Below are 52,239 nucleotides of genomic sequence, written 5' to 3'. Positions count from 1 at the left end.
CCTTCATGGAAGACTATTTCTTGAACTAAACAGATTTTTTTAGGAAATCAAAGAATTCATGAACAGCAAGTAGTGTGCGTATCTTGGAAATATTTCAGTTGCCTGTAAGGAGAACTCGGGGCTTCCTTCAGATAATATACAAGCACTCAGCTTCCAGAGTCCTTCTGAGGGTGAAATGAGGGAATTACATTGCCTGCTTTTGTAGCAGGACCGCAGCTAGCCCAAGCAAACAATTTTGATCATTTTGCGAGACTTCTGAAATTTATTTAATCATTAGATATGCCACACAAACAGCCCTTAAAAGCGGAGAAGGCCACTTCCAAAAAGGTCTTTGGGAAATGCTCTGTTCTAGCTGGAGTCACATGGTAAAATTCTCATTTACTTTAATGGGAGCAGTTTTTTCAGCTTCACCTCTCTGTAGAATATGCAGTAACTATTCCACAGAAAATAATGGGATAAGTCAAGTGTTGGGACTTTTTTTGTTTGGTTTGGTTTTTGGGGTTATTTTTAAGCATTAGTGAGACCTGTCAGGCCAAAGCTTCTGAGCTGCATTGTGGATTATTCAAGCAGTTAATCTTTCTGGTCCATCTTCTGGTACCTCCTTTGGCTTCATGTTTCCATTCTGGAAGCCAACTGGGAGCAACATGTGAGAGGACAGGCACTGGCTCAGGATATTTTAAGCTCCTTCCAACATGAGCAATGGAAAATACAGCAATTAACATCCAGTACAGTGATCAGACTGTACTGTGAAGAGACTACAGTGCTCTCCTCTGTTCCCATGCAGCAGCAAACACATTAATTCAAGCCAGGCATGGATTAAGTTTCCCAGTGTTGCTTACCTCCAAGATAATGGAGAAGCACTTCTGCTCTTGGGTGCCAGTTTTACCTTGGCCTCTTGGTGGACATGGCATCTGTTGCCTTTCGACTAGGACTCACAGGCCGACTCTTCCCTCATTTGGGCATAACAGTAATGGACCAAATAGCTTTGGGACCTCACCCTGTACTTTGGCTTGTGTCAAACATGCTGTGGAAACTGGGTGGGTTGGAACATGAGAGTTACGTCTCCTTCTGGGGGGAAAAAGCATGAGTTCAATGGCATGGTAGATCTTTCTGGTTTTCGTGAACATGTTGAAGTAACCCACGTGAGCTTGGTTTAGGGATGTATTAGGCTGGGGATAAAATACAGGAGAAAACTATTGATTTATACTATGACTGCATTTGGCACTATGTCATACAGATTAGTTCCTGCATTTTAAATGTTTTTATTCTTGGCTTTGAGAGAAGTATAACACATGTTCTCAACACCCTACTGCCATAAAAGTTTTCTACTTTGGGAGCTGTTCAAAAGGCTATTCAGATTGTGTGGTTTTATGAAATGAAGAGTGAACAATGTTTTGTTAATGTGTTCCTTTGAAAGGAAAGGCAAGGTGTAGTGAGAGCAGCAAGCTTTTCCCCCTCTTGTTTCTGGAGTGGCAATTTAGTTCAAAATAATTGTCTGTGCAGGGAACAGTTTATTAGAAAGTTGTCCTGGATTGTAAACTGTTCCTTAGTTTGCAGTTTCCTAGTGATGAAAGTGTCACTACTATTGCTATCACTATTATATTAGTGATTACTTCCTGAAGACATTGTATTCATATGCTTAATCTCAGTTAAAATACTATTCATGTGTATTTTCTTCCTGTAGAATCTCCTCTACCCTTAAACAAAGTTACCTCATGGACGTAAGGACTCCTCAGACTGCATCAGTGGCCATCAGAATGGGCAAGAGTAAGTCTTGAGGAAACTAAAAGTACTAATAGTACACGTGTTCTTAAATTTTTAGCCTGTCCTATTTTGTAGCAATATTTTGATATTGCTACTTAGCAATATCAAAAGCTTTTGTTGTTGATAATATTCCATTTAAGAGTCTCACAGTTGCAGATGACACTGGTGGCTGATGTCTTTATTTGACTTCCAGGTGACGTTCTTATGATCACAAAAGCATGCTTTGTCAGTACTCTGCTTCCCTATTCTGTTTCTTAAGGAAATTACAGGCCTGCTGATACTTAGGATACATACAAGACCTATAGTTTTGGATTCAGGCTCATGGTTTTAGATGTGTTTTAGTAGCATCCTTTCCTCTCTTTGTTTTCCTCTTGACAAAACATGGGTGCGGCATGATGCTTTTTCTCAGAAATGTGTAGTGCCAGTCTGTGATGTTGTCTGATTAACAGTTGCCTCCAATGTTACTTAATTTTACTTGATGATGCAAAATCTTGTATTCGTTTTCTTGTGGTCCTTGCAGACCTGTTTTGGAAGCTGATTTTCTTCATGTTGGCTCCCTGGTGTTGTTGTAAGGATGATGAGTCTATTCAAGACTAATACATGATTTTTAAGTAGGATTAATTTTATGCTATTTATGGTTTCAGGCAAGCCAATAACAACAATAAGTCTCAGTGGACAGACTGTTATGTAAATACAGGAAAAGCTAAACTTTACTGCATTTTCCTTTAAAGGCAATGTTTACTGGCAAATTGGATGGCATTATTCAAATTATAAACTGTATGGATTGTAAATGAACATAATAATTTTGAACAAGTCCTGCATGAAACTGTGACCTATGTTGCAACTAAACATTTTGATTTATTAAACACCATATAAGTTCCTCTTTCTATGATGCTTTCCCCAAAGCACAGCAAGTGCTTGGGGAAATTGTAGCCAACCCCACATAGCAACTCCTACTGTGCATTTCAAAGCTGCTTTTTCAGAAATGTTGCTCTTTTCTTACACAGTTCAATAACCCGTAGTTTCCAACTCATTAGAATAGTTGCTTCATTTCAAAACTTTCTTGTACTTACTTGAATGTGTACCTCTCCACTGTATAAAATAGAGATGACCAGTTTCAAGTTTGAAGTGGTCTTTTGAGTGGTTATGCTCCCACTCAAAGCAAGTAAAAGGGTGAAGTCAGGAGTGAGAAGGGAGAGCCAGGGAAATATTTGAAGAGAATAATTATTCTACATTGGTATCAGCTTGCAGAGGTGTCTGAGAATTGTCAGGTGTTCATTACGGTGTACGAAAATCCATGGTGCCATTTATCGAGCAAGCTGAGAGTAAGAATGAAGGGGTTTTTTTCCTATAGTGGTTCTCACTGATATACCCAGAAAGGTAGTGCATGCACTCTTCTGATGTGCCAACCAGTTCCACTCTGACAGCAGTGGACGTCTACTGGTACTCCATGTCAGCAGTGACAACCAAAATGTTAGGGTTCTTTCATAAGAAACAGCAAAATAAGCGGTATCTAATAACAGAAGATACTTGCAGAGTGGTCAGCCTAGTATAAACAACATTTGCAGACAGCTGGAAGTCAGTACTGGATTAAATTTCGTTTGAGAAGTCAACACCATGAAGTCAGAGAAATTTGTGTACATTTGCTTTATTTGTAGTCTTCAAAGATTCAGCATGTCAACTGCTTCTACCACCACTTATTAGATGTTACCAAGTCTGAGCTGACACAGAGCAATTTGGCAACTAAGTCCTGAGATTTAGAAAAAGAGATTAACGTGGTTTCAACTTTTACTGTAGAAAACCCAACACCCTTGGGTTTTGAGATTAAGTTTAATTCTGATAAGAATAAAGAAATTTCCTTGGCTTATGTTTATCTCTGAGAGATTCTCTGTATCACTCACATATTGTAATATGTGTATTTATTTTCTTCACCAAATATAACTAAGCCAATAAATACTTCTTGCAAAAATCTGTCTTCCACTAAGAAGACTTTTGCCTACTTTCGGGAAGAAGCTAGGCTTGAAACATTGTTTTCCAGAACCAAACAAGGTAGAAAGCTTTGATCTGTCCAGATGTTTCCTCTAGAGACACACCCTTCTCTTTGGGATCTCAACATGTTTGGTGAGTCATTAAGTTGTCGCTTTCAGTGTTCGTGCCTTTGTTAAACTACTGAAGGTTTCCTTTTTGGTGAGAACTGAGTGACTGGAATGTACATAGGAGAGTTATCTTTTGTAGTCAGGGTAAGTGTTTATTCTCATGAGATTATTAATGAGATGTTTCCTCATGTGAAGTATTAGCAATCTAGCGCTTCCTTAGTTGGAGCATTCATTGTGCCTTTGCCAGCCACTTTCAGGAGATCAGATGACTTCTCAGGTACCAGATTTTGTGTCTAGCATTAAGCCTTTAGGTCTTTCTCTAGTCCTCTTCTCTCAACTTCTATGCTAAAATGAGTATAATCCTTACAAGTTTTATCCAAGACACTAATACTATATTGTTCTTTCCCCTTAACCTGCTTTAACTTCTTTTCTACCCTTCCCTTCAGAGCAGTTTCCCAGAGAAACTGAATTTATGCATTCCTCAGGTGGTCGCTACGGGCATCTTCCTTCAGGTGGGTAGGTCCAAACGGTCAAAGCCTTTCTGCCCATGTCTGTGTTCTACCTAAGCTGGGCAGGCCTAGAGCAGCCAAAAACTTTGGGTGATCTTGAGTCTTATCCTTCATTTCCGTATTGTTCCTTTAGTTTGTTTGCACTAAGCCCATCATTCATGTTGCAAAACATGTATCTGTATAGCGGGTGATGCTGGGGCATTTCTAGGAAATTTGTAGGAATAATCTTGAACTCTCTTCTGGGATGTCAGTCACATAACACTTTAATAGTAGATAAGGTAAATGGAGGCCAAACAAGACCACCTGATGTAATTATACAAAAGTTTTTTGGAAAAGTTGGATTGCCCTAGAGCCAGCCTCAATTCATATAACATAAGCATAACTGTCACCCTGAACTAGGCTTTGGTAGTTCTTGTATCTGTTTATGATTGTCTGCAGCATTCACTGTGAACTGGTGCCTGGCAAAAAAAAATAATTGAGTTTATTATGGCATAATTTTTTGGGTGGAGCGTCCACCAAAATAACACTTTGATATTACAGAAAATGCCAGTGTTGCTGTTTCAGGAAGGGAATCTTACTTGGTACATGATGGCAGTGAAAACATGGCACCAGGACAGTACCACTCTCCCAATCAGCTTTAATAAATGGTAATCCTTTCTAAATGCAAAGCGTCCTTCCATATTCTTCCCCATGCTCTATGGTATGGAGAGAGCCGTAAGGCTGAAAGCCTCTGTAGGGTTTGTCTCTCTGCAAATATAAACTGAGGAGTAACGTGTTTGCAACACTGGTAAGGATTATGCTATGAATGTGGAAATATGGGATATTTTGTCAGCCAGTAAGCACTGGCAAAGAGGGAGAGAACTCAGTTCAAGGGTTCCAGTGCGCATCCATCTAACTGGACTCCTGGGAGCAGTGAAAGCAAAAAGCAGACGTGGATGGCTGGAAGTAGGATCAGTCAGATCATTTAACTCTTTAGAGGAAGCTGGGCCATGGTAAGCCTAGCTGGATGTATACTTCATTGCATTGCATAGATACATTTCCGGTTTCAGTAATGGCAGGGATGTTCAGTGGTGAGAACTTACTGATTTTTGGACATAAAAATAAAAATTTGTATGGCTGCTGGTGAGAATTGGACTAGCTGAAACAGGCTGTAAATCTTTTTCTCCCAGGAAACACTTCCATCAGATTATTTACTCTGTGGTAGATCACATGTTTTTATTTTCAGAGTGTTTATTTTTAAACATGTAAAGTGGTAACTGAATCAAACAGGGATGAAATATATTAAGAATAGGGCTGTCTGTCAAAGGAGTCTAAATTAAAATAATGATTTTTGAATGTTGAAATTAGTTCTGCAATTTTCTTTCTGTTGGTTTGTTGGGTTTTTTTGTTGTTTTTTTTTTTTTTTTTTTTTATTATTTGAAGGGTTCCTTTTTTGCTGTGAACCTCTAGCGGATGAGATAAATTGGCTGAAAATAGTGGTAAGATTAGATGAAGTGTGTTTCAATTAATAGTTTTTTTAAAAAGAAACTTGTACATAAGATCTGTAAGTTTTCCTCACATGTCAGGTTCTCCCTCCTGCACAGGGATCAACAGAGAAGAGATAATTTAAACAAATTAAAACCAAGGGCTCTGAGCATTATGCCAACCTGCATGCCTTAACACATGGGAAAGAATGTGGGAGCATTCCTCTTCATTTATAAGGGATTCCTATTTCTTGAAGCTGAATAGGTGAATAGGAAATGTGCTAATGGTAATAGTTACCTACCCACGCTGCCTTCCAGCACTGCCGGGACCAGAAGGCATGGCTGTGTTAGACTTGTTTCTACTAGCTGACGTCAGGTGGCTGAAACTGAAGTAGGCCTGTGGACTTCCACTCCTACACATGTTTTTGTCAGCATTTGGAGGCATTCCTACTTTCCATTCTACCAGTGAGGTGCTCCAGAACTTAGCCATGCCCCCTGGGGGTCCTTGATATTGCTCTGTGCAGCACAGTTACTTGGCAGACAAATTCTCCTTTCTTATTATGAAAAATTGCAAAGCTTTTCAAATAGCTTGCTGGTGCCAAATCCCACCTTCCTTGTTCTATATTAGGCCCCAAAAGGTTTCTTTCTTCACTAAATAGTACCATAAATATGTGTGGAACTTGTAGTTCTAATACCTTTTGGAAGGTTTTTGTAGGTGGTTCTATAAGCACAAAGATATTATGGGAGAAGAAACTCCTCAAGTTAATTGGTTGCTACTTAGTCGTTTCCATTCTTGTCATATATGCTGGCAGCACTTATTTTAGGAGTGCCTATTTGAGTAAAATATAAAAAGTACGTGGTAAATAGAGCACTGATGCTGCAGTTGTTGATTTTGGCCACATCTAGCATGAGAGGACCGAGGCTGTACCACATGCAGTGTGCATGGTAAAGCCAACTGACATGGAAATTGCAACAGCGTTCCTCAAGAAAAGCTTTCATGGTGGATAACTACTGGGATATTAATACGAACTGGAGATTTTCAGAACTTGACTGGACAAGGCCCTGAGCAGCTTGATCTGACTTAAAAGCTGGCCCTGCCCTGAGCATGGGGTTGGAGCAGATGGCCTCCAGAGATCCTCTCCAACTTCACTGATTTTATCCATACATTAGCTGATCTTTTAACTGATTAACTTCAATGATTTCATGAGGTCTAGTGGATGAAAATGAAAATTTTGCATTGTCATAATAGGAAGCTATAGAAGGGTTGTCTATATGAACCCCCGCTACCATCAGCATACTTAACTGTGATGACTGAAGCACTTTTATAGGTAAAGAGGTCCTATTCAGCCCATTAAAATCACTTTACAGACCAGGCCTAATGAGCCAATAATTTTCTTGTTGGATTTTTTTTTGTTTGTTTGTTTTTTTCCCCAGAGTATCCACTCAGAATTTTCAGGATATTTGAATTAAAAGCAAGTTCAGATATATGATTTTATTTTTTCTTACCAGGAATATATACAAGATAAAGCAGGTTTTTCTCTTTTCCTGGAAATGACAGGATGTCCTTCAATTGTTCAACTTGCTTCTGGACTACAGTTTAGAAATATTTTTCACATTGTGCTAATAATTTTCATGCACTTTTGATGACTCTCTCTACTATTTCCTTTTGAACACTAGCTATTTACTGCTTATCTGTGAGGTCTCTGACTTTCCAGTAGGTCCAGTGTTGCTGCAGTAAACTGATCATACATAATGTTACGTTTAATTCTGTAATTATTTTTTTTTCCTTGTATCTCCTTGCATACTGCTGACTTCAGTGACTTCATCTGCAAAACTCTTCTGAGATGAGCTGAATACATACTTGTATCCACTACCCTTTTTGTATTTTCTCCCATCAGTGAGAAGGAAATTAGGAAAGAAGAACTGAAGATTAAGGCTCATCATCTTAATTAAGTAATTAATTAATCAAGTCATAATGACTATAAAACTATTCCTAGCAGGTGAGGCTATTTCCCTTTCAAGACTTCATGTAACTAGCCTTGTGAGCATGGAGGAAGGAGTAAGTTTCAGATACTTGTGATTTTACTGAGGCTTTTGATGGTGTTCAGATAAGCAAATCAAGGAAACATAGTGTGGATTAATCTAGTATAGGATGGATAAAGTGGAAGAATCAGCTGCTTCAAGAGCATGTCTTGTGTGATAATATTTTCAGTAAAACAAAGGGCAGTAGAATTCAAAATGATCTTGACAAATTGAAGAAATAGTCTGATAAAAATAAGATGTGATTTTAAAACAGATCAAGCAGTCTGTCATATATTTTGGTGGGGAACAAGTGGTTAAGTGGCAGAAAAATAACTGGGTGGGTGAAAACATGAAAACTCATCAACAGTGCTGCTACTCTGCAGATGACAAATCCTGGGTCGTATAAACAAACAGTGTAGCTTTCAGGATACATCAAGTTTTTTCCACTTGACATTAGCAAAATGTTAGCTAAAACACTATGTCTCCTTGGAGCAGTATGGTTTTAGAAGGATGTAGACAGATTAGAGATAATTCAGAGAGGAGTAAAAGTAGTAAGGCAGCTTTCAAGATACATGACCTATGAGGAAAGACAGAAAAAACTGGCACTCTGGAGTTGCTTAATCAAAAGGAAGACTAAGGGGAGACATACTGGTCTTCGAATGCATAAAGAGCTGCTTCAAAGATAGAAGCAATAGCTTTTTTTCTGTATACCTACTGTAAGTAGGATAGAAATAGTGAGTTTCAACTGCAATGAAGGAATATTTGGTTAGACATAAGGGAAATGTATTAGGAAAACGTATGAGGGTAAGGATCATGAAAAGCTGGAAGGTGATTCTGAGGAGGGTTTTCAGTCATCATCAGAAAGAGCAGTTCAGAGACATCCATTAGGATCCATATGTATTTGTGATTCTGCCCTAAGACAGGGAGTGTTAACGTGTACATGTTCACAGTGTTCTCCTCTTGCTCAGCTCTGTACAGTCCTGGGAAAAACCAGAAGCACATGGCTGGCTGGGGGCAGCAGCACAGACCTGTTCTGTGTTGTGTGGAGCATCTTGACGCCCTGTCAGCAGCTCACTGTTAATTGCCACTGTTAATCTGTGCTTGAACTCCCACTCCCTACTGTGCCCCCACCCCGTCCCCCCATTTATCCTCTGGACACTTTCAGTTCAGTTCCTGGTGAACTGCTTTTTCTATGCCTGTATGTAAAAGGAAACCATGTGTGAACTATAAATAAAATTACTAGTAACCAGGAAATTCAGCAGTTCCATTTCAGGTAAGGAAAGCCCAAGTGGGCTGGAAGACAGCCCAATCGTGTTATGCGAGTGTGAATGTGATCTAGGCAAACAGATCTGATATAACACGGAAAGACTGAAACGATGATCTTTTGTGAATTTAAGTTACTTCCTCTACTGGCTGGGTTTTTCATGTTTCTTGTTCTATTTCTCTGCATTTATAATCTCTTACTCGGTTGCTAGAAATGCACTGCTGGCTAACGGTATATATTATAGCTGTCTCCCTTCTGTTGCATAACGTGTAGTTGCTTTTAAATATGAATAGGGACATAGATGGACAAGTCCTAAAATCTTGGGAAATTCCCTGTTCTTTTTTGTGACTGTTTCTGAAACTTCATTTTATTAACAATGTAGTAAAGAAATGGGAATGTTTCAGCTGCTTTTTTAAAGTGACCTTTTATGGTTTTTCTCAAAAACATCTGTCAGTTCCCAGCAGTGTCAAGTGTAGTCTGTCTGACCTTCCTCTTATTTAAATACTGTAAACTGTCTCTGCCGAAAGCTGGAAATGCATTCAGATTTCTTTTGAGAAATTTATTAGTGGTTCTACACTTTGATGTCAAAAAGGACTGTGTAGTTGACCATTTACTGTCATAGTTGCTGTGTGATACAAAGATTTTACAGCTTGCACTGAGGCCACACTTAAAAAATTCACCTCTGCAGACCACACAGCAAAAGTAATTGTACTTCAGCAAGAATATATACATAGATTATACACATATCTGTGCAAACATGCATGACATACTGTTAACTAAGGACATAAAGAGCCTGGTCAGAAATGACATCTAAAATCCTGTACATGTTGCACGCAGCTTTAAGTGGGATGCATGACCTCTTGCCAAACTGCAACACTGCAAAATGGTCAGCTTTGCTTTTGGTAAAAACCTTAAAAAGTAAAAATCCTGAGCCAGTGCCTCATGAAAGTCATTGCACAAAATCTGTTCCAAATACGTTACTGCCAATTTTTGCTTAAGATCAGAAGATAAAACTGACAATAGTTAAAGACAACGGATTAAGTCCCATAATAGACAAAAGAAATATGTTTACATTAGGGATTGAGAATGAGTTTGTTTGCAATGCTAAAACTATTCTGATGATACCTTCAGGTGATCTGTTGCCCTTGTGCATTAGACCAGGGCCTCAGATATCAGCAGAGGGTGACCTTTGAATCTGTAACAGGTATGTTGCTTTTCTAATGAAGCATGTTCCAGATTTGGGCCACTGACAAGTAGCTCAGCACTGGCTTCTTAAAAATGAAGACCAAATTTTTCTTAAGGTCTCTTGCAACCAAGCATGCTTGGTCCTTTCTGACTCATAAGGGCAAGGGACTGTGAGCTGATGCCCCATGCTTGATTTGAATGTTGAGGAGTCAAAAGCCAGACCAGATGTCGGGGAGGGACAAGATACAGGAGTGAGATGAAGAAAGTTGAAGGCTGTGGTTGGTGGGAAGAAGAGAAATCACACCTTTCTCTTTCACTTTTGTAACACTCTCTCTGAAACGTGTCTCAATGCATCCTGAGAGAGCCTGGGTGTTTTCCACCAGTCTGTGAAAAGGCTGGTGTGGAGTTTACGTCATGAAATGCACTCAGAGCATGGTACAGCATGTTTTAAAGATTGTGGGGAACAGTCACCCCAAAGTAACGATCATTCTGAACTGTTTGGTTGCATCTGGTCTCAGTCAAGGGCAATATACTTTTAATTCCATTTAAAAAACAAATAATCTGGATATCAGAATAAGAATTTTCTGATTCCTTCCATAATTTCCTTGACCATCTGTTTAGGGAACTGAGAGCTGGGCCATGGCCTTGTCATAACAACTACCTGCTTTCTCTAGTGCATTCTCCAGCCTACCCAAAGGGTAAGCGGTGCGTGCTTGTTAGCCTTATGGATAACTGGTGGCCTGGGACATCCTGGAAACTCCCCAGCACACAGCTCGGTGCTGGTGTGCATGCTTGAACAGCAAGGATTACAGGAACCCTTCCCACTGCCCACATGCAGATGGGCCAGACTGACAATTTATGAGCTTTTAATTATTGACTTAACAATCCCAATATTTCTTTCAGATCCACATGTCACATTCTAAGTCATCTTTCTTTGCTTTGACAAGAATAGTTAAAAATTTTACCCTTTTTCTGCTCTCATGACCTTTCCTTCTTGTTCTCCCCCATCACATAACTTTGTAGCTTTATTCTTCTAATTTTTGTAAAATAGTAAGTTTGGTCTGTCTCAGGAAGCTTAACTGAGACTCACAGAGGAACTTAGTCACCTAGACCTTCATGGAAATCACTTAGATATTTGGTAGATATAGTAATTTGGTGTTTATTTAAATATCTCTGTGGACGTGGCACTTGAATGCCAAAGTGAAGCATAATAGGTGGAATACATTTTCACTATCTCTGTTCCCTACCTGGATCCTCTCATTGCCCCAGATCTTACAGAAATATAAAAGATCGATTTTGAGGCCACTACTACAAGTCATCATTCTCTGCATTGCAAAATGGGACTGTGGCAGAAGATGGGCAACGATGCAGTGGTAATGCCTCAGTAACAACTTCAGGAGATATACTGAACAATTAATTAATTAAATACCATGTGCTTGGTCATCCATCTGCTTTATTGTGTTTTATATAAGAGAACTGAAACAATACAAATACCTTTCCAAAACTGGCTGAGGTAGAAGAACAAGTCCTTCTACTTGACCAAGAGAGGATATCAGCCAGGAACGTCCTGTTTGTGAGGCTTCATGGCTTTGAGAACTACATGTGAAGCACTGAAGTGTCACAGGAGAAGGACAGTGGCTGTTCTGACGCCTGCGGCAGTATTCCTGGCATACCTAGGCATTCCCTTTTGGAATTTCTGCCTGTTAATGCAGGTTGAATCAGCATAAAATACCCAACACCTGACCTGCAACTCAGTCCCTGGAGGGATAAACAGAACACTCACTGAATGATTGATTGCCTTGCCAAAGCTGAGAAAGGGTAGCTGGAAGAAGATGTGGCAGGAGCCGCATACCCTGTGGAATTCCAGAGATCAGTGAGAATGTGCTCTTACGAGCAGTTAGAACATGTGTGCATGACAGATTTGCCAGTTCAAAAGTTTTGGGACAGTTTAAGGTGTGGTTGTAGTTGGATCTGACTCGTTTGGCCCAGTAAGTAAGATCATCTGAAAATGATGACTTTGTGCTGGCACGAGTTAGGGATGTGTTGTATCACAGATTTCCTGGTCTATAGTCTGTTTCTTTGTGGGGATTTTGGGGCGGTTTTCTTGGTGGTTGAACCTTCTGTTTCTCAGATCAGTTACTGTCTCGGGAAGCAGCTTTTCTAAGCAATGCCAGAGCTAGTCATTATGTGCATCTTGTCATTGTGAAAGTAGTGTTCCCCTTTAGCGTCCTACCAAGAGCTACCAGGGAATGCTGTAGCAGCCCTTGCAGCATGGATCTTGGCTTGGCTAAGCTTCTGCCAGCCTCTGCACAGAGCAAAATATATTGCAGGCCATTGGCTTCCTGCAGTGTTAGGCTGTATGCAGTAGAGATTGCAGAGCTACAGTGCTGGATCAAATCACAGATGGAGTCTTGCTGATGCTCAGACACGAGATCTGCTGTTGGTCCGCCAGATCATGGATTCTGTTGGGCCAGATTGTGTGCTGGAGGGGTTGGGTCCATGGAGCAGAGATACAGGTCTTGGAGAGGTAAAGAGGTGACTGCTCTGCAGTGACTGCACTACATCTCACGCAGCCTTCAGCTTTGTCTTGCCCCACACTGCTCCCAGTTGATGCTTGTATGCAAGACCTCAGGGTACTTGTTGTGTGGTTCCAATTTGTGGCAGCCACAGAACAATTCAATCCACATCATGGTCCGAGAGGGTGGCTTCCAGTCCATTTGCTGTGCCTGGGCTCTGGAGCTGTAGATTAGTGGTCATCCAGCTTTTGATGAGGATTTCACTACTCCTGAAGTGAGAAAATAAACCCTATCATTTTCTCCCCATGGGCTCATCATTCCAATACTTTGCTCAAAGTGCTGCAGTTCTCTGCTTGGGCCATCTTTTGAGGTGGTTAGCACTTGATGAACAATCCTGAGCAGTGACGATCCTATGCGGAGTATGTTTGGGGGAAAGTGAACGCTGCTTTTCTGGAACATGTATGGCTTCATAGTAGCCTTAGCAGTTTTGTCATCTTTGGTCTGGACCTCCTGTGTGAGCAGGATGGACTGATAAAATGGGATCTAAGGAGCAGGGCAGTCAGATGCAATGGAGAAAGAAGGTCCACAAGTATCTTTTTGCAGGCTAGCTTAATACAGCACCCATCCATGTCAAGACTTGCCCAAGACAAGAGCAGATGGGTCCAGGCCATGTGAACAAGGGAAAGCATCCCAGCAGGTTAATGAAAAAGCCTGGTGTCCTGTTATGTACTGCACCCTTGTCATAAACTGCTGCTCAGTAAGCTATTGCTGGGTCTGTGCCTGTGCTGTGTCTGCATCTCTTCCCAAAAAAAGGTAATCCAAGTGGCAGTGGAAGCTAGTAGCACGCAACTGGAGGAGTATGTGCAGCAGGGAGGAAGGCTTCTGGGAAGGCATGGTGAGAGGTATGGCTCTGGGAGCTGCTCCAGAGGTGGGGCAGACATGGGATCTGGGACCAGAGAGTGTTGCGAGGTCAGGCTGGGTGGTGTCATGGAAGATGTGGCATTGCTCCAGAGGCTGAGCACGCAAAGAGGCTGAGGCCAGAGCAGGCTAGGAGAGGGAGCAACGGCACTCTGCATGAATTGTTTCCACCTGTAAAGCTCAAAAGTAATGAGAAACATAAATAGGTGGGAAAGACAAGCCTTTTACTAGCCAAGTAGCAGTTTACACTGGGGAACTGAGGTTATTCTTACTCCCAAAGGCCCTGTCTGTCTATGAGGGAGTTCTCCCTCCCTTCCAGTCCTTCCCCCTTCTCCTATGTAGACAAATCTATTGTCTGTTCTGGAGTGCTGGAAAGCTGTAGGATGCCTCTGTGAAGTCCTTAGGGCCTCTTCAGGACATACAGTGCCACTCAGGATGCGGATAAGCTCCCAGGAGTATAGGCAAAACATCTTCCCCTATGTGCAGCCATCCTTGGCATCCTATGCTGTCCTGCACCCTGACCCCACCTTGGGCTCTGCTCTCTGCCAGCCCCCTTTGGAGCACATGCTGAGCCACTGGTGTGACACGACATCTTGCTGAGGTCCCCAGCCAGCCAGAGATGGCCTGCCACAGTGCTAACAGGTCTGTCAGCTCCACTTGGTTCCCATGCAGGACTTGTGATGTGGGATGAGATCCAGCAGAAGGATAAGCCTTTGCAGCGCGGAGGGAGAGGTTCTGGCCTGGTGCCGATATTATTTTGTCACACGTCACACGGCATGCTGGACACAAAGCCAGGGACTGGAGAGGGACTGAGGCAAGTAACTCTTAAAGTCATAGGCAAAGAAGTAATCTGAGGTCAAGATCTGGGTCTAAATGACTAGAAATTGGGTTTAAAATTGTAATGGAAAACAGAGCATAAACCTGTGTTTAAGGAAGAGCGGAAGGCACCAGAAGGAAGGAATGGGTTGATGTCAACACATGCCAGGGTAGCCCCTGGTCCCACGGCAGCACCTGCTACCATAAACCCTGGGGGCACAGCTGAAAACTGGCAACACTTTTTGGAGATGTTGGGGTGTTTCTAGAAAGGATCAACAGTCTGTTTGATCTGCCTGTGGCATGCCAGATCTGGCAATAAGAAGGCCACAGCTGCATTTTGCATATAGTTGAGCTGGAGCCTGAGACGGTGATTTTACAGCAGAAAGTCCTGAATGTTGTTTCAGCAAAGGTATTATTGCTCCAGCTCCGGACCCCAGGCACCGGCGGTCTGTTGCTGCTCTTTCAGGAGTGCTGGTCCAAGTTTTCCCAGCTATCCTGTGGGCCACCTCGGGAAGTTGATCTGCCCTGGTAAAACAACTCTGAGGAAAAAAGAAAAAGGGTCATCTTTATTTTATTTTATTTTTTAAAGTCAAATCTGTTCCTTGATATGGGCAGGTGTGGCAGGGGCCACTGTGCCGGGAGTATGTGGCTGACATGCCTGGGCAGGACTACTTTAAGGCAGTATTGCTACCAAAGCCTTGTGTTACAAAACCATAATATCGAATTTCCTACAGATGCCCGAATGACCATGACATGGTGGTGGATAACCACACTACTACTCTGTTTTTACTGAATCATTGTAATAACCTTTCTCCTTCACACAGACTTCCTTACAGGCACAAAAGAGCTGATTATATGTTTGATTAGTTACTGAATGGCAGAGCAGAAAATACAGAGGCAGACAGGCGCCTGACAAACAGAAGTTTTTCTACAGTGCAATCTGAGATTTCTCATACAATGTATGGCTTTTCCGTAATACTGTCGTGTTTAAAACAGAGAACTCTTGAACAATCTTCTACTTGCATAAGGAAGTTGTACTGCCCTGAAAATGTTATGATATTCATTATACTCAGGTTCTGAGATAGCTCTATGTTTGCAGAAGCTGCTTCGTAAGTAAACACTTTTAGAAGTAGCTTTACTTTTTACCAATTACTTTTGTTATGTTTTGGTAATCTTTGTCTAAACAGAATTATGTTAGTGACTAACACAGTTGTCTGCTGCCTACTCACTCCCTTTTTCCAACAGCTTCCTACCAGCCTTTGGCCACTTCCAAGAAAGGCTGATGGTGGCATAATAATCTTAAAGACAGCAAGTTTCTCCAGATGTGAAAACATTACGCAGTTAATAACTTATTTTAACTTTCTGTACTGATGACGTACCCAATTTCCCCAGGTAAATAACCAAAGGACTGAACGCTCCTGCAGGCGTGACTGTCAAAGTGTTGCACAAGCAGCAGAGTTAGTGGGATGCCAGTCTTGTGGAGTTGTGGCTTGTGCCTGGATTCCCCATTGTCTAATCTAAGTGGCATCCACACTGCAGCCTGTTCTTAGTTTTAAAATCTCCTTTCTTCTTGTCTGGTTTTCTGCAGCCTGGAGAATGTCTTTTCTTTGGCTGGTATGCTGTTGTCAGATTTGCTTGAAATTGGTCAGAGAGTGTAAAGCCATGGGGGAAAGGAGGCAACAGCATGAACGACAGACAAACTGCCATACAACAGCAGAGCAATCACATAAACCTTTGTGCTGAATGTGACAGTTTTACTGCTCTGTGATGGGAGGAAAGGGAGGTAGAGTGGAGCGGAGGAAGTGATGCAGGGGAATTCTCTGGTCCGTGCAAAGCCTGCTTTGGATAGCTTTCTCCACCGAAGCAGACGGTGGCATTTGTGAGCTGCCTACCTGTGGCAATGGCTAAGTAGGCTTTGCCATAAACCTCTTGGGTAGGTTGCAGCTACGGGCTGCAGGAGCAGCTGCCCCAGCCATGCACGTGGCGCTAGGTATTCTGCCTTTCTGCTTCTGGGAGGCTTCCAAGTACTGAGGAGCTCTCATCTGCGGGAGAGCAGGAACCCTTAAATCTTTGTGGCTATAAAGAGGAGGGAATGTTGGTATTGGAAGAGTCTGCTGATTTATCCCTCTATCTCTTTCCAGGAATCAAGAAGCTAAAGGTCACTCCATGGAATTTCTCCATCCCCAGAAGCCCTTGCCTTGGGAATGCAGCCACAGGTTTGTGCCCTTTGTAAGCACAGTCATTCTGAATGCCTGTTCTCTCTTATCTCTTGATGTTTTCCTTTAAGATTAAGGAGCCGATTGCTGGTATTTGGCCGAATTTAATCTGGGTAGAGTGGAATAAACCAGACTTCATCCTTTTATATAATTCTAGCCTAGCCCTGAGGACAACTGTGAATCCACAGGGACTCTGCTGGCTTCTCTTCATAACTGGTTCCCATCTTCTGTGTTGCTTATTGTGCATGTGTGAGATCAGAAAAAATGAAATGCTGATTAAAAGTTTTCTGATAGCAGTAACTGAAAAGGCAAAGGGATATGTAGAAATCACTTCCTATTCTACAATTGGTTTAGTAGTTTCTCTTAGCATCTGTTTGCTTCTCTGCCAAACCATCTATATTTCTTTGTCTTTTAAGTGTGCATTTATATGCACAGAAGGTCCATGGAGATCTCAGCACCTGTCAATACCACAGGCACATTCCCTTTGAAAAGGCTGAATAAAAATTGAAGTTTCACCATTTGGTGTCCGGACAATAGCTAATGCCTAATGAATTTTCTGTTGGCAAATGGTCAACTGTATCACCCTTACACAACATTATTGATGTTGTTGCCAGCTAAGTTAGACAGCATTAAGCGATCTTTAAAGAAAAATCCTTGTGGCTCTTTTTATAATTTGAATGGTATGTCCAGAGCAACTTGCTGAGACAAAATTTTGAAAATAAAAGTATGCAAGATTAAATTAAGGAGCCTGCCAACTACGGGCACCCAGTTACCTGCACTAGCATTTGTAGACTTTTAAATGATCCTGGCTGCACAACAGCTTCAGGAAAGTCTAAAGTTAAAGTTCTGGGCTGTGCCTCTCAGGTATGCAATCCAAAACTTCAAGCTCAGTGAGCTGTGGGCTGTGTAAACCCCATTCATGTTCTTCTGGGAGCTGGAGGAACCTTGGCTGTAATTCAGTAGAACTGGGTGTTTGTGTAAGTGGTGACTGATTTATGGTTCAGAATAAAACCTGGGCATTTCATTGTATTGTCTGCTGAGCAAATGGACTTCCCTACCCTACGGCTATGCTCCAAGGAGCCAGCACTGAAGGAATCCTCATTGATACAAAACTGGGATATTTTTTACCTTTTAGCAAGGTGTAGAGGAGGTGAAAATTTCTCTTCCACAGTCTTTTGAGTGTTTCATGAAAATTAGTAAAATCTAAGGCATTCTATGAAAATGATGATTCGTCACTACAAAGGTTTGATTTTTGCTTATAATTAGTCAAGAAATATTTGATCTATTTCTACTTTTATGGAACCTACTGGAATTAATCCTGTAGGTTCAGTGCATTCAAGATCAGACTCATCTGGCTCTTTGTTTCAGAGTATAGAATAATTCTGTTTCTGATGAGACTTCCTGGTCAGGTGATTTTATTTGAGCTAGAAAACATATTTTCCAGTCACATTTCCATTTGAATCTATCAATTTTCTATGGCAAAGTTCCTGAGTAGCCCCTGCTGCTTCCTGACCTTTGACCAAATGTTCTAATAGTTTCCCTATTAACAGTAAGCTGATGTAGAATTTCAGATGGTACTAACTTTGCGACAAGGATCATGTTTGGGGTTTTTGTTGTTGTTCTGTTCATTTCCCGCCCCCGAGAGTGTTCTTAATCTATATGAGTTTCATGTGAGAGAAAAAAATAGAAGGTGAATTGCTACTTTAATCAACAAACAAAAATCATGATGTTAATGCACCACCAAAAATCATTTTTACTAGAGTCTCTGAGATAGGAAAATATCTCTACAGTGTGAAGACCCCAGTCCCCGCAACTGCTCACTACAACTTTTGTAGTGAACACTGGGTCTGATCTGTTCATCATGGTGTTAAGAACTAGAATGTTCTTAGCAGTGGCCAGACAGAAAATTTACATTTTGATTCTGACGATTTAGATAGGTCCCAGCCCACAGGTTTAAGCAATATGGGCAGCAAGTTTTCTTGTGCATCAGTGTGTGGATGTATTGAATTCAGTAGAGCTTCTCCAATTTAACCAGCTGGGAATGTAGCTTCTTCTGAATTTTAAAAACTTTTTTGAAAAAAAAAGTACCCCAGTTTCCAGTGGGAAGACAACTCCAGCCTGAAGTGCAAGGAACGCTAAAGGACTTGGTGGAAACAGCATCTGTGTCACGGGGTTTTGTTGGGAGCTCCTTGCTGAGTCACTTGAACTGGAGCTGTGTGGGTGCAGCAGTGCCAGGCCGGTGCCCAGCGCCTTCGTGGAGAGCAGCCCTGTGCAGGGCTTGCCATACCAGGGGCTCCGGCAGCTTCTCTCGGTGCACAGTGTCCAGGGGCAGGGAGCTGGCACACCCTGCAAGAAGATGAAAGAAGTTGTCTTGCTTAGCATGTGGTGGGAGGAAATAAAGCAAATGTCCCCTGATTTTGAATGGCCTTATGCAAGTTCAATTAAAAAAAACCCAACAAACAAAGCAAAACAAAAAACCTACTTCCTGTAACATCAAGATGACACTTTGCTGCAGTGTGTTAATGTTGGTGTTTGCACCTGACTTTAAGAGAGCTCAGACTAGGGAGGGAAGGGTTGCAGTCTGTGCATGGTTTTATAGTGGTCAGAAAAAGATCTGCACACCACTGCAATAAAACTTTTGCTTAGGATGAGAATTTAAAGTGGAGAAAACAGACAAAACAGAGCAAGCAAATGACAAGCAAGCAGCCAGACAAAACCAAACCACTTCCATGTAAACACTCTGGAAACTGCAACCAGTACATCGTGCCAAGTTCAGAGGACAAGGCAGAACACGAGACCTTCACACATTGATTCCATGTGCAACGTCTTACTTCTCTTTCCTTTTCAGCCACATCAAGTGGAATATTGAGGGGCAGAAGAGCCTGTACCGCCAGCGCTGTGGAACACAGAGACAATTACAAAACCCTGCTCCGGAGGGGAAGTGAGAAGTGGTGGTGTGGGAAGATGGAGAGACTTAGCTTTGGTTAGAGTGATCAGATCATTAGGTTTTAGGGGGCAGAGGGGGAAGATCCTTCATCTTTTTAAGGAAGAGGAAGATGTGCTGCTGGGTCAGATGAGCAGTGGAGGAGCTTGGGCTGAGATCCATATCTTCCTCTGTCATGAAACCATGATTGAAGCAGGATAAACATGCCTGGCACTGCTGCTTAATGGGTGAACACTGCATCTTGTTGGCAAAATGAGAACAGTCAGCATCCCAGAGCTTTTTGTCAGGACAGCAGAGCAATCTACATACTCTAGAATTGCCCGACTCAAGGGGTATAACTGATCCTCCTTTTTGCAATGGCCTGTCCATTTGTACAGCATCTCTGTTAGCTACTGCCACAGAGACATGACACAATCAGTCGTCTACTTTTGCAACACATTTTCTCCCATCTCTGTTTCCAGCATGCTTGCTTTGTCCTGTTTCAGCTGATGCCATCAACTTCAGCTGTTCCACGAACATATCCTGTCTTTTATTTCATCTCACTGGTGGTAGCCCTGTTGCTTCCACTTGGTGCAGACCTCGTAAGACTGCTTTACTGAGAAGGCAGGAAGCAAGATAGTTATGACACTGTGGAAACAGCCTATTGTTTCTTCTCCAGCAAACTCCCTCTGGACAGCAATGCTGGGAATATGTTCCTTTTGTGGAGTGTTTTTGGGAGATGCATTGGTGGTGTACGTCATGGTAAATTTGCCACGCACAGAGAGTCACTGCCTTTCCCTGGGGGTAGAGAGCAAAGAGGCACACTAGGCTCTTGCAGTGTAAAAGCAAACTTCTAGAAATGCTCCACAAAAGTGCTTGAAAACTGGGCTGTTTCCCTAGGTAAGGATGGATGCTGTGGGAGAAACCAAGCACTGGAAGCAATGTGTCCTGAAAGACAGGACATCTGATCCCTTCTGCTAACTAGGACAGAAAATCTGTATAGAAAATATACAGTTTTTCTGTCCCAGGTACTATCCTGAAATATATCTGTGACAGAGGAGAGAAAAGCTGATCAAATTCCTCTTCCAGGGGCAGTCTTACAGATCAGTGGAAAGTTTCTGTGTAGAACAGGATCCTTGGCAAGGATGCGCCACTGCCAGGTGACAAGCAGGTGCCCTCAAAGACCAGGAAAAGCATCCAACATTCTTTTTCCTGTTTGCCACAGGTGTATATTATCAGGTTGTGGGAACAAAGCTGGGAACTGTCTCTTCATCTGCCATCCTGAACTGCCCATGGTGATTTCCAAGGTAGAAAAAAATGGGCATATATCAGATAGGAGGGGCTGAGGAGCTCAAGGTGGCCAGGTTCAACCTATTTCTGTTGCCAGAACAGTTCTTTGGCTCAGTCCCAGCGTGCTCTCCGTTTACTCCTGAGGGAAAGGGTGGCTGGCAGTAGCTTGCACCAATTATTCTGGCAGTGGCAGGCTGTTCCTGGTTGGTGTCCTCCCGGAGCATGCACACTCTTCACTGGGTAGCTGCAAAATGCCTGAACAGTTGCTCCAGTGCTTTCAAGGAGCATCACATTGACCATGTCTGCATTGCACACCCAGTCTGTGTGTGTGTGTGTGTGTGTGGGGGGCACAAATCCAGTTTTCTGCAACAGCAGCAGACCTTCTATTTTTGCTGAGAGAGGCTGTGCTGTTCCAAGTGCAGGCGATGCAGCCGTGTGACAAAGAGCTGTGTGTGTGGCTTACCGGAGGGGGCTAAGGGCCCTGGCTGGGCACTGCTGTGCTATGCCGTGATATACAGGACCATTGATCCCGCTCCCCCAAGAGAGGTGTGGCAAGGGAACTGAGGACAAGACAGCTGTACCTTAGGAAGGAGGCACAAGGCTAGCATAGGACTTTGTGGGCTTTAAGGTACAACTGAGTTGATGACCCCTAAGTAACATCAACCAAAAAAGCTTAGATGCTCTGGTGTATTTCTGTCCTTAACACTGGGGATGCTAGAGACCGTACAGAAATTTAAGTACAAGCCAAGAAAGAGATAGCCTGAAGTTTAAGAATAGGTAAAGGTTAAGGAGAAAGGCATGTGGCCATATATATAGTTTGGCTATTATTTTTGACACCTTCATTTAACAGCAAAGGAGGAAAACCAAATTTTTGCAGCTGTAGCCTATGTGGAACCAGTCACATTGTTTGTCATGCAAAAAGTTTATCTTCCACTGTAAGTGGTACAGCTGTAGCTTTTTAAACAGTCCAGCTTTCTCAAAGTACAATCTTTATGCTTTTTCAGTTTTTAAAAAAACACTAAGAAATGGGAAAACTGAATAGTGACATTTATTAAATTAATAAAAGCAAATGCCAAATATACCTTTCTTCTTAAATTTAGATCCTGGAATTATTTTGGGTCGATATCTCATTAAGTGTCAAACTTGTATGTATTACATTTCCTTTTCCTTTCTCCTTCTATATTAGGTAATAGGAAGTTGTCTTCCTGTGATTTACCGTGATGCAACAAGCTATAGTCCTTGGTCTGGGCTTTTTCTTACACATATCAAAACCAGAGTCTTCTGCAGTTCTCTATTTTTATTCTTTCCACACATGGATGGAACAAAAAGTTTCTGCAGCCATTGCATAATGCCACAGTCAGCTATTAGGTGCCACCAGCTGTCTGGTTTGAGTCGTGTGGTAAGGAGATATCATCCTATTACAATTCCACTCTAACTTACACTGGTAGGAATTAAAAGTAATGAAATAAATGAGTTATGCCAGCCATCTAAATGTGAGGAAAAATCAATCTATTAATTTCCAAAGGACTCTCCAACAAGCTTAGGGTTCATTTACTGCCTATTGTAGTTAAGGAAGGACTATATTTGATTTTATCTAGATATCCAAAATCAGCTTCATTTAGCTACACTACCTACTACAATATCTGTCTATCCTACATCTGCTATCACTGAAAGATCCACCTTGTTGCAGAGTAAGCCTGATGGTATCTGCAGTTACAGTAGTGCTCTGGGTAATTGCCCAGTGCACTGATGAACAAGGCCTTGATATCCTGAAATCTGCTGCTTAGCTGTAAGGAGCCAAACAACAGGATGCTCGAGGCAATCCTTATACCCGCCTTGGGGAAGATACACAGGAGACTTTCCCAACGGAGCTCAAATTGCTGTTGTCTGGCTCTGATGTTAACGCAAAGTTGGGTGATGTCCATCAGTGAATCTGGGGTGCTGGACTGGGGTGGAGTTGTAGTGTGGTGCCTGCACAAACTCCTGTGTTTAGTCATCACTTCCAGTCTGCAAGTGATAGCAGTTTGTGTTCCTGTGAAAACACAGGCCTGTTTTGGGAATCTGTTGGGACTCTTCTCTCCTGCATCTGTCTCCTCAGCCTGGTTTCTGGCCAGGTCCTTTCCTGCTTCATCTTAGGTTCCTGCTTGCATCCTGTATGTAATCAGCTCTGATTTCTAGCTGGGTCCCTACCACATATTTACAGTTCTTCCTGATTGTTAGGATTTTCTCCCTATGTCTGCCTATCCTGTATCTGCCATATGATAAAGCAGTCTTGAACACCCAGAGAGAAACCTGCTGTTTGCCTGCCTGGCTCTCACCAGTGCTGCTAATCCCAGGAGGAGGCAGGAAGGCATTAGGTCGGTGTCGTGGTACCAGTGGAGGTGTTTACATTTATGGTGCACTGTTGTCTTGGTGGTTTTCTTTCTGAAGGTGTGCCTAGCTTTTTGTTATCTGGCATAGCTAAAAGTAACAGATGTGCAGATGGAAAAAGAAAACCAGATTTCTAGAAGCAGAAAGTGAATTTTGACATGTGTTGCTTATGTTCTGGACATTTCTACCACTGTGGCCATACAAGGCATGTAAAGGACAAAATATGACATATCTATATGTCTGCATTTACAGTACATTTACAGTAGTGCTTCACATATTTAACACAGATGTTTAAATGCCAATACAGGTGTAGATGTTTGGCAGGTTAGTGGATGTGCCAAGAGGCCACTGAGATGAACTTCTGTCCAGTGTTATATCTAAAACTGCAACACACCTATGAGCCCTCAGAATGACTTTTTAAATGTTGGTCACATTCAGTGCTTGACTGTTTTGCTGAATTGGGCTGTGTTTTGGCTTATGATAAACATTGTGGCTAATGTACGAGATCCTGGAAGTGTTCTAGCTGTGTGACCACTGGCAGCCCTCTAGCACTGTGTTTTTCTAAACTTTTTTCTGTTGCTGTGGCACATGCTGTTTGCTTTATTTACACTCAGATGGGCTTTCTGTTAAACATTTTCATTATTCCTTTTTCTTTTCCTCCTCACTTCATCAGAATGCAGCAAAGCTGACTGCTGGTGTAGGGAGAGGTGCCAAAAGAGCCAGTGTCCAGCTTGGATTATAGAGCTTCCCTCCAAGCTGGTGAGTCACATAACATCTCTAAGGATGTATATCCAAATGGCAGATTACATCCCTGCTCCATTAGTTCGAGCTCCAAAAGTTGTTCGGAATCCAAAGTTATACTGGGAACAAACTGGTGCACCACTATCATCTGAGAACTGGTCGTCTTCAGGGCAGAGACAGACAACAAAATAATTACATCTGTAGGGTCTTAGTTGTGTGATCAATATACCAATAATGTTGACAAACACCTGGTGTGAAAGGAATCCCACCAGTAATGGATGGCATTCAGGACACATGGATATATGAGATTTAGGGTACATTATGTCTATTTCCCAGTAGCCGCCTTCTTTGTTGTTCATCTAGTTTATTGCATGTGCTCTCATAACCCAGTTTAGAACATATTTACATAAAAAATGATGCCTTTGATTTAGGGATAGAAGTACTTATTCACCTTGCTTAGTTTAATGTGTTTAGTATTATTGATATCCAATTATCTAATCTATATTAAGATTTTATTTTAGCGATAAGGTATTTTAAAAAGAGTTTCCTCTGACACTTAGCAGCATTCACACTGGAGTTCCTATCTATGCACATCCTGAAATCTACTTTGAACAACAGTGCCTGAATTTGTGTGTTTAGGGAAGGTGTTCTTTCCTGGGAGGCTGACCATTTGTTACTGATCTTCAAGAGAAAACTTTAATATTGAATCTACATATATTTCTATTTATTTCATTTGTTCTTCTGTCTCATTTATTATTATTGTCTGTAACTAGTGTCGCTGCATTGTTGCCAGCAGAGTAAAGGTATGTGGTGGAGCACGGTGTGTTGGCTACCCTGTGAGGACAGCAGCTGAGGCACACACCAGGAAGTATGTCTTAAAATAATGAGGAGGCTCCTTTTTTGGCTGCTGCGATGTCCCAATAGCAGAGGAGGAGCTGATTAATTATAATGATTCAGAAAGTCATTAGAATGATTCAGATAGAGCTGCAGTCACAAAGAGCATGAGCTATGTTGAAATTAAATTTCAAAGACTAATTCCAGGAAAGAACTGATTTTAGACAATTGACGATTGCATGAATTTTTCTGGTAATGGTCTGGTTGTATCTTGTAACTAAATACTGAGAAAATGGGCAAAGTAGCAAAGCTGTCCCAGCAAGGGAAAGGGGCTAAAGGACTCTGGTTAGCACAAAATGTTAACGTCTTGTTCTTGTAATTTTGAAGTCATAACTTCTAACATTTTCAGTGATTTAATGATCCCATAAAAGTTAAGAAATGCTTTTAGGACCTGACACAGTAACAGCAAAAGGCATCCATTTAAAGAAATAAACTGCATGTTTGTGGCCTTGTTACAATAAGGATGAGGCAGGAAAGAGGATTCCTCAGCAGACCCTTAACATGAGAGCAGAATAAAGGAAACAGATGCACAGAGCTCTTTCAGATCATATATTTTAAAATAGGTGAATACAGACTTCATCCCAATGAAAGAAGCATTTCCCCTGGAAATGAAATCCAAAGCATTGTAATACCAAACGTTTTTGTACAGATCCCAACTCCAACAGGGAGTTCTCACAGAGCAATATTTAGAGGATATGTGAAAAAGAGCCAAAATAGGCCAAGGTCTGGTTGTGACAGCAAACTTGGCCGTGTGTAAAATACCTTCACACTTGCAAAAGGTGCCTGGATAGAAGCCAACAAAATTCATTTCAGCCATTATATTTTTCACAACTATTTATGGAACTAAAGCACTAACTGCATAAATTCTGCTTCCTTTGCTGAGGTGGTAATGAATACAGGAGGATTTATGAGAATTAGACTGAAATTTTTTGAGCATAAGACTTTCCAAAAGCATGTTGGATTAGACATTCTCTATCCCTAAGCATACATGCTGGCACGTGAGGGAGAGTCAATAGTGCCTACTTGTTTAATTCTGAATTGCAATGTACACCAAAATGTATGCATCTAAAAATACACTCCTAGTCTGGGGATTAATTAGCAAGTTTCAAAGATAGATAACCAAAGAGAAATCCAAGGGTAACTAAACTAACATGCTTAATCATGCCGATGTGATCATGCAGAAAAGCAGGTAAGTATTTCTTTTCATTTTTGTGCTTGTCATTGTGCAGAAGATGTGCCCTTGAATGAAAGGCTGAACAAACTGGTGCTGTCTAGCCTAAAGGAGCAAAAAATATGAGGCAGCACGATAATAGTGTTTAAGTATGTAAAAGGCTATTGTAAAAAGGCTATTGTAAAAAGGAAGTGAACCGTCTCTTCTCCGTGTCATAGTGTGTATGGCAAGGTGTAGAGGAAATATACCACGGGCTCATTTTGATATTAAGACAAACTTTTTAAGAGTAGAGATTGCAAAACATCAGTATGAATTACCTAGAGAGTTTTGGACTCTCAATCCCTGAGATAGGAAAAAAACCCAAACATTTTAGGGAATCCTGCCTCAGGGCAAAGGACTGGAGTAAATGACCTTTCAAAGTACCTAGACTAGAAGTCTTAGGAGTCTCAGAAAGTAACCAGTAACTTTTAAAGCAGAAGGACTTGTGTGCATCTATTTTAAGGTGGCTGGAATTTCCAGCTCTGTCTTTTTAAATAGGAGCTCTCTCTTGAGTCCATTGTTCAACAGGAAACATTCTTGGGTTTCACCTTAGCTAGAAGACCTGATTTCCTGTTTGATATCATAAACAGAACTGTATTCCCAAAGAAGAAAGTCCAAGATACCTTATAAGGAAAAAAGAACAAACCCCCCCAAAATATCCCAAGGGATAGTATAGTGTGGCAAAGCAAAAAAAATGTAGAGTGTAACATTGCCTTCACAGCATGTTACTTGCTCTTACTACCTCCTGTAATCTAACCCAAATTAGTCCCCCAGAAGAATTTTGGTAGCTAGTACCTCAGTAGATGACAGTGTCTACAAGTGAGTTCTCAGTGATGAGCTGCCGAGTCCCTCAGCATTAGTTGGGGTCACGAACTGAACAATTCCTTGTCTGCCTTTCCTATGGCTTGCGGTCCACTAGAAAACTAATGTGAATATCCCAATAGTTTAGGTATCCCCTGGAACAGAATCAATTTCAAACTTACACAGCAATGAATATTTAATTATATAGTGGAACAGCTTCAACAAGAGTGATCAGGAAAGAGATGTCCTCAAATAGCCCAGACATGCTTCTGGGAGGTGGGAGGCTTGCATGCGATTTTCTGCTCTAGAGCAGAGAAGGGGATTCCGGTCAGGTTCTGCCACATCTCATGTGAATGTTAACATCTACAGCACCAATTTGCATGGGGTTAGAGTGGAAGAAGAGAGAACATCTGGCTTGCACTTCTGTGTTTGATACTGTGGCAAGACACTGAAGACATAGCCATCATCCCATTTTAAGTCATGCCTTTAGCTCCAAGAAGGCTGTTCTAGTATTTTTTTTATTTTAAAAGTCTGTTTTGCTTTTTGGGTCTGTCATGGACTCCCCTATAGACTTATCTAAATGCTGAGGTTGTCTATCAGTCTGCCCAGATTTGTTAAGTAGTGAGTATAAACTGATGACTGCTTAGATCCTCAGGTGGAATGCTTAGAAAAGAAAAATTATTCTTGATTTCTAGTGATAATAGTTTGCCTTTTTGACCCCAATTGCTTACTTGAATCCAAGTGGATCAGTATTTCACCTGAAGCCCTATTTTGAACCACTTACAGCTTCTAATGCTCTCTTTGCTGAAATTTTCTGGACCTGGTTGCTGTCCAACATAATGTACTGATTTAATTTGACCAACAATATTTTCAGTCACATTTGGAAGAATCATTTCCTTCATTTAAGTAAAAAATGAATACAGGACTATCTTTCTTTGGCATAGGTCCACAGCTGAGAGAAGAAAGTAGGAAAACAGTATTTCTTTCTGATAAATGCTTTTACGTGTTCTGTTGGTAGTTGCTTTGGAGTTGGATGAGTTGGGGGATGTTGAAAACTGCATTTCCTGGAGGATCTGTGCATTTTTATTGTGATGTATGTAGGAGTGCTTTTGGATGAGGGAGGAAAATATATTTTCTAATACCATGTGGTATTAGAAAAAAGCTAGTTTCTGAAAGACTGGCTCCAGCCCTTACACAGAACAGAGCTTTTTTCTTGTGTCCAGCCCCCAAATTCCAGCTCATAAATTTACTCATCTGTTTTCATTTACAAATAAAAAGAGAGGCTAAAGAGTTGCACTGACAGCAGGTTAATAGATTCTTGCAATTGTAAAGGCAAGAAATGATGTGAGACAAACAACCCCACAAATTTTGCTACGTATCTCCTCAGCTCTTGCCTACAGTGTGTACTCCCTGGGTCAGCAGGTAAATGTAACTCTGTCCTGCAGCCCATAGGCATTGAGCCCCAAGCACCTTGCAGTGTGGCCACAGCTCAGGAATTCTTGGAAGCACCTGTTAGCGTAACTGTTCAGCAAAGCACTTAACCTGGGCTTCCTAAAGTGTGCCTAAGAGCACCTGCCCATGTAACCTATGCTTATTTAAGTTGCACTGAGTAACATTGCTCATTACTTTCTTTAGAGCATCTTTATGGGCTGCTCTTTGGGAGTTCCTTACACCAGTGTGCCTGATGTCAGGGGAAGGCTTCTGAGTGCTGTAGGGGGATCTGAGTAAAGCTCCTACAGTAATACACTTTCTCAGGAAAGACATCTCAGTAAAGGAGCTGTGTACCTTGCACAGCTAGTTGCTGATTTGCTGTTGCTAAAGACACATAAATAGAGCTAGCAAAAAGCATAATACATGGAGTGCTTTGCAAGCTCTGATGTCTCATGGTACAGGATTATGTATTTTCAAGCACTCGTAGCTGTTCTAGCTTTTCTGATGGAAGCAACAGCTATAGGTTTTGTAAGCTTATTAAAAAAATCTTGGCAGCTAGCTTCCTGAGGTGGTTATTCGCAACATTTCTGCAGCTAGAACAGAAGTCCAAACTGCATTTAATGTATAGTTATTCAAAATGATAGGCTAGCTTACAAGCCTGGAAGAGCAAGAAGACAAGACCACTTACAATAGCATGTTGTAGCAATTAAAGGTATTAATCATAAGCCAGTTCCTCCAGAAAGCTGCTAAGCTGTCACCACCCACCCCTTCTCCTCCCCCATCTTCACCCGTTGCTTTTTCACTTGACTATGGCAACACAAAGACTATACCCTTCACAGGGCCAATTTTCAGGACAGCCATCCTGTCTTTCCGAGACTTCCTCAGCCACTGCTGATGCCTACCTTTGGTATCTTGGCAGTTGCGTAAGCAATGATCAAGTTAATGTCCAACTCCCAACTGCTTTATTTTATATGTGAACGTTTATTAAGACTTTGCTGCAATGCACATTCATGTTGGCACAGGTAATGTTGCACGTATTTCAGTGACAGTGCCAATTCCAGATTTCAGAGTGTTCAGTTTGAAGCCCAAACGTGTTGTTATGACACAGTTTTTTCCATGTGGTATTAAACTTAAAACTGGTGATGCCAAGTCACCGGCTGTGCTGCAGCAGTTTGGCATCGCAGCATGGGACTTTCTTGAGCTGCTTAATCCCAGGGCTAGTTGAAGAGAGTCAGGCTGTGCCCATCCTCAAATCGGAGGAGTGTTACAAAAGCTTCATACGACGTTTTATGACATTGTAGGTGTCATTTTAAGTCTTGTGCAACATGGCTCAAGCGACCACTTGTAAAATTGGGAGTTGGAACTGGCTCAGCCAGATGGCAAGCTCAGTTCTACCAGGGCAAGGCTTCGTGCCCTTGTCATAGCCGGTCTACTGCTTGCTTCAGGTGCGAGGTCATTTGGAAGATGCCCCTTCCCCGTGAGAATAATTCATCCCCAGAGAGCTGGCCAGCCGGAGAGCCTGGGAAGGAGCAGGGAGGGAGCTCTTGCAGGCTGTCCATCCCTGCCAAGCCAGCCCGAGCTGCGCAGGGGAGGGCGAGGAGGGGACACGCGTGGGACTGCGCGGGCACAGGCTGCCACCTGGCGAGCAGGGGCAGGGGCGGGCAGCCTGCAGCGGGCTCGCTGCCAGCAGTGCGGCAGGCTCGGGCTGTCACCTCCCTTCTCCCCCCAGAACAACCGCAAACACACCCCCACGCACACACCAGGTGGTTGCTTCAAGTTTAAACAAGCTTCAAGGAATTTAAATCTGAAAAGATCTGAGAGTTCAAAGATCCTGAATTATTTAGCGACCGCTGTCCATTCTTAGACAAACGAGGGGGCAGTGTCTGGTATAAAATTAGTTGCTCCGCTGTCCCCCACAGCACAGGAACAGGTGATGTCCTCATGTCGTAGAGACAGACCTTGAACCTCAAGTCCCTTTGAGTTCAGCCCAGATCGTGGCTGTCCTTCCCCACGAACCGCGGTGACAGCGGCCGTCGCCTCCCAGAGGGACAGAGGTGTGGGGGCACGGCCAGCCCCGGCAGGGACAGAGGCTGGGCATCAGAGCAGTCTGAGGAGTGTCAAACATCCCCTGCAGCTTTAGCTGTGCCGGAGGTATGTCTGGAGAGGGACATGAATACATGAATTATATGAATGTATGAATTATAGTATGAAGGAAGTACCAGGAAAAAAACCAAGAAAGAGAATGTAAATCTTCAGATATTGATAATCTGGAAAACCCCAGTAGTGACTGTAGGATAAATATGCAGGACATGAAACTGGGTACTTCTGCCTCATCGTTTCTGGTTCCTATTTGAATGACACACATACAGGTGTATTTATCCTCTCCTGTGGACAGCCAGTCGTAGGGACACCACTGCAGGAAGATGTACGGGAGGCAGGGTCAGTGACCCCCTGCGCTGCATGGCCCCAGGGCGGGAGGCTGAGTGCTGTCCCTCCGAGGGCTGCACCTTTGGCTCTCTCCCGCCATTGCTTTCCATCACTAACTCCTCTTCTGCGTTTGTTCAGGACCGTCTTTTCTGAGGTTGCAGAATCGCAGACATTTTTTGCAGATTCCTGGCTAGGTTGCTTGCTATGAAAATAGCAACTTTGTCACAGTTGCTGTTTACTGGGGGAGTGAGAGACCTCTGTGTAAAGCTGTGGGAAAGGGTCCTCTAACACTCTGTCTGCCTTAGAAGTCTTGCTTTCAGTTTGGAAAGGAACTAAAACCACTGAAAAGCTATCCAGAAAACACTGACTGTACATTACGTTTTGTGATTGTTCCCACATCCCTTGTAATTCTCAACCACAGCTCCGTACTAGAGGCTAGATACACATGGTAGGCATTTTTCGTCTTGCTAGCAGTGGGGTAGCAGGAATGTGAGCTTCTCTTTCAAGTCCAAAATCAAAGTACTGACAAACTGTTAGAGAGGAATGTGAATTTTGAGTTGGATCTTCCCTCAAAACAAGAACACTGTTTTACTCCAAAGCTTTCCCCAGTACAGTTTTATCCTTCTCATGAATTTATTTGCATTGTTTTCCTTTCCTCTCCTCCACACAGGAAATAAGCCGTCGGCTCCCTCACACTTTAATATGCTTGTCATGCTGTGTGTGCAGAAACATTTCAGACTCTTTGTACTCAGCACTGCGATTCTCAGTATGCCTTTTCAAGAACCGGCAGCCTGCAGGATAACTTTTAATTTATTTCATATTGCAGCAATCCTGTATACTGGCACGGTCTTGAACCTCTCCTGCTTTCTTCTGCAGCCACACTGTAACAGTGATCTTGTTTCTGTCTTCTTGCAGGTGTTCAGTTTGCTTGCAGGGCAGCAGGAACTATTCTACAGTTTGCAGCGTGGGTGAGCAGATGGAGGGTGTGTGTGCAGCAAACAGCTTGTGGAATTTCTGAACAGACCCCTGAGTTGTGTGTTCCCCTTCGATTTGCAGGGGACTAAAGTAAGATCATCCTTCTGGCCTTTTACTTCTATGTTCCTGTTCTTCTATTGCTATTTTTAGGTAACAATTGTTCTGGGTTTACTATTTAAATAACAAATGCAAGTATTTTGCAAATTTTTGGCTTCCTGAAGAGGGAGCTTCCCCTTTGTAATCTGCTTTTCAAAATGTGTCAAGTCATTCCCTGGGCAAGTTTCTGTTTCAGTTTCTATTTGCTTTTCTGATGGTGGGTTTCCATAAAACAGGAGAGTTTCAGTTTTCAAAGTGATTTCTGTTGCTTTCATTTTTTCCTCTACCTAATGCTGAAAAGGAGTTGCTTTACACTGCCCACTGCACAGCCTTGTCGCTTGGGAGAAAAGAGGCTGGTCATGCCAAGTGTGTAAAGTGCAGAGCATAGAGTAAAGATACCAGAACTATACTTCAGCAAGTAGCTAAGGCAGTGGCAGTCGTCTTGCTTACCAGCATGAGACTGCGTGGACTTTCCTTCTGAGCATGAAAGGTGAGAGCGAAAGGTGAAGCAGTGCTAATATAACGTACTTTTGTATGGTATGATTTTCCTCTGCAGCCCTAGTTCAAAAATGAGGCCAGAAGCAGGAGGCAATGGGAAGCTGTGAGTGTTACCGTGGGTCAACAGAACTACATCACTTTTGGTCCCTGGTCCAGGTACTTTAAGTTTGATCAGATGGCTCTATGCTGCACTGCTGACTGCAATAGGCATGCCTTTGGAAAACCAACTGCACAATATAATCAATCCTCTTATTTGATGCACAGTGTTCCAGTTAAGAAAAAAAAAAATCATGATGCATGCTAACCACTAGGGTTAATGGCAGTCTGGGTTCAGCCTTGCAGACATCTAAGAGGAGAAAATGACTCATTGCTCAGGGGCTTTTTTTTAACCATCCTCATTATACTGAGGTTGGGGAATTCTGGTGTGATGAAAGAAAAATTTCTCATTCTATTTCACTGCCACAAATTTATGAGGTTTGGTCCCTCCATTTTAAGACCTGCCTGGTTCAGACCAGTTACACTAACTGACCCACTGAAGCCCTGAAAGGTAGATGACCTTAGTTTCTGGTGGCCAGGTGCCTCACACAGAGAAATAAAGCCAGAGGCAAAGAAAAGCTAAAGTTCAAGTCAAGCACCTGCTGTCACACCTTTAGGCTGTATTTACGCATTCCTGGGTGGGACATGGTACAGGGAGCAGCCTGTCTACCAGGGCTTGTGAGAGCGTGGAGCTTTCCTCCCTTCCTGTTTTGGCTCTGTGCTTCTACATGACTGCAACCCAGGAAAGATGACACAGCTTGCACCAATGCTATGCTGCTTTTCTGAAAGGCAGACATTTTCTTTTCCTATACATGTAGAACCTGGCCAAAACATGGCAACGAGCAACACTCCGTCATAGCATGTCAGATCTGTATGCAACACAGTCATTTACTACAATGCTATGCCTTAACCAGTCCATAGCTGCACAAGGCTGGTGCACGGCTATTAAACCATTCAGCTACAGCAGCTTGAAGGTTTTCCTTTGAAAAGCAGCACAGTACAGGAATTTTGTCAGCACAGTAGTGGCAAGCTGACACTTAGGAAGACATTTTAAAAATGCAGAAAGGTTAGAGGCAAAAGGCTCCAAAGTGCGGTGGAAGGTTTTTCCAAGTGCTTAGCATCTATGTGGTGCTTGAGAGCTGGGGAAGAGCTGTACAACCTAAACTGGCTCTGGGCTTGGCAACAAAGCACGTTCTGCATCCTTCAGACCTTTACCGGGTCAATTCTTAAAGTTCTTGAAGCTAATCTTTGAAGCTAAGCAGGACTTGCCTTTCCTGTCAGGCTCCTGCTTAACGCCATCCATGATTTCTAGCTGTTTTCAAAGGCCATGCACTGCTCTCCCAGGCACCTCCTCTAGCAAGTGACCTTTTGGAGCAATCCCACACAGCTGTGGGTGCCCAGCATTGCCTGGGGGTCGATTGCCAGCACCTGGCACCCTGCTGCCAGACCTCTCCTGCCCTTTCCACACCCCTGGGGCCAGGTGGCAGCAATTGGACCCTACCGGCTACACCAGCACACCTTGGCTGGCAGGTAGGAGCAAGTTCAGGCAAGTCTCCTAATGTTTTGGCCAAGTCTCAATACTGGCTGGTAATTCTCTCTAGGGAACTGATGGCAGATCCAAGTAAGAAAGTCATTCTGCTTACTGGGTGACCTGGAAAAATCAAGCCTTTACATTGAGGTCTCCTCTTTTGTAAAAAGATTTTGTGGGACTTCCCATAAATGGGTATGCAAGTGGGAAAGGCCTTGATGCAAAGCAGCCAGCACTGCAGCTCCTTTGGATTTAGGAACTGAGACCTCTGTGAAGGAAGAAAGGTAAGGTGATTTTTTTCAGGAGAGTGATCTCTCTTTGTGTGATTTACTAACCTGAGTAAAAGAAAACCTAAAAATGGCATCTGTATGTTGCATGAGAAGAAGAAAAGACATGGTGGTTTTGTTGTACCAGTTCCTGCATTAGAAAAGCTAGTTGCATGCGTGCATGTGGAGACTTCATGGCTTCTGCAGGTTGCCTTCCAAAAATCATGGTTCTGCTGTGTTGCTTCAGTTTCTGCTTTTTTGAAGGATTGTGACATTTGAAAAGACTTGCAATCATTGTAGAGAACAAGGGAAATAGTATTTTTTACTTAGCACTGGGAACTTCTGCATAGAAAACTTGCACATATAGAATACATACATAAATACACACATACATATACAAAACTGTATACACACAGAGGTGCTTTTATAAAAGGGACAATTCCTATTTACAACAGAGAAGAATTTAATTACAGAGCAACACCTATATTCAAAATTAATCAGGTCTATATTACATAAAATCTTTTTTGTTCAAGTATTCTTCCTGGTATACTTTATAGACTCTTAACACCAGAGTTTTCACTCTGAAAAATGCAACATCCCACAATTTTAATGTAAGCAAAACATTACATCAATTATGTAATGCAGGACCATACATTTAGACTAACCCATTTCTTCAAGTAATGACTACTGCTTCTTTCTTCTTGTAGTGAATCCTATAGCTGGACTCTTATATTATACCTTTTCGTAAATAAGCCATCAAACTTCTCTTCCCAGTTCTTAACAACCAAAAAAAAAAAATGTTAAAGCTTTTTTTAAAGGAGAGATACTGTTACAAAAGTCATAATTGTTTCTTGTTTGTATTATAACTTCTTGAATCCATCAGAACTGCCAATGGAAATGGCATTTTAAAGCTTTGTTGTATTATTAGAAAAATACTAATTAAGTCAGAAATAATTTTAAATGACTCTGTGCTATGTCTCTTCCAAACTACCAGAACATGTTTTACTTAGCTCAGCACTACCATTGTAAGAGTTTCTACCTTCTTGAGTGCAGGTTTTGCTTTGCTCAGTGTCATCATTATAAGACTGTCCCCCTTCCTGACAGCTGGAAATAGCTGCGTTCAGTTTTTCCTCGATTTTATCAGCTGCCGTGCACATTTTAAACTCTCTCAGGCTGTTTATTAGGGTTCTATAGGCTCCTTTTATCCCATGTCTTTGATACCAGACTTGAAACAGCTTAATCTTCTGTTCAGATGTATCACTAAAATAATCCCGAACAGTTTGATCTATGACAGGTTCTGGTACTTTGTGATTGCGAACAAACGTCTTGACTTCTTGGAGTGTCATCTCCTCTACGATACCAGCAATATGGCTGCTCAGGTCAATATCTAGAAATGTAAAAGGAAATTATTGATCTTGGCACTTACATCTTATTGGTTTTTACCACCTACACTCAGAGCTGATACTTTTCCTGTCCAAAACAGATTAAGTTTCAGGTTTTCATGACTCAGTATGATTTATATGTAATTTTTTACAACATATAGCAGGTCTGCTTTTACATGTTCCTACCAAATGCTAGGTAATTCAAATATTTAGGGTTGCATCTGTATTGCTTTCTACCACTTGAAAGATAATCTCAGTTCCCTCTGTAACCTGTTTTGTCCTTCTCTAAAGTCTGGTCATCCCTCATGTACCTGTTTTGCTCAAAATAGTGTTGGGGAAAGTCCTGGAAGAGGACAGATCTTTCTTGTGATCTAGCCTTGGAGCTTATGTTCATTTCCGATTGTGTGTTACTATTGTGGATTTGCCCTTGAACATATGGTAGGTTTGTGTTTCTGCAATGGCACTGCTGGGTGTGGGACTACCCCAGTATCATCATTATCCGTGAATCTAAAAATCCAGCTTGCTGCCTCCTAGTGTCTGTACCACTGGCAGAACAGAAATTCATCTGTTGTCAATTAGTAATTGCTTCCTATAAAACAGAAATTCTTCCCGAGGAGGCAAAACTCTCATGATACCACTAAATGCCTTAATAAACACAATATGAACTGGCATTTCTTTAATAAGTGTTCACTGTTGTGCTAGAATGATGGCTCTAGGCAGTGGCAAAGTCTACATAAAAATACCCTTTTTTTTAGTGTAGGATTTACATGTCTGCATTTTTTTGCTTCTACTGAATTTTGAGAAATTACTTGTCTCTTACCTGTGTATATGAGAGGTACATTCTCCTGAAAAAAGAAGCAAGAGAGAAATGAGTAGAAACAAGTTTTGTAAAGCACCAGCCTTGTATAAGAGGATAAACACATTTCAAGACACTTGACTTCCGTAAGTTTCCTTTAGTTTTCTCCATGATTCCCCTGTTTTACGAGCGAGGGAATCAAAAGAGGTCTGTCTGTCCAATCTGACTTGGATAAGCTTGGGGAATCACTTCACAATTGCCATTGCCTAAAAGTATGCATGGAGACAGGTACCCTGAGTTTTTCCCAGGGTACCCTGGTTTATGAAGTGTAAATCCTGAATAGATGATACAGGGTTTCTCCTACTTCTCCCAAAAGTGTCCTCATGGTGAAATTTACTTCATTAATGTCATAGAAGAGAGGCATGCACGTGCCTGGGGAGTCCCAGTGTAATTTCAATGGAACAAAGTTCCTTGCATGAAGCTGAGGTTTTTTTGTGATCTAAGCGACAATACTTACATAAGAAGCCTCTGGTTTGGGGACTGCTTCACCTGGGTTCTTGCTAGTACGACCCTCCTGTCTTCTCTTGTCTAAAACAGAAAAGCATTTTAAAAATCTAGGACAGAGTATGTGTCTCCTCTGGACTCCAAGAATATAAAGTTAGATCTGAATAAGCAGTTGAATGTCTTATTCAAAGTATGACAGGAATAGGGAATCACTTACACCAGAATATTGCTCCAGCTACTGGTAGTAGCAGTAACACAATTATGAAAGCAGTGGCCCACCATGGCATTCCTGGTTCTGTTGGAACATTGAAAACATTACACAAAAGTTAAGTCAAGAAATGCAATATAGCAACATTGTGTCAGATTAGAAAAGCCTTTCTCTTGTCTCCTAATGGCAGAAGCTATCTCCTTTTTAAAGCATTGCTTATCATGAGCTGCCCCTAAAAAGGAGTAATAGCTCCTAGGTCTGCACAGCAATCAATGGAAAAGAGCAATCATGCTCCACAGGTCCGTACAGGGCCCAGCAGATACGATGCCCTTGGCTGTCAGGGATCACTGTGTAGAAGAGTACAATTGCAACGGCCTCTCAAAAGAAAGCACATGCTAGACCGTGCTAGGTTTTAAAATGGTACCTTTTATTCCGCACACAGTGTCTGAAGTTAAAGTACATTGTTTTTCAACGACGCCACTTTCACATCTGCAGAAAACATGAATAAAAAAATATTATGGGATTTGTTTCTCTTTATAAACTGTCAAGAAAGCAAATCAAAATCTTCTAGCTTGTGTTATCAGCTAAATATTTCACATATCAGAATCTTGGAGTTTGGAATTTAATAGGTATGAAAATGGTTTGGAAAGGTATGGGAGTGGAAAAAGGTGTGGAAATTATTTTCTAGATATTAACAGTAGATCTCACTGACAACAGGAAAGCTCAGATACTTTTCAATAAATGCAATGAAGTATGCACAGACTTGGATGTATACAAGTGCTTCTGCGTGCCTTTGGAAAGCCTGCGTGGATTTAAGTTCAGTTGACTGAGCTAAGTCAACTCAACAAGCTAAATGCAAAGGAAAACTAGTATGTTTTCCCTCAGGTTATACATTACCTTAGCCCCTGTCTTGAAACTAGCTGGGAAAAAAGTGTGATAACATACAATATTAAACTTGTTATTTAATGATGAAGGCATAAACTTACACGCTACATGGATCGCAATGCCTGCATGGTACAGAAGAATTGCAAAAATGGTTCTTTGCACAGGTGCATTCTGTGTTCTGTGCTGGGGTACAGTTCTTTGCAACCGCCAGACCTGAAATAGATTTCCTGAAGTTTGTTAGTTTGAAAAAGCAGGCCTCTCCTCACAAGCTTGTCCTCGGACTTAACGTGCTTTTAGCTTTACCACTGCTGGCACTGGTGAGGCTTAATTGTAAGAACAACGTAGCTTTTATAAGGCAGTGCTGCTGCCAGGGCACTGCAGATACAGAGATGGCAAAGGGACCTCTGCTGGCCAAGAGTTTGAAACACTGATCACACAAAAGCACTCCGGAAGAGAACTCTTCTGGCACTGCCAAACGTTGTCAGCCGCTTTTTCCCATTCAGAAGCACAAAGCCAGAAGGAAACTCAGAAGATTACATCACCCATCTCCCTGCTTGATTTCAGAGACAGGTTCTCTATTCTTCCTGACAGACAACAAGTTTTATGTCTTGAGGACCTACAATGGTGAGGAATTCTACTGTCCCTTTTTAGCTAACATATTCCCTGCTTAAATATCAAAATAAGTGAATTAATTTTCTCCTACCCTCAATGTATATGATTAAACTATCTCCATCTATTATTTCTGCGTTAAAATTACTATAAATGTCTACCTACTAGGAAAGCTATTTTCATAAGCATATAGGAATAGAAGTGAATTTTTGAGTTATCGCATTCAGTGCCCTGCTGCAATGGGAAACCATGTTATCTTTAAACATTTGATGAAGTTCTACTGTGGAACCAGTGCTGAAGCCATTCACAGAAATACTGAATTTGAACAATCCCAAGAATGGTTCTAATGGAACTTCAGTGGTAATTTTCCTCCTGCCTAATGTTTTCTACTGACTTCTCTTTACATTATTGTCCATGGGATAATGTGACTAGTCATCCCATTACCCTTTGTCTTTTCCCCTGCAGTTTAATTGTGGCACTGTACAAAATACTGAATTGTTTTGCTCTCCTCAGCTTCATTACCCATCCAAAAATGCTTATTAAAATAGCTAATGAGAGAAAAATTTCTATGAATATGGAGGCATTACACGAAGGGGAAAGCACTAAAGATTGATGTTCCAAAAGAATATCCATTCTTCTGAGAACAACCATATTGGAGTTAAGAGCTGTCTCTCCACTCACCAAACTCAATTTTGGATATGATGAATGCAGAACTATCATTCCCTAAATCCAAGTATACTAGAATTACAGGACAGCTGGTAGAACTGGTAGGAGATCAGTTTAATGGATTTAAAAAAAAGCGCCATCTATTATGGGTATTTATGCAACAGGTAGTGAATTTCTGGATCCTGGTGACCCCCAGCAGGTTCATGTACAAAGGGTTCATAAACAGATACTAAAACGACTAGGTGGGGATGGACTTTCTAACGTCCTTTCCCACAACTGTGGATGCTGTAGACTTGTAGGGACCAGACCATCAAAAGTAGACAGGTTTGTTTTGTGTTTTCTCTAAATAGCAGCTCTTGCCTCCAGTGCTGAATGCAGAATACTGGGGCAGGTGGACCACTGGTCTGATCTGGTAGGGCATGCATCATAGTCTTGAAATTTGACCCTATATCCCATACAGTGTCTTGAATGTATACAAGTCATCACTCTACTAGCTCCAGCAGTTTTAAGTAATACCATTAATTACGTGAAAGACTACAAAAGAAACCATTGGGAATTTTCTCATGCCTGCTTCTTACAACATCTCTCTCCTTTTAAGTAGAGGGCAAAGAAGAGTGACAGCTTTCCTTCCTGGACCCTAACCAGTTTGTATAGGGTCTGCTTTGCAAGGAGTGCTTTGGCTGAGCAAAGGCAGATATAAGGAGAAATAATGGACCAACAAAGCTTGTTCTTCCTACTTTGTGCTTGACAAAAGGGAACTGGAGGATAAACTTACGACACTTTCACAAAATCCTTCACACACTACATTTTAATCTGCATGCTACCCGCTATTCATGGATTGTGGAGACTTTTCAGTCAAATCTCGTATGAAAAAAGTCATTGCTAGGGTTGCTGTTTCTATAGACATACCAAATATGCTGTCACATGAATGGCATCTCAAACACTCATCCAAATCGTTGACGTGATCAATGTACTCCTTTCCATTTTCACACGGAACACAGTGTTTGCTGATATTTGTTGGGCAGTTGATACTTTTAACAAAACCTGTACAGACAAAAAACAAAGAATTAAGATTTGTAATAACTTTGGGCAGAAGCCATCAGCTGTATGACCTATGCCAGATTAATCCCTAATACTTTTTTATTTACAGATATGGACAGAATCTATATTCTTTCTAGATCTATATTTAGATCTATTATAATAATCTAATAGATCTATATAATAATCTATATTTATATGCTCTTCAGGAATGTAGTACACAAAATCTGATTATCCCCCTTCTTCCTCCAATTTAGGATTGAAGGAGAACACACCAAACAAAACTGTACATGCAAAATTGGAAAACCAATGAATATATGGAGTCTGGTAGGCAAAAGCCTGTGCTTGCACTTTTTTAACCTCTTTCAAAGATGTGTATGTAATTCTTCGCTCTTTCGTGACAAGCATGTTATGTGAGAACTACTACCTGTAGTGAAGGGTGCCCTGAGCTCAAGACATACTTTTGAACTATATACTGTCCTGTAATAAAGATACAGCTAGGACAAAGCATTGCATCCAGGAAACCACAGTATCCCAGTATCCCACTCAGATATCCCAGCAGAAAGCCATTATGCATGTTGTGGCTTTCACTCTTAATGACTTCTCAACAGTCTTCTAGCGATACTCACCACGTTTACATTTCTTGCAACACTGAGCACCTAAATTGTATTCATCCGGATTACACTTAATTTCTCTCTTAGCAATGGTCATCCTTGTAATTAACTTATTGTATGCCATGTGTATTGGAGCTTCAGTATCATTTTTACACTGTGTTTCAATAATTAAGTTAACAACCTAGGAGAGAAGACAGCAAGTTATACAAAAAAACTGTCAAGGACTGTAGCTGTGTTTAACTACTAGCACAGAGTGACATCAGTACTGTTACTTTATTGCTAAACATACCAATATTCACCCCCTCATTAAAGTTGTCCTTTACTTCGGAAGAGTTAATGGATAATGAGGACACAAATTAAATTTAATGCCATCAACCCTACTGCTACAGGTACTGATAGTTTGAACATTAATGCTTGAGAACAGGCCCATGCACCTCAGCTGTAACAGATGACCTCATATGCCCAATCATAGTGCAAAGCAAAGGAGCTCCCATTATTTTCTTGAAGAGCTTTCTCTGCCTCAAGTGGCTGTGCCTAAGTCTGCCCTTTCTTAGCCAGTAATAATTTTCTGTACAGAACTAAGGAAGTTCAAATGCTACCTTTCTTAATTTCTTGCTGCCCTACTGTTGCTTGCAAACTGAACAGTGTTAATGCCTTTGAAGAAAAAATGGGATGTTTTAATATCAGCCAGAATACCCAATTCCTAAAATGATCTTGTTCTCACGTTGTTTCCCAATTCAATTATTTTTCTCCTTAGAAGATGATACCTGTATATTCCTGAAAGAAGTATCACTCTCCTTTCAAATTAATTTACACCCTGATCCATTTCTTTGAATCTCTGTCAAGTTAAAATTCATAAAGCTTGGGGTTTTTATTTTTTTCCTGTTACTAGTCAATAGCAACTTTACCAGCCATCACTGTCCTGCCTCTTTTTATGATAGTAAGAAAGCACTGTGGACCAGAGGCCAAACCATTCTTTTTTCTCTATTTTCAGAGTAAGGCAGGAAAATGATAAGGCTAGATCTGCTATAGTTTGAATTGCTCTTGGCAATGGTTTGTAGGGAATTCTGTATATACTTTGCATGCACTAAGTACGAGATGTCTGTATAATGGAGCGATGTAGTGCTTGTTGGCTGGAGAGCCAGATTCCCTCCTAGAAATACTATTATGCAGCGCAGCCTGCCTTTACTTAACCTAATTTCTGCTGATAGTTTGGAGTGATTTGAACATTTTCACAACCTATTTTACTTGTGTTTTACTGTGTGGAGCTGTAACAGAAAAAATTAAGATAATCCTTGTCCTGAAGGGTTTGAAGTCTTAGAACGTCTAAGCTGAGCTCTATGTTCACTGTTCTTGCTCCTCTTTTTAATTAAAAAAAAAAATTGTTTTGTGTTTTACAAAAGACTCATATATACATTGTGAGAGATGGTGAGGAATGGGGGGAAATGATGCCTGAGAAGAAATGGAGCAATGCTATTGTCCTTGGCAAAATGAAAGAACAAGCCAAGTTATGAAAAGAGGGGTGGCACAGAACCTTTTCTGGAAGGGACATTAGTGGACAATGAGGTACAATGCAAAGAAGATGCCAAATACAGTAGTGCACTGCATGGACTCAAAGTCATAGCGATTGCAGATTCACTCATGTTTTAAATCAGCATGCAAAACACCTTAACTAGAATAATTTAATTTTAATTTTGTCTTGGATGAAAGAGGTTAATTCTGAATGGTTGGATATTGTTGAACACTTTTGTGGTTTAATAGAAATTTGACTGTATCTCAACAAGGGACATACGTATTTAAGGAATTCACTAATAATTTGAGGACTGGTTATTTTTATTTTTACACTTCCTCCCACACCAGAGGGTGATATTTAATGGCTGATTAATTCAATCTTTGTGATTTTTTGTGAAACTGCTTGGATGCTGACTGTAACTTTTTAGTTAGATCCATAAAACTAATTATCTAATTTAACTTTCTGAAAAATGGGTTTGGATTTCAAACCGGGCTCTCAAGTGAAGGAAGCATTATCTGTGGCTAATTAATTGAAGTAACCAGTATGACCGCTGTCTGCTGAGTTCTACAGGTAGCCACTTCTTTTGATGCTCTAGTCTATTCAGAGGTAGGAAGGTGAAAAGCATTTTCTTTTCTTAGAAGCCCTCTGTTTTAAAATCTATATAATATTAGTAACTAGACTAAAATTAAGAAGACCTTTCTTTGCACCTGGAGGAGAAGCTTCACATGCTAAGAAACCAGTTTAGTACTTGAGAAGCTGCAGGTATGGATGCTCAGCCATTCAGCAGTGCTGCTCTCTTCCTTTGCTGCCCAGGCTTCACCAAGTCCCATTATAATAATATTAAAAGGTTAAAGTTAATGTAAGGCCTTAACAGAAGCCGTCAAATGCATGTGCCAAATCAGCATAACTTGTTTTCCTTTTTGGCATAGAAAGTCTGATTAAAAAACGATGACTAAAATGTAGTCAGGGACATGTGTCCTGTCTGGTTTGGCTTTCTCTGAAGCATGGTGAAGCCCTGCACCTCCATTGCTCCTCTGCCACACGTTGGACGGGGCCATGGGAGAGGACAGGCACAAGACAGCACCAGGGGGACGTGTGTTGCCCCAGCTCAGAGCCGGAGTATCGTGATGCCCTGCCTGCCATGGGGCCTTGGCCAGCAGAAGGGTCTGGAAGTGAGTGGCCGCCAGGGCGGGGATGCCCTGAGACAAAATGACAGAGATGGATCTTTGGCTGCCCCAGGAAAGCCAATGGTGCCAGAAGGCTTCCAGCCCTGAAGGCAGGTGGTGCAGCTGGGGCCGAGGCAGATGCCATTCATGGTGTGAGGAAGCTGGTGGGGAAGTGACTCCATCTCCCCACACGGATGGAGGAACTGACTCAACAGGGTGAGCAAGAAGAGCGGCGCCAGCCCCGCTGCCTGCGCTGCTCAGAGCAGCCTGCCCCGCAGCCAGGGCTCCGCTCCCCCTCCTCACCTGCCCTGGCGAAGCTCTGCACTCACAGGGGCACCCTGGGTCCTGCTTTTGGCATGCAGATCTCCCCTTTTTAGATCGGAGAAGTCAACCCATTTTTGGTGGGCTGGTGGAAATAAGACCCTGGGCAGCAGTAAAGAGAAGAGGGATTGTGAAGATTACCACAGCCCTAGTGCACCCACAGACAGTACCTGGGCACAGCAGAGAAACTGAATGGCACTGGCAAAGCACAGAGCACGCACAAAGAAAGAAAATGTCCAGAGAATCACGCAGAAAATGGGATATAATGAAGAAGGAAACACCTTTCTAAATGACTAATACCAGTAAAACTAAACAGGGTTTCTTTTGTGTTTACTGAACGCCTGCAATCACAGTGCGTGATCAGAGTTCCCTCACGCAAACACACTGCTCTGCCTCTTGCTTATGCTTTTATACAAACGAGCTATGCTGATACCGTGACAGGGAACAGAAATACAGCTCTTTCTGATGGAAGCCCTTCGCTGTCGCTCACGGAGATGAACTTCCTGGTATGCTTACAAGAAGTGGGGATCACTTCTCAGAATGACACTTTAAGCAACACCAAATACCTACACTGGTTCTGCTTGCAGGGATGTCTTACACCACCTTCCTGAGAAATGAATGAGAAAACAGTTGAGATTTTTCAAAGCAACACCCTAATTTTTTTCAAACTTTTTTTCTCCTCCTGGATTTGCACCCTCTTAAAAGCAGTCCGTTTGCTATGTACACGTTTTGGTGTGTCTTGGGGGTGTGTGGGGGGGGATGTCAATAGTCACTAGCTTCCTGCACACACCTTAATTGTCTTTGTTGTCGCTGAGCAGTGAGCAGTCATAGCGGAAAGAAAGCACTTCGGGGGCTTTACAGAGGCGGGGTGATAGGTACTTTTTTATGATGTGTACGTTCAAACAGCAGCTGTACGTTTTCAGCCTAAAATGACTCACAGAGGCTATCTTCTACCTTTCTCATCTTAATCTAAAAAGTAGTTGTCATATCTAAATGGATAATGGATATCTAAATGGATTATGAACTAAGCAGTCAATGGTAATAAAATCAACCAATCAGGGATATCTAACGGTAGCAGCATCCACAAAAATTATCACATGAGCCCAAATATTTTGGTTTCTTTCATTCTGCGTTGCCTAGGCACCTAAGAGAGCTTTCTACCTTCTCCCTCTCCTTCACTCCATATACAGAGTCCTCCAAAATGCTTTCACCAACAGGCATCTGCTAAGGAGACTTATAAAATTTGGTTTCATCTGTGTCCCCAGGGCAGAGTGACAGGGACTTTAGTTTCTTTGAAAACTCATGTCATTTTGGGATTCTCAGGCCTATGATTCTTCCTGTATCAGAGTTCATAACAGGTCAACTTCCTTTAACTGAAAAGTTTTAGCAGATGTACATTATGGGGATGTAATCTCAGCTTTGGAAGTATGTGAACGTGTTATTTGCATACAGGGCTTTTTAAAGCTTTACAGCTTTTAACCCTGAGAAAGAACAAGTCTCTGCTTTCTCCCGTTATCTTTATAATACATTTTATTTTTAGCAAACCACTTCTATTTCTAATTCATAGACACCTATGGATGAGAAGAAGGTTGATGCCTTCAGAACTTGGTGGCCTTTTTCTACTCCACATCTGTTACATGTGCATGAGCTCATCAGGGGTTTTCTAAGTGTTAAAAAAAGGAGGGTGTGGGATTTTTCTTGCTTTTTTGCCTAGTGGGAGCTGAGGCAAACTTTTAACTCATTTTCTGAGTTTTTATTTGCTTTTGGTATTTTTGACAAATGATTACTGGAGTTAACTCCATTTTAACAGTTTTCTATGTATCTCCCTTGTGCTAATTCTGTCAGGATGGCTTTTAATTTCACACTTCTTGTGAAGATGATTCTCTACCCCAGTTCTTTTACTATGATAAGTAATTACTGCTTCCAATCCCTCCAGTATAATTTTCATTTTCCCCCTTTTGTGTTTTAAAATCTGTTATGAGAAGGATCAAAAGTATCCATTTCCATTTTCCGAAGCCCAGCAATGGGAGCTGATACTGCCCCACAACTAGAAGCATCCTGAACTTAAGATTTCAAGTGAGATGCATGTGTTCAGTGCCTGTGAGAGTTAAGAAACCTCAGTTACTGTCCAGTGTTTTAAAATAGTCACTGTCCAAATTCAGTACATTACTATCTCACATCTCAGGTGACTCACATGCAAATTATGGCATTATATTGGGGGGGGGGGGTGTACGGTTGGTCATTTTACGGGGTTTCTTTTTGTTTTTAAGAGTACTGTACTAGTGAACATCTAATGAACACTGTACAATTTGGGAGAGTTGCAGCAATATTAACAGCTCCCACCTCACTTTGATGTTGTGACTAGGGATGAGTAAGAGCTGGACAGTGCAGAAACTAAGCAGCTCTTGCCCCTTTTCCTTTTGTAACACAATACAGTTTTCTTGTTGGCACTTTCTCTTTGTTCAGTGAGTTGCCTCAAAGATGAAGGCAGTTAACTGTGGAAACAGGCGCAGACGAATGTTTCCAGAATTAGGGCCCTTATACTTTTCACTTGAGTCTTGGGTCATCCCATGACTTTATGGCTGTTTATGCATACATATTTAAACATTAGTTGTCTGGGAAATGAGAAAGAAGGGTCAGTGCAGTAATGCAGGAGTCCTGTTTTAAAAGGTACGTTTTCTCAATTTCCAGAAAACTGCCTGCTTTGTAGTCATATCAGATGATTACAGAATATTTAGATAACACTTCACTCTCTTAAGATGACCTATTCCTTTAGAGTGTGTCTCTGAGTGGTGTGTGGTTTTGTGGCTTGTTTTACAAGGTAAACTTAAGATGTTTTCTAACTGCATAGGTCATTGCTATTTTGCACAACTATCCCTGCAACTGCTTCTACTTTAGTGCAGCATGGAGTTCCTTGCAAAATTGAGGTCTCATTCAACAAACTGCTTCCAAGTTCTGGTTTAATCAAATTAGTATGTAAAATGCTGCCCAGGTGTACTGCTTTATAAGTATTGGAACAACATGCTAATAAAAATATATTTAAAAAAAAATAGAAAGTATGTAGAGTGCTACAGTCTTTCCAAGGGAAAGACTGAAATTTGGGAACAAGTGGAAGACAGGAATAGAAATTATATTTGTTCTCTGGAAACAGTGTGTTAAAATATTTTTTTAATCTTGACTTATATTCTGAATAGTTCCAACATTCTGAGCTACACTGGCACTGGTGCCCGTTGTCTACTGCTTCTGTACCGGATATACACTTTTGTCAGTAGATGAAAATCCTTCTTTGTATTTAACTGTGCTCTGGTGCTTTGTGCAGCGGTGTGGATATAGTGCTCTGAATCACTTTAAATAGTTTACTATCTGTTACTTAGTAAATGAGATCAGAATTTGAGTAGTTTTTATCTTAACACCTGATTTTAACCTGCCAAACCCGAAAGAAAACTGCATTCCTTAGCAACGTAACACTGTGAAGAGACTTTGAACGTGAACTCCATCCAGTGAGTTCTCTCTGAAGTAGGTGAGAGCTGGGGTTGGCGAAGCGATGTATATCGCATCCGCGCTTCCGGGCAGGTCATGGCTCTGCTGTGCTGCCCGCCTTACTGCCGCCTGCCCCAGCCCCGCGGGGCTGCCGGGGCGCGGGCAGAGCCATACACCCGCGCCCCAGGTCTCCTGCCCAGGAGCTTGCTGCCACTGCAGCTCATGGCCTAACGCACCTGTTCCAGAGCAGATGCCTGTGCTCCGGACACTGAGATACCTCCTTACCTTCCTTGTTGGCAGGAGCCCTTCAAACTATGAGTGTTGGCGAAGGTGACTTTCCTGGTGCCGGTCAGACACGTGACCTGAGCCATGAAGCTGCAGAGCCTCGTACTGTGCTCAGGGGATGATCAGGACAAGAAGGGAAGGCCCTGCCCGACTACTGATGATGAATGCTGCGCTTGGTGCTGTCGGGCTTGGACAGCTTCTCCAGGTTTTCCTGGGGCCGCTGTCAGCTTCGTAACTTCTCCGCCACAGGTATTTGTTTTTACATTGCCTTACCGGATCCCTTCGGTTTGGATTGCTGAGGTGCAAGTCAGCTCCCACCAACGCGGTCTTTGTGCGGGCAGATACCTCACCGTGCTGAACCTGCCCTGCCAGCGTCTCTGGCTGGGCCTGGGTGGCTGCGGACCGAGGCCAGCGCCAGCCGTCCCGGGCCCCGCAGCGAGGGCACACGGCCCGTGTCCCTTTTCTGTCCCGCTGCTCCTCCGCAGCGCCCGCCTCCCCTCACCTGGCACCCTAGGAAGCGACTGTAGAACCGTAAAGTGCCTGAACTCGAAGGTAGTTTTTGTAAAAGGAAAAAAAAAAAAACCAACAAAAAACGCCTAAATGAATTGGCTGAAATGTCGGAAAAAAATTTGCTGCGGCCGGCGCCCCCCGGGAGCCAGGCAGCGCCCCGCGCCCCCGCCCGGCCACCCCGCTGCGCCCGCCCCGGCCCGCTCGCCCGCCCGGGCGGACACTTACGAGGAGCAGGGTCAGGGCCCCCCGCCCTGCCATGCCGCCGCTGCCCAGCGCTCTCCCGCACGCTCCGGCAAAGTGAAAGCGGCTGGTCGCGGCGCGGCGGCTCCCCTGCCCCAGCCCGCGCCCGGCTCCTCCCATGTTGGTAAACATGGCGCGGGCCCGCCCCCGGCCTGGCCCCGCGGCGGCGGCGCTGCCCTCTGCCCGCAGGTGACCGCGGCGGGGCAGGCGGGGCAGCCCAGCCCGGGCGGGGGCCGCCGCCCCCCAGCGCCCCCGAACGCCCCCGAACGCCCCCGCGGGCCGGGCCGTTGTGCCCTGCGCCGAGCTCCGCTCCGCCAAGGGGGGCCAGGGCTCGCCGGCTCCGGTGGGTGCGCTGGGCTGTGGGCTCGGCTTGCGAACGCCGGGCACGGCCCCGGAGCAAAGCGCGGTGGGCTGCGGGCTGGCCGTGAGGCGTGTGCCTCCTGTGCTCCAGCTGCGGCGGGGGCAGCTGCCTCCCCACCGAGGGCAGAAACTCCGGTTCGGTGCCACTGGCAAGGACAGGCTTGGGGCAGCGAGCCCCGGACCCGTAGGAGCAGAGCAGTCGCTGAGAACTGGCTACATTTGCTGCAGCAAGACAACTGCCTTCCGCTGTGCTGTTGAAAGGGTTGCTCAGGCCTGTGACCTCTATTTCATAGCTATTTACAGTCATTCCTTGTGTTTTTCCTGCAAGCTTTTGGTGGTTCGAAGTGCAGGTCGCCTGGCGTCCCCCAGAACATCAGTAGTAACGCGTTGGCGTCAGCTATCGATACGTGTTTTGATCTTTCAGGTTTTGACATGATGCTGTTGCCTTGGGAAGACCATGGTTGCAGTTGAGCTGGCGTTTTCGTTCTAAACACCACTTTTCAGTTGTTTATGACTCAGATTTTTCAGAAACCCTTCAGATTTTCTGTCGGTATGGCTCTTAGCTGCCATAATAAGCTGAGTTCATAACATCAAAAGATAGCTGCTGTTTTAAATATTTCAGGCTTTTTAACCACTTCCGGATAAAATGAAATACACTGCTGACACATTTTTAGAGATGCTGCCTTTGGAGTATCCTGTAACAACCAACTTTTTGCCTTCCCAGTGGCAGTACCGAGTATGAAGAACGAGGGGCACCTTTCTTGGGTGCAGTGCCTGTGTTACGTGTCTGTAGCTCCTATTGGGCAAACCCCAACCAGTGTGTACCCGAGGCTGTTAATTTTAGCGGAAATTTGCGTGCGGGCAGGGATGGATGGCTGCTGCAGCAGAAAGCACGGTACGGTTGTTTTCAAATTCATTGCCTGGGGGATTGTAGTTTGTCCTAAACCCAAAACTTGGCATGACTGGGCCCTCAGCAGGCATCACCTAGCATGCAGCAACACTCCTGCATGCTTCTTGACCTAATTATCTGATATCTTGTGCTCATGTAGTTAATGTCGATTAGGCACATGTGGTTTGCACTCTTCCCTGCCCCCCCGGAGGTGTGATGACTGCATGCATATATCTGTTTTGCGGTGGAGAGTATTTGTCTTGGTAGGGAGCTTTCAGAGACGTTTGAGAAGCCACCAGATTCTTGTCAAAACAATAGTGTTTGCATGTGACTTGGAGTCATACCTCATGTAGTTAATAACTGCAGCTGTTTGGGGTTTTTTATATATATGAAGGATACAAACCAAGAGATAGCAATGGGCCTGGAGGATTTTTTGTTTGTTCTTTGACTACCCTGGCTTGGTATGGGCGAGCACTGTAAAGCCTGTGTTTTCATCTTTGCACTGTTCCTTGGGTTGCAGCTTTTTTTTTTTTGGCTGGTAAAAGTAGTAGCCTTGACTATTTTCTTAACTTACCCTTCATCTAAAGCCTAATTCGGATGTCAGTTGGGGAGTGCTAAGCAGGAGTACAAGATGTTGCAGTATTTTTCTTATTAGCAGATGGCCTTGCACGTTTCCTAAGATGCAAAGACTGTGGTGGGATCAAACTCTGGCAACAGTTAACAGACAGGAGATTGACTTTTTAGTTCCTTTACAATTACACCTTTAAAAATGTAAGGTTTTGGAATTAAAGTGATTTATTTGCTGTGCTGTTTTGATTTTTGTGGGTTGGTGGTTTTTTTCTTGTTGTTGTTGTTCTGTGTCCACATGTATGCACTGGTCATAGGAATTCTGTTTGAGATAGCTGCAAAAACACCCGAGGAATAATTTTGGACACACATGATCGCAGTGTTCTGGCTTTGAGAGTCACTGAGTTGGAATCTGCATTCATGCCTTAATTGACATCAAACCTTTTCTTCCCTCTCCAGAAGCCTACTTGCACCTACAGAAACTGACTCCACCAGGGTATTTATGACCTTATGAATTACTAAGTTTTTGCAAAGGCTAATTGAACTAGTTTCTTTAGGTGAAGAAGAATTGTCACAGTGAAATAAAACATGATTGAGGGCCCAGAGGCCTGTGCATTGTATTGGTCTCATCTCAAAATGTTGAATCCATATTTATATTCCAGAGGGAAAATAATTAGGGGAGGGAAAGAACATAAGATCTGACTTACTTTCTACTACTTCTTTCTTGATTGAATTGTTACAGATTTTTTTACTTTAAATGTACTGTAGGTTTTTGGTTTGTTTTTTCTTGTGGTTTTTTGTTTGTTTGTTTGTTTAATGCTTATTTTGGCATATTGGTGATTATTTAGCAGTTCTTTTGCGCTAAGATTGGGCAATTAATTTAGTGTAACTTAACCAAAGCAGTTCCATCAAACTTAAAATCTCCTTTGACCTACAGCACATATTTGAAGATTATTGTTGCACAGAAGACTTAATATAATAAATGGGATACCTTAATATAATAAATATAGGAGCTGTTGAATTTGAAAAGAGTTATGAACTCCTCACTACAACTGTCTTCCTGTTGTCTTTGCCTTTTCTTGTCTTGTATATGTTGACACAGTATTTTAACAAATAGTAAATTTTCCTTAAAATGCATATTAGGGGACACAACTGTTGCATTTGGACAACTTAACTTGGCTGAAAAGGGAGGAAAATAGAGAATACAGAATATATGTTTTGGAAATACTTAAAATGAAACATTTTGTTATGTGATCCATGTTTTATAAATAATCTGAGGTTTAAAGGGAAGTGGGATAAAGCTCAAACACTTAATAATCGGGCCCAAAGTAACAGTCATTTGTTTCACTTTCTGTCTGCATTTTGTTTTATTTTGCTTTTCTGGTTTGCCTCTCCCCTCCCTCATATATGTTCAGAACAACCTAATTTTGACTTTCGGTTTGAGTACTAGACTGAGTAATCCATTAGTTGTGCAGCTCTATTGCATCTCCTTCATCCTTGGTTCAAACCTGTTCCATCCTGTGACTCTCACCGCAGGCATCAGATAACCTTGCTGGGAAATGATTGGAGTGGCATCAGTCCTTAAATCATCAGTTCTTATAGGAGTACAGGATTGTGGTGTAATGCTTTACCCTTTGTTTTCCAAATCTTCCGTGAAACGTTAAACTGGTGATCTTCATCCGCACACCAGCTGCACCCTTTGCTCTTACGGTCTTGTGGACCAGAAATGATCTGTAGCTGCTGTAACTATTGGCTGACAATTTGAGGTTACCCTTCTCCCTTTCTAAGATACTACTTATAATCACCTGTGGATTAGTGGTGTAGTGAAAGGTTCTTGGTTAGATGATGTGGTAGCGAAGCATTGTATTGGCCCAAACACCCTGTTCTGCAGGTGAAGAAGCTGATACGGCAGCACAGAAGTGGGAAAGCACTGTGTGATCGGAGCGGTTTA

At 42.4% G+C, this 52,239-nt stretch overlaps 2 protein-coding genes across 3 annotated transcripts; one reads left to right on the top strand and one right to left on the bottom strand.

The window, feature by feature from the left end:
- The first annotated feature begins 1,821 nt into the window (after window positions 1-1,821).
- Window positions 1,822-48,449, top strand: LOC308069458 (uncharacterized protein). The gene is made up of 5 exons (XM_080401810.1): window positions 1,822-3,885; window positions 4,307-4,372; window positions 16,695-16,769; window positions 31,772-31,921; window positions 47,738-48,449. Exons 1-4 carry the CDS (start codon window positions 3,837-3,839, stop codon window positions 31,918-31,920), a joined length of 339 nt encoding a protein of 112 aa, XP_080257936.1. The 5' UTR covers window positions 1,822-3,836; the 3' UTR covers window position 31,921; window positions 47,738-48,449.
- On the bottom strand, window positions 34,550-48,604 carry FAS (Fas cell surface death receptor; the record flags this gene model as incomplete). 2 transcript variants are annotated; one of them, XM_080401717.1, is made up of 10 exons in its annotated part: window positions 34,550-35,642; window positions 36,458-36,482; window positions 36,951-37,021; window positions 37,155-37,232; window positions 37,570-37,634; window positions 38,132-38,243; window positions 40,215-40,349; window positions 40,973-41,138; window positions 44,528-44,564; window positions 48,458-48,578. In XM_080401717.1, the coding sequence occupies 8 exons, from the start codon at window positions 41,079-41,081 to the stop codon at window positions 35,227-35,229; spliced, it is 1,011 nt and encodes a 336-aa protein (XP_080257843.1). In that variant the 3' UTR covers window positions 34,550-35,226. The 2 variants fall into 2 exon arrangements, with proteins under 2 accessions (XP_080257843.1, XP_080257842.1); XM_080401716.1 differs by lacking the exon at window positions 44,528-44,564 and having other exon boundaries at window positions 48,458-48,604.
- Window positions 48,605-52,239: the final 3,635 nt, after the last annotated feature.

Source organism: Falco punctatus (genome assembly GCF_963210335.1).
Source record: "Falco punctatus genome assembly, chromosome: 9".
Classification (NCBI taxonomy): domain Eukaryota; kingdom Metazoa; phylum Chordata; class Aves; order Falconiformes; family Falconidae; genus Falco; species Falco punctatus.
The sequence above is the reverse complement of the archived record's forward strand: the minus strand, read 5'-3'. Positions and strand labels throughout refer to the sequence as shown.

What these genes read in the sequence shown, in the direction of transcription:
- LOC308069458 (XM_080401810.1), top strand. Translation starts at nt 3,837, where the DNA reads ATGTTTCCTCTAGAGACACACCCTTCTCTTTGGGATCTCAACATGTTT. An exon ending in TTGGGATCTCAACATGTTTG is followed by an intron (nt 3,886 to 4,306) that starts GTGAGTCATTAA and finishes CCTTCCCTTCAG; the next exon opens with AGCAGTTTCCCAGAGAAACT. An exon ending in CCTTGGGAATGCAGCCACAG is followed by an intron (nt 16,770 to 31,771) that starts GTTTGTGCCCTT and finishes GTCTTCTTGCAG; the next exon opens with GTGTTCAGTTTGCTTGCAGG.